A 72,089-nucleotide genomic window follows, 5' to 3' on the forward strand; every position below is an offset into this window, starting at 1 on the left:
GTCCGGGAATCTATCTCAGAAACTTGTCCTTCACGAGCAGTGCTGTACCGGCTCAGCTATCCAGGTATGACTCACAGCCCGACTTCACAGCTTAACTTTCGTCGGTACGTCTCTGCTAATTTCCTTACTGAAACTGTGATGGCGGTTGTGAGTTGTGACACGTGATAGAGTCCCGGTCGGGCGCACGGTTTTACTCTGCCAGGAAGTTCCGTAACAGCGTGTACTCCGCTCCATATGGAAAGTTCCAATTTCAGTAATGAGAAACAATTGTGACTACATACTATCTATAAGTATGCTAACTACACAGATGTCTCCAGGGTTTACTATATAACTTAGAGAACTATTGAGTAAAACCATATTGAATATTTGATTATTGGCCTACAATAAAATGCCTCGGAAACTGGGATGTGCATAATTTCAGAGAAAGATTATTTCTACTGATGATGTCTGGCAGATGATGCGTACAGAGGGTCCGAAACAGTTGCAATATGCCTTCTTCCGAATCGTCTACAGCCACAATCTGGCCTTTGAGAGAAAACCTATGACTTCGATTCAACGTGTACACTGCGCATGAGAGAATGGGGTGAGTTAATCGTCCACATTCATCAGAACTTTGTGCTAGGAGACAACTCGAGCTGTTTTCAACTAAGTGTGCTTACTGACCACAACCAACTGAGAGCTATTAAAGCCACAGTCCGACGTTAACTCGCTAATTCTATCCTAGGCTCAATAGACATTCTCCTGAAAGTCTTACGAACCGAGAAAGCTGAACGTCACTAACAACAGCTTAACATATAAAAGGGAAGAACCGAGCAATGAATCTATCAAATATTGCTAGCACATTGTTATGTATCATCAGGATATATAAAATGGCTGATTATAAACTAGTTATACTGCAGAAACCTGTAATTGTGAAAATGGTAAATAACTTACAGAATTGTTTGATACAGCACTGAATGCAATAAATTTTATTTCTGCCTAACACTGTTGGTTCCCGACGTTCCCGCTGGTTGGCATGCGCCAATCATCGTGCAGTCATATAACGGTTCAGAGAAGAGATGGGCAAATTCGTTCATCTTTCGAAACTAGTTCACTGGTGATCGCTCTTTTTTGGTAACCGTTCATTTTTACTCGTTCACCGTCAATTTGTGCATGGTATATGGTTCTTATGAAAAACTGAAAATTAGGAGCATAGGTGACTGAAGGATGGAAGGCGCCAAGAGGGGCACTTGTATCCCCCTGGACTACAGAGTTATTCATTACAGAATTCCCACAAACTTGTAGAAGTAATTTCCGTGATCCTGCAGAGCCTCTCGTTTAGCCAACTGTAGCGTTATGTGGCTGATCATAGTGAAATAACATAAGGTGGCGCACGAAAAACCGGCCGCGTGTACAGACGGCTGGCCCATTACGCACGATTTGTTGACCGCTACGAGCAGAATAGATAAACATGTACGAAATTGAGCAGTGAATAAATAACAAATAAGCTAATGCAAACAACAATTTCGAAACAATATATGACGACTGGTGGGCGACATTGAGCAGTCTAGTACCGGGGCTGGTTTTCCGTGCGCCAACCTGTACCACTGAAATAATACTGTAGAAGTTATCATATTTTCTTAACAAAATATGAGACCAGACACTCGATTTTGGAGGGCGGGTTTCATTCGGTTGTAGGTCGGTCTGCCTTCCGTAAGAATGAACATGCTGTTTTACCTTGGATAAAAAAAAAAAAGACGGAAACTGGTCATTCATGTGTGCCGTGCCGACTTCCTTTTTATGTGTAATAACAAAAAAACTTGCCTTTTTATAAGTATGTCTTCTGTTGTTTATAGAAATAATTAAGTAAGCTGATATGCCCTTTTTTTACCTGAAAAGATGTATGTATTACATACAACGTAATTTTTATGTAATTTACGGAATTATAAAATACATTTTAATTATCGGTCGTGGACGCTGAACAAAATACGAAAAGAACCAGAAATCTAAAGAAAGATTTGAAACAGATGTAGAACGAGAGAGCGCAGCGAATGAAACGAACAACTCGACACTGAACTAACTAGAAGCAGTCGGCAGTGGAACTGCGACGAGTGGCTACGCGAAAAAAGACGAGTCCGGCCTGGGGAGACCTAGATAGGGACGGGAACGGGACCGAGGCTGGAACGAGACCGGCCGACGTGCCGTTGCGGGAACGAGACGGAACGTTTCCCGTTCCCGGGAACTATGAGTAGAAAGCCGCGACCGATGTGAACTATGAAAGACTGTTCCTTAGAATTCGTTCCTAGCTTCTTCCGTTCATCTTGGGGAACTGTTCCTTTGGACCCGTTAGTTCGCGAAAAACCCATCTCTAGTGTAGAGAGTGGGCAATGTTGTTTATGGCTTCACGAATTCAGATCCGCTGCTATAGTTCAGAGACAGATCTGGACTAAATATGACAAGCTAGCACCTACAGGACAAACTGTTATTAACTGGTAAAATCGTTACCGAAACTTGCCGTGTTTCACATAGGGCGTCGGGTCAGGATCGCCCAGCAGTCTCCGAAGCAGGAATTCAACAACCGTAGTCCCGGTAAATCAACGAGATGCGCCAGCTTAGAATTGAGTGTGCCTAATGTGGAAGATACTACGTAAACGCCCGTCACCCACACATACAAACTGGAACTGTTGCAAGTTCTAAGAGAAAGTGACGAAGAAAAACGAGGTGAGTTTTTGTAGGAATGTTTAGCAAAATGAAGACCGAAGACGATTTTCTTAATAAAATTGTGTTCATGAACAATGTCACTTTCCATAGCTGCGGTAAAGTAAATCAGCATAATGTTCAGATATGGGGTGAGAAGAAACCACCTCACGTAATCGAACATGTACGTGACTCACCTAAGATTTTTTTTTTTAACTGTAGGACGGGGAATTCCGCCTTATGCAAGACACCTTTTCAGTTTCGTTTTACCCAGACATGTTTCAGCACTTTTTGTGCTATCTTCAGTCGGTTATTTTATTTTCTCACTTACATTAAGTTACTGGGTATTTATGTTGGTAGCCAGTCTGCTACACGATCTACAACTTGTCATGGCTTTGATGTTGTAGTGTTTTCTCGTATTTTTTGACGAGGTGAATACACTGATTTCTGTGACTTGTGGTCGTTTGACAACGCTTTTTCTACGAATTTTCAAACACGGTCAGAGTTTTCGCCGCTGATTTAACCCCAATGGACTTCTATGGCTCTGAGCACTATGGGACTTAACATCTGAAGTCATTAGTCCCCTAGAACTTAGAACGACTTAAACCTAACTAACCTAAGGACATCACACACATCCATGCCCTAGGCAGGATTCGAACCTGCGACCGTAGCGGTCAGGCGGTCCCAGACTGACGCGCCTAGAACCGCTCGGCCACTCCCTCCGCCTGGACTTCTATGTATGGGGTTACATTAAGGACAGAGTGTTCGTTCCTCCGCTTCCGCGAAACGTCGACGAGCTGCAACAATGGATAACACAAACAGCCGCCACCATACATCAAGGATTGTTTCGCAGATTTCGGCAGGAAACTGATTATAAGTGGGACATCTGTCGTGCTACAAAAGGTAGCCACACTGAACATTTGTAAACAAAACTTGAAGAACCATTACATTCGGTGCTGTATCCAACATTTCTGTAAGTAATTCACCTATTTCACAATTAACGGTGAATTTTGTATAAGCACTCTGTATATACCTTAGTTCTCCGACATTGCCCTTGTGCAGTATGTCGTGTGGGCTTCATAGCAGAGACGGTGCTGTAATGTGACTAGAGTTTTAGCGAGACCTGCCTTGAATAAGTGAGTAGTATAGTTTAAAATTAATGCGATAACGCGTGAAGGCTTGTGTTTCGTACTCTTGTTCTCATTCTCCTTCTCCTTCTCCTTCTTCTTCTTCTTCATGGCCTTCACTCCGAATCTTAATGAGATCCACATGTTAACGACGATTTGGCTGTGTTATTGGCAGAGGGTGACCGGACGTCCTTCCTGTCGCCAGGTCACGTATTTTGAGTCGGAAAATGGGTTTGTTTGCAGCAATGTAAGCAGCCACTCGGACAGTTTAATGGCGTCTGGAGCTTCTCAGGCTGTCAGCATGGCGACCACCACTTGCTGCTTCTCGTGATGTGAGGAGAGTCATGCCAACAGTGTGGCATCCAACAGTACAAGACATACCAGAGGCACCATGTTCTTTTCAGAGGAGTCGCAGTTCTGCGTACTGCTTCACAGTGGATCTGAGGCTTTGACGAGACGACCATTGCCAGATTGCGTTCGTCAGAATAATAAGGTCCCATCACTTGGTCGTACGGTATTGGGTGTCCCTAGGTGCACAAAACCATCACTTCTGGTTCGCATCACCGATTATTTCGAGAGAAGCCGTAATGTTTCTAGAACACATTTTTTTTATTTCCGTATATGATCGCAAAACTATTTAGTTCTTAGACTACCGGTTTCGGTCAGCGATAACGTTGCAAAGCGATATGAAATGGAACGAGCAGTGGTAGGGAAGGCGAATGGCTGACTTATCTTTTATGGGAGAATTTTAGGAATGAGTGGTTCACCTGTAACGGAGACCGCATATAGGATGCGGATGGACCTATTCTTGAGTGCTGATCGAGTGTTTGGGATCCCTACCAAATCGGACTCAAGGAAGACATCAAAGCAATTCAGAGGCAGGCTGCTAGACTTGTTACTGGTAGGTTCGAACAACACGTAAGTGTTACGGAGATTCATCGGGAACTCAAATGGGAATCCCTGGAGGGAAGGGGGCATTCTTTTCGAGAAACGCTATTGAGAAAATTTAGAGAACCGGCATTTGAAACCGACTGCCAAACGATTCTACTGCCGCCGACATACATTGCCCATAATGGCCACGAAGATAAGATACGAGAAATTAGGGCTGATACGGAGGACAAGTTGGTTGATTTGGGGGAGGCGATCAAACAAGTGGTCATCGGTCCCATCGGACTGGGGGAGGAAGTCGGCCGTGCCCTTGGAACCATCCCGGCATTTGTCGGGAGCGATCTAGGGAAATCACGGGAAACCTAAATCAGGATGGCGGACGTGGGTTTGAACCTTCGTTCTGCCGAATGCGAGTCCAGTGTGCTAACAACTGCATTACCTCGCTCGGTCGTGGACAGTCGCTTTTCCCTCTCTCTGTTTACGAGTGGAACAGGAAAGGAAATAATTAGTAGTGGTACACAGTACCCTCCGCTACGCACCGTACGTTGGCTTGTGCATTACCTACGTACACGTAGATGCAGATATAGATCCGTTTGAAAGCATGTCCTAATATACTGAAGCCATAGTGGCATCGTCAAAATATACAGCCAAGATAGACTCAGCATCGTCATGCATATTTAAAATATGGAGTAAATTTGAGCGCAGTGGCCGGTAGTATCATCCTTTTAACTACGCAGCTGTTCATTGCGGCATTTCTGGTGTGTTAAGGCTGGTGACTCTGTCCCAGCTATGAGGTAACCGTGACGCTATCTATCAACAAGATAAGGAGACACCGCATGCTACCTGTGCAGTCTTCACTTGCCTCGAAACAGACAGTGTTCTGATACCATGCGGGCCACCAGGTTTTGCAGACCTCTCACCCACTGATAATATCTGGCCATGGGTTAGCGAGTGAATGACGTGCACTGAGCAACCACTGCAGTTGATGAACACTGGTATTGAGCTGAACCGTCACGGAATGAAGTGCCTGTACCTGTCATTTAAGTTCACTTCAACTCGATTCGAAGGTGGGTTAGAGTCATTGTTGCCGCCACACAATGGAATTCTGTGTACTAAATGTAGTACGTTGTTGATATTTAAGACTCTTCATACCATTTTTGCTAAAAATGTTCTTATAAATTGCTGGAATTCATAGTGAATGAAGACTTTTCAAGCCGCTTTAGCTGTTATGTAGTTTCTTATTAGGAACACTACCGATTTCACACCGATAAAGATGCATCCTCACGTGATGCAATGATTAGCAAACAATCGGAAAACTACGATATCCCACAGCTCAGTTAGTAACAAATCGAAAATTTTGATGCATTATAGGCTATTGTCAATTCCTCAAAACCCAGTCCAACGCACGCAACATACGACTGTGCCGCGGATGTTTCCCGTAGTGTTTCAACGTCTGCAGGAGCAGACACGTACTATAGCACGCTTTTGCTTATTTCATGCTTTTTATTAAAGCTTCTCTGCAAGGAAAGACTTGGGAATCACACGATTCATGGTATCAAACGCGAGACGAACGTTCGACAATCTGAGCTTCTAGTACAACACTACCAATTACCAGTTCATGGCAGTGGCACAACAAACAGTCGTCATTCTCACATTTCTTGCTGATCTTATCAACAGTTGTGTTCAGTTTGACGTTCAACTACTGGTGATTACGGCAACTATTGCCTATAATGGATCTGTATTTTCGTTTTCCAACTGAACTATGCGACATCGTAGCTTCAAGGTTATTTGAGAGCTAATCATTGCATTAGGGCGCGTCTGTGATGGTGCGAAACCGGTAGTGTTCACTGTGAAACTCATCAGTTCATTACGGGTTTATAGATTCTTGCATATTACGATGTGCTTTCAAAGCTGCGGCTACCCTATGTACAAAATAGTACGTAAATATAGTGCCCCTGTACCCCCCAAATCACCCACAAATCTCCTTCTAGACCACTGTATACACGTACAGTACGTAAAATTTAATTGTTTGTTATCCTTCCTGTAGAACAAAATTTAGACGCAGTCACCTGTGTCTTCGTCATGAGCGACCCAATTAAGGTACTGGTAGCGACTTGGCACTCGGTTGGAGAGGGAGGCGCACGGTGAGAGCCGGCACGGGCCGAACGCATCACGCAATGCGTGCCAGCGAGCAGCTCTTCAGCTCGTGGGCCGCTGCTGCTAGGTTTCACTGGCGGCGATATCGCCGTCTCACGGAAACGGATCCGGTCTGTTACATCAGGTCAGGCGTTCTGCAAGCAGCGCCGGGTCACGCAATCGTGGCACTTCACCTGTGGCTACAGGGACCAATAGTGTCTCCTGTGGAGACTCTCGAATCAACTACACATCATGCGCGTCAGGAAAACCATATCCACTATGGTGATCACTTATACAGCGGGAATACCACTGTGGTCCCAATAACATATCGTGTGATTTTTCTTCTTCTGACACGTATGAAAAGTCTGTTGACACGAAATGACTTCGTTTCTCGGCTACAGTTACCACGGTATCCTGATTTTTTGGCCTTTGTTCTTTTAGAGTGGCTGCCGTTCCTGCTATTTTACCGCTTGTCATTGGGCACTGCCACTGTAAAAACATTTTAATCAGGTTAGCTTCCTACCATTTTCGAAGTCGTCAATGAGTATGACGAAATCGGTGAATCGACTTTTCTCTAAATAGCGTTTCACGTTTTTTTGTTTTTTTAATACAGATAATACACTACTAGCCATTAAAATTGCTACACCAAGAAGATATGCAGATGATAAACGGGTAGTTAGTGGACAAATATGTAATACTACAACTGACATGTGATTACATTTTCACGCAATTTGGGTGCATAGATCCTTAGAAATCAGTACCCAGAACAACCACCTCTGGCCGTAATAACGGCCTAGATACGCCTGGGTATTGAGTCAAACAGAGCTTGGATGACGTGTACATGTACAGCTGCCACTTGCAGCTTCAACACGATACCACAGTTCATCAAGAGTAGTGACTGGCGTATTGTGATGAGCCAGTTGCTCGGCCACCATTCACCAGACGTTTTCAATTGGTGAGACATCTGGAGAATGTGCTGGTCAGGGCAGCAGTCGAACATTTTCTGTATCCAGAAAGACCCGTACAGGACCTGCAACATGCGGTCGTGCATTATCCTTCTGAAATGTAGGGTTTCGCTGGGATCGAATGAAGGGTAGAGCCACAGGTCGTAACACATCTGAAATGTAACGTCCACTGTTCAAGATGCCGTCAATGCGAACAAGAGGTGACCGAGGCCACCCCATACGATCACGCCGGGTGTTAAGTTCAAATCCCTCAAATGGCTCTAAGCACTATGGCACTTAACATCTGAGGTCATCAGTCTCCTAGAACTTAGAACTACCTAAACCTAACTAACCTAAGGACATCACACACATCCGTGCCCGAGGCAGGATTCGAACCTGCGACTGCAGCGGTCGCGCGGTTCCAGACTGACGCGCCTAGAAGTTAAGTCCCATAGTGCTCAGAGCCATTTGAACCATAAGATGACTGTCATTTTGACTGCTAGTGATACGAGGCCGTTGGGATCCAGCACGACGTTCTGTAATACCCTCCTGAACCCACCGATTCCATATTCTGTTAACAGTCATTGGACCTCGACCAACGCGAGCAGCAATGTCGCGATACGATTAACCGCAATCGCAATAGGCTACAATCCGACCTTCATCAAAGTCGTAAACGGTGGTGGTGGTGGTTGTTGGGATGTTTAAGGGGGACTAAACAGCGAAGGTCATCAGTCCCCCAGTAAACGTGGTGGTACGCATTTCTCCTCCTCACACGAGGCATCACAACAACGTTTCACCAGGCAACGCCTGTCAACTGCTGTTTGTGTATGAGTAATCGGTTGGAAACGTTCCTCATGTCAGCACGCTGTAGGTGTCGCCACCGGCGCCAACCTTGTGTGAATGCTCTGAAAAACTAATCATTTGCATATCACAGCATCTTCTTACTGTCGGTTAAATTTCGTGTCTGTAGCACGTCATCTTCGTGGTGTAGCAATTTTAATGGCCAGTAGTGTATAAACATAGATTTCAAATTTAGTGACAGAGAAGTGCGGGCGAAAACAAATCGCTATTTCGCTCGAAATGAAGGATCTGTAGAAACCATTTGATGAAAAACAGACCGAAAATGGAGATATGTCAACAGTTTCACATTGTTAATACTGTCTATATTAATAACGACGTAACTTAGAGCCAGAGAGAAAACGCACGTCCGCAGCTCGTGTCCGCAGCTCGTGGTCGTGCGGTAGCGTTCTCGCTTCCCACGCCCGGGTTACCGGGTTCGATTCCCGGCGGGGTCAGGGATTTTCTCTGCCTCGTGATGACTGGGTGTAGTGTGACGTCCTTAGGTTAGTTAGGTTTAAGTAGTTCTAAGTTCTAGGGGACTGATGACCATAGATGTTAAGTCCCATAGTGCTCAGAGCCATTTGAACCATTTTTGAGAAAACGCACGAGAATGACTAAACACGTTGTAGCTGTCTGTTTTATTCTCATCTTCATTGCTGGTAAGAACTGGTGAAGTTACAAAACAAATGGGTGGAGTATTGTTAAAGAAAAAAAGTCTGCATTCTGGCCATGATTATATATTGGTTGCAGTCTACGGTCCTTATTAGCCGAGCGATACTAATGGCGCCTCTCGTGACGACTCCCACCGATACCTGCCAAAGGGTTCGGTGCATTATTTTTTTATGCGCAGGAGCTGCTAAACAGACGGTAACTAGCGCCACCACTGATCCACTAGCTGCCGGAGATAGCAACAGCTCTTTTCAGTTGGATTTGCCGGAGGCCGGCACGGGGTAGTCCGGTGAATGGAGCTTATTAGCAGAGAGACTGTCCGCTTCCTTACCTGCGTGGTCAGCGATTGTGAATATCACGCAGCGGGCCAGGTTGGAGTCAGCCTGCCTTCGGCAGGGGAGCAGTGCGAATTGCGCTCGGTCGTCCTCGCCGCTGCGCGCGCAGTGTTTGTTTACGTCCCCATCACCGCGCTTCTCAGTCGAACAAGCTATAATGGCCAATTCATTAAGGAAGAACACTCTCAAGTTCGCCTTTTCAAATGATTACGCACGACCCAAAGCACTGGCCGTCGAACGCTTCCTAGGCGAAGATGTGAAGATCCCCCGTGACGTTCTCATCGGCAGACACCTATTGATGGCTCAAATGGCTCTGAGCACTATGGGACTCAACATATCAGGTCATAAGTCCCCTAGAACTTAGAACTACTTAAACCTAACTAACCTAAGGACATCACACACACCCATGCCCGAGGCAGGATTCGAACCTGCGACCGTAGCAGTCCCGCGGTTCCGGACTGCAGCGCCAGAACCGCTAGACCACCGCGGCCGGCACACCTATTGATCATTGATCGTTTATGTTAAGATGACGTCCGACGCTGCCTGCAACGAGATTATTCAACGGACGCGACATGGACTGAAATTCCGACGGCAACGTCGGGCCTGTGGATGTCGACCATGCAGGACTTGGCCTTCGAACGATCCGTGTATACGAACTGCCTTTCGAGGTGAATGAAGATGAAGTCATCGCGGCGCTAAGGGCGTACAGAAAAGTCCAGAGTCACGTAACCGAGACACGGGCACAGTTCACGACGTATCCGGTGCTTAATTGTGTGAGACAAGTCCGAATAGATCTCAAACGGCACACCCCATCGTACATGTCTATCGGCGGCTGCCGTGCCGTGATCATTTGCGACGGACAACCTGGGACATGTTCCGGTTGTGCCAAAGAAGGCCAAGTCCGTATTGAATGCCTGCAACGCCACATCACACATCTATGGCACGACGATACGAACACCAACGGAACCACAACAGCCCTTCCAATCACCTATGTGGCGACAATGCACGTCCAGCCCTCACAAGAAGCAATTAATGAGCGTCTCTCTGGACCGATACACCCAGAGGCGTCACCGCACCTTGCCACTGCCAGTGCCGCCCTTGAACATGACTTACAGTCGGACACAACCACGCTAGAAGATCACAAAGATATCAGCGAGATGAGACAGAAGATCGCATTATAGCACCCTCGGCTTTTGTACGGGAACGACGCGAATCACTTCCTTCCACAGACACCAAAACACATTGCCGGAAGCAAAAGTCGCCCAATCGACGAAAAATCACCGCAAGACTCAGAATCCACCACTGAGCCCCCAGGACGAAGAGATGGGATATAAATCTGACGGAGTACACGATAACTACTTTCCTCTGCCACGGAGACGCGTCATCCACAAGACAGGGAGCCGTCTAATAGAGATCGTGAGCAAGCAAGGCCCGCGCCGAGAAGCCATGGAACACAGCACGCCCGTCGTCAATGACGCAACTGAGCCGACTGTGCCAGTGCTGCCACCTCTCACCAATGTTGAAACTGACGGACATTTTTCATGGATGGATGACACGGATTTACCTACCACCTCCACCCGATGCGGAAAAGAGATCTGTTCCTCCGTTAGACCAACACTATAATGGGGGATGTTTCTACGACGACACCTGCGACTACTATGGACTTCCAGAATCCACCACGACAATCGTCACCAGCTACGAACCTATCGACAGCATGGATCACCCATCAGGCATACCGAATAGCTACCATCAACACCAATAATATCGGCTCCAACGTTAAAATTCAACAGCTCCGCGACAGGCTAAGAGCAACGGACATCGCCCTGCTACAAGAACTGAGGACAGCAAATTAGTCCAGTTGTTGTGGATACGACGCTTAGGCCGCCCTGGCGAGTATGGAACACACAGGCGCAGCCCCCCTCCTCCGAGAAGGGATTGCAGTTTACGATGTCGCTTATCTCCCAACGGCGCGAAGAATGGCCATAACAATTGAAGGAAGGAATCAAAATCATAAAATCATAAATCTCTACGCCCCTGATTACCAGAGGGATCTATCTCAGTTCTATGCAGAAGATATCACGTCTTTATTCCTCGGCAGATACTATCATCCCATCGTAGGTGGAGATTTCAACTGTTGTTCTCGAGCGTGCAGACCAATACCCTCAATTCACCACAAGTCCGGAACTTCGCTTCCTCGTCCGCGGCCTTCGTCTCCTTGGAGAGTGGTACACGGCGACCGCCCGGGGCATACACACCTCATGAGCCACTCTGCCAGCCAACTCGATAGAATATACATCTCTGATGCTCTTACCCATTCTCCTCGACGCGGGATGTTGGCCGTCTGCCTTTTCGGATTATGACATCTACCTCTGTACCACGAACCTACCATGAACCCATGTATATGGCGCAGAGCAGGACCTTGGAAACTCAACGGGACCCTGAATCTCGACAACAGGTCACCGACATGTGACACCCTTGTTTTTAACACATCATGCGTTACTAGACCACACTGCAATGGTGGTTACTGCGCGCCAAACCGGCCATCAGACGCACCTTGACACACTGTGGCAGAGCCATAGCCACGTGGAATCACCACACAACAGATTTCTACTATAGCGATCTACTTGAGCTCATGGCTCACCCTACATCCCCTCGATCGTCTAAAGGAACCTCAACGCATCAAGGCAAAGATGACCAGGTGTCGTCTAGGAGCCATTGTACGAGCAGGCACGCAAGATAGGACTAATGGTGAAGAACCTACTATGCATCATATTGCTCAAAATGTTCGTCGACGCCAACAGGCCTTAATGACAACTTCAGAACTATCCGATGGACGATGGCTGACTTCGCAAGCTACCACTGTGGATGCCTTCACAACGCACTGCAGACTTCCCTATCAAGAAGTACCAGCTGGCGCAGAGGCCATTGCTGAGGTTGCCCACGAGATACATTTTACACTAAAGGCCTCGGCTGCAATCCCCCTGACTCCGGAAGTGACCACCGACGACGTCCGTGGCGCTGTGGCCAAAGGATCACTGAATCGGTCTGCCGTCCCGGACTGTTTAGCGCTCGAATTTTACAGAACCTTCCAAGATTTGATGTTGCCACGACGGAGAGACATGTACTGGGAACTTTTGTCCGCCGCTGCATTCCCGCCACCAATGTTCATATAAGGCTCACTCATACCAATCCCGAAACCTACAGGAGGAACACGATAGTTATCGGCCGATCACGTTACTTACAGAACCCACACGGATTGAAAGCTCAGTATGGCAGGGTTGCCCACTGTCGACGGTGCTTTATGCCATTGCGATGGAACCATTCATTTGCGGATTACGGCGACTCTCAGGGATCATGTGTTCCGCTGCCGAGCTTACGCGGACGACTTGGCCCTCGTCGTACGTTCAGCGGCCGACGTACAAGGTGCTATGCACGTTACAGTGCAGGGGCAGGGGCAGGGATCGCTATGAACGTCGTAATATCATGCGTCATGAAGATCGGCCGCGGTCTTCCCGCAGACAGTGTAGTCCCCTTTTAACTGGTGGACACCCTACGCTGTCTCGGATTGGTGTACACGCGAGACATTCGGCGCACCTCGGCGATTAATTTTCGGGCGCTACTGCAACGCATATGGCAAACATAGAAAATCACCTGCTACGCCCGCTGTTCATGTGCCAGAGAGTCACCTTCGTCAATACCCATCTGACAGCCCGGACACCCCACATCGCGCAGATTCTGCTCATCATTGCGACAGTGGCAGCCAGACTACATGTGGATTTCGGCTATTTTATATGTCCTGGACAAATGTCGAGTATGATGCTCTCACCTTAGCGAAGAGGGATGGTGGCCTCGATCTGGTTAACGTGAAAGCCAGGACTACGCACTTTACACCGATACTATGCTCCGGTTATGGAAAATCCAAAATGCCAGTTCTACTGAAATGTTGATTGCCGAGCTCACACCTCTTTCAAGACACCCACTGACGTCTTTGGCACACATCCCACCTCCGATGTCGCACATCGGCCGTTTCGTTTTGGAATACATCTACATACGCACCGAGCTCTCCAGGGCCAGGAAGACGACCACCCTCTACATCTTTCGCCTTCCCCAAAAGTACCCGCCCCGAAATCCCGTCGAAGCGTGTCACTCCCAGGTTTCATGGCCTACAGTTTGGAAAAACCATACCACACCATTGACACTACCACGACGTGGTATCTTCTCGTGAACGGCAAATATACTGCAAGACAGGAACTGCATCGCATCGCCCTGGTGGACTCACCCCTGTGCCTCAAGTGCAGTGTCGAAGATACAGATTTACATCGTTTTGAGTGTGGGCCAGCAGCAGCTGTCTGGACCCTCATAGAAAAGATTGTGGCTTTCTACCTCTAAGTACCTCCACATCACGTTTCCCCTAACATGATTCCCCTAACATGATATATATACTGACACGACCTGCTTTCCATTGTCTAAGTGGCACGCCATCACATGGATCAGTGGCATGGCTGTCAACTACCTCTTCCGGGACGACATAATCGATCCGGCGGACATTTGGACACGCCTTCACACTACCACAACCTTTGCAAACGTCGACACTATCGGGCCACTTTTGCGAACTATTTACAGAGTATTTTCGCCAACCCGCCTCGGAGCTGGAATCTCAACGAAACGTGCCAGCCAAGACTGGACGATCCAATGCTCCCCTTCTAGTGGTCAGTGATAGAATGGACGTTGTTCTGATGGCGCGCCATGTGGAGCATGGTGCATCAAGTATTTCTAATTTCTTTCCTTTTTTCCCCTCATCTAAATTTTTTTCCTTACATATGTTTATCCTGTTCACTTATAGCTCTGCATCTGCGGCCTATTTGTTTTTTTTTTTCCTCATGTTCTCTCCCCTGTTGTTGTTGTTGTGGTCTTGAGTCCTGAGACTGGTTTGATGCAGCTCTCCATGCGCACTCTACCCTAATACCGAATAAAAGAGGTAGAGTTTGGATGGGGTGAGAGTCGATAAAAAGAAGTCCCAGCCGAGGCAGTGATTTTTCTTGTTTGGGAACTGGGTGTTGTGTTGTCCTCATCATCATTGACACACAAATCACCGAATGTGACGTCGACTGAAAAGACTTGCCACTCGGGCTGCCGAACTTCCCCAGATGGGGACACTCAACCAATGCCTCACTATCGTTTAATCGTTTAATTTCAGCCAAGGGACACGAGAGGCTCCACTTTCCTGTCGATGGACCTTCGAATAAGATGCGTCACTCGAGCATGTGCTATCAGTCCCACAGTCCTTCAGTATCTTGCTTATACAATACAACAAAATGGCTCTGAGCACTATGGGACTTAACATCTGAGGTCATCAGTCCCCTAGACTTAGAACTACTTAAACCTAACTAACCTAAGGACAGCACACACATCCATGCTCGAGGCAGGATTCGAACCTGCGACCGTAGCAGCAGCTCGGTTCCGGACTGAAGCACCTAGAACCGCTCGGCCACAGCGGCCGGCTATACAATACAGTGAACATCGTGTTTGTTACGGTGCTTTCCAACATTCTGTGTTTCAACTTTCTCCATGTCGTGCTTTTTTTTTTTTTTTTTTTTTTTTTTTTTTTTTTTTTTTTTTTTTTTGAGCGACAGCACCACAGAAATAATGGATTGCTGTTTGTTCCTGCTTGGGAGCTTCAAAAGGAGAAAAATATAAAGAAGCTTTTAACCAAAAGCAATAGGCATATTTTCACCAACTCTACCTCTTGGAAACTCTTCCAAGAAAAACAACAAATAGTACTGCAGAAGAGCACAATAGTCATGACCGCGAAGACAATCACACAGAAGTTGGTCCAGAGAGTTTCGAAAATACATTGTAAATTCGTGAATCCAAAAACAGAATAAGCGCGACACGTAAAAATGAACTCAGTTCAGTGTTAGAAAAAGAGATCGCCACGGTAGCACATTCCAAGTAGGAAGCTAATGACGAAGACGGCCACTTTGTTCTGTCCCTTCTGACAGAAATTCGCGAAGTACCTCCTGGAAGAAAACTGAAATTACATTTGACATAATTTCAGTTATTGGAGCTGCGGAAGTCTCAAATAACCAATAGTAGCCTAGCCGTATCATGTTGGGTCACACATTTCATCACCTCGCATAATTTTCTCTTTCCGCTTCTCATCAAGGAACCCCCACTGCAGGTGCACCCACTGACACAATATCCGTCGTATACGAACGTATAACAAAAGAGTATCTACGTTCATTTTCAGTGGGAATGTTAGCTTACAAATGTACACTGCTTCCTGATTTTCTCCCCATGTTCACAGGCTCACTTAGCTGCATGTTTCCCCCTACCTTATTTCCCATAAGTTTTATGTTATGAATAATCACAAAAAGCTTTTTTCAAAGTTATAGAAAACTGATGAAGGTATATTATGAGAAATGAAGTAACGACTACAGCATTATTTACCTTATGGTGAGGACCAGTTTCTCTTCTACTGAAAAACACTTGTTTTGCTCTGTGTCGATTCCACTTAAATTAGCCCAGCAACTCGTAAAACGACGATTTCTACATTCGAAAATAACTAAAAAATGTACTGTATTCTGCGCTTAAACCGTCAAACAATGTGTAATTGAATCCTCTGTTCAGTCGAGAAATGTACATATGATGTTTTCCCATTTTCCTACCCTTTCGACTTTCCTTTTTTAAAATAAAAGTGAGAAGTCGTTATTCTTTCGATATACTTCTCTCTACTGACTATTTCCTGATGAGAAGCGAGCTATTATTAAGAAGTAGGCCAAAAGTAACCTGGTTCATAAAACCTCTGGCAGCTAGAAGCACCAGGAGGAGTGGCTCCACTAACGTCCCTCCACTAACAGAAGCCTACATCGTCGTCAATATTTCAACGATACGACGAGAAAGACTTGCTTATTTTATCGCTGCTTGTTCAATAAAGTTTTACCGTTTATTCAGTAGGCCCTAGTACAAACCGCATCTCAGTATAAACTAAGCGTGATTTCCCTAAATCGTTTCAGGCAAATGCCGAGATGGTTCCTTTGAAAGGGCACGGCCGATTTCCTTCCCAATCCTTCCCTAACCCGAGCTTGCGCTCCGTCTCTAATGACCTCGTTGTCGACGGGACGTTAAACACTAACCACCAACCACTATAAACTAAGCGTCGAAAACTGACTCATTTGTCTCAGAAAGAAACTATAATTCAGCACTACAAGGTAAATGAATGCAACTAAGGGGAGTACAAGGACTACGAAGCTCTTGAAACGTCCCCTTAGAAAAATTGGTGAATTACTGTGCTGGTAAACCCCTTACGTTATTTGATTTTCAAACACCTGAGCAGAACTGAACGTACTCAGACAATACTCTCTTTACTTATTCTGATCAACACCAAACTGACACACAATATTTTTAGCGCAACGCAATCTGACTTTCAATAATCCCTACAAAAGAATGGCCCTGACTAACAATAACCTATACCTTTCATGAATCACTTATCTCACAAAAATCTTCGTTACTCGAACTACTGCAATACAGCGACCGAGCGAGGTGGCGCAGTGGTTAGCACACTGGACTCGCATTCGGGAGGACGACGGTTCAATCCCGTCTCCGGCCATCCTGATTTCGGTTTTCCGTGATTTCCCTAAATCGTTTCAGGCGAATGCCGAGATGGTTCCTTTGAAAGGGCACGGCCGATTTCCTTCCCAATCCTTCCCCAACCCGAGCTTGCGCTCCGTCTCTAATGACCTCGTTGTCGACGGGACGTTAAACACTAACCACCACCACCAATACAGCGAGCGCCACTAATGCCAGATAAATAAAAGATTCTAACTACTGATAGGCATTGTTATCAAATGAGAGATTTTGATACAGACCAAACAATGTATTTACCTTAATAGTGTTCAAAAGTCATTATATATATATATATATATATATATATATATATATATATATATATATATATATATATCATGACATCCAGTCTTACAAATTTACTCTCTCTGATGGACACACGTCCAGATCATCCACTCTCAAAACTCCGCCATCTCACTCCCCACATCCACCACGGCTGGCGGCTCACCTCCAACTGCGCAACGCTACGTGCTGTTCACATCCAACTGCTCTACACTACAATGGAAAATATTTCACCAATGCCTACCAACCACATACTGCACACAGCACAGTCAGTGACTTTCATACAGAGCGCTACGTGGCGTTACCAACATAAAAAACCTAAACAGCTTACTTACTGAGCGCTACGTGGCGTTACCAGCATAAAAACCTAAACAGCCTACTTACACTCTGAATGTAGTGGAATTCGCCTTATGGATGATCTTTGGTTCAATGAAGGTATTTTATGCAGTTTGTATAGTCCGAAACAACAATGAACCTTACTTAAATGCAAAACCCCTGACCTCTAAACACAGAAAAGCCAGATTCGGTGAATATTGGCCTGTACGGTGTGCTGGAGGCGCTTCTGCATTTGTCGTGAATCTTTTCTCACAACACAAAATAATGATCGCGTTGGAGTGAAATGTACACGAATTTATCTGTGACAGCGCAATTATAAAGCGGATGCAATCGTTATGTGACCTGTTGAAGACCGTGAGCTTATATACCCATGTGGGTGCAAAAGTAACAAGGAGAATATGGAAAGAAACAAGTACACTGATATCTGATTTGTTTTAAATACACTGAACCTCCTCAGTTAACATCGAAATTCAAACTGATTACAAAGTATATAAACTACCTTATTAAATAATTGAGGGTGGAGTTGGGGGGGGGGGGGAAGGGGAATGGGGGAGAAAGAAAAAAGAAATAAGGGAGGGAACTGATGATATCAGCTGCATCGGGGCTTTGTGTGGAATCAGCTAGACCTGGACTAGTACACGGGATCTCCTGCTTGTTAGGCAGTTGCGTTAACAGACACAGTGTTTATCAGAAATGTGCGGACTACCTCGGCAGGCTCCCCGGCCGGCTCACACTCCCACCTGCAGTCTGCGTCCATGTGCTCCATGTTCGCTAATTTTAGATTCCCGCTGGAGATCGAACGCAGTGCGTATCATGGCGAATCTATTACATGACACGACCAAAAGGGCAGAAACCATACATTCATATAATAATCAAACAATGTAAAGCCCAGGATGAAATGTAACAATATTATGAGAAGGAAAGTTGCTACTCACGATACAGCGAAGAAGCTGAGTCGCAGATAGGCACAACAAAAGGATTTTCACACCTAAGGCTTTCGGCCATTGGCCTTTGTCAACAATAGGCACACATATGCACACACTCACACACGCAAAGCAACTCGCACACATGACTGCAGTCCCAGGCAAACGACACAACACTTCTTATACTGTTTCTAATCAGTCTTTGTATTTGCATAGGAATTGGGATGATGATACTACCATTATCGTTTACCCATACAGACCTGAAGACGGTTTATTGAGTAACCGAAACTGGTAGATATGTAATAAATAGCATTGAAAGGACGGCTGCAGGTGTTCCATTTCAGTACATAAGTGAATGGCCGAAGTCCCTCAAACATTCGATCAGAAGGATGGACATACGAAAAACATCAGTAGACACCATACCTAACACCCATTTGACGAACTCTTTCAATCAGGTACGTATAATATATCAGATTGGCCATTTCAGACTTCCTTTCCAGAGAGGGCACCACAAAGAATTTGAATTACTTCAGTGGATTGGTTAACTTCCTACAGGCTCGGAAGTAGAGAGAGGCAAAAATTCTCTCATTTGCGTAATATCAACCTCGTAAAAGTTCCGTAACTTCTCAAATATTAACACTTTGGGTATTATCTCTGCTTTTAAATATCAGTAATTGATTCACTTCGAACTTCAATAATTGTAGTAATTTCAGTAAAACACAATCACGAAGAAAAATCTATCTTGATATCAGATATCTTGATATCAGATCTAAAACCAAATACCTTCCTCACATATACGAGGGGTGTTAGAAAATTCCGCGCAAAAATAAAAACTACTTACGTGTTTAGGGTAAACCTTTCATATTCTTCGACATAGTCTCCTTTTAGACTTTACACTTCGTCCAACACTGTTCTAATTTGTTGATCCCTTATGAATAATAGGAATTGTCCAAGTCTGCAAAATAGCTATTAGTTGCTGCAATCACCTCCTTGTTTGAATAAAATCTTCGTCCCGCCAGCCATTTGTTCCAATTGGGGAACAAATAGTAGTCTGAGGGAGCCAAGTCTGGAGAATAGTGGGGATGTGAAACGAGTTGGAATCCTACTTCCATTAATTTTGCGACCACAACTGCTGAGGTGTGTACTGGTGCATTGTCGTAATGGAAAAGGACTTGTTTGGGGTCCAATCGACGGCGTTTTTCTTGCAGTCGGTTTTCAAACGATCCAGTAACGATGAATAATATGCACCTGTAATAGTTTTACCCTTTTAGAGATAGTCGATGAGGATTATCCCTTGCGAATCCCAAAAGACTGTCACCATAACCTTTCCGGCCAATGGCCGTGCGGTTCTAGGCGCTACAGTCTGGAGCCGAGCGACCGCTACGGTCGCAGGTTCGAATCCTGCCTTGGGCATGGATGTGTGTGATGTCCTTAGGTTAGTTAGGTTTAATTAGTTCTATGTTCTAGGCGACTGATGACCTTAGAAGTTAAGTCGCATAGTGCTCAGAGCCATTTGAACCATTTTCCGGCCGAAGGAATGGTCTTCGCCTTTTTTGGTTCAGATTCTCCCTTGGTAACCGATTGTTTAGATTATTGTTTGGTCTCAGGAGTATAGTAATGTATCCATGTTTTATCCACAGTGACGAAACGACGCTTAAAGTCCTGCGGATTCTTCCTGAACAGCACCAAACAATCCTTACAACATTTCACACGATTCCGCTTTTGATCAAGCATGAGCAATTGCGGAACTCATCTTGCGGATAGCTTTCTCATGTCCCAATGTTTATGCAAAGTATTATGTACCCGTTCATTCGAGATGCCCACAGCACTAGCAATCTCACATACCTTAACTCTTCTGTCATCCTTCACCATATCATGGATTTTATCAATGATTTCTGGAGTCGTAACCTCCACAGGACGTCCAGAACGTTCAGCATCACTTGTGCCCATATGGCCACTCCGAAAATTTTGAAATCACTTATAAACTGTTCTAATCGAAGGTGCTTCTATTTAGTCTCCTGAGGCGTTTTGCCTTTCATAAAGTAACGTTTAATCACCACACGAAATTCTTTTTCGTCCATTTCTTGATTCACACGAATGCCAAACACAAAGGAATAGACCAATATGACTGAAACTTGGTGTTCGTTCTTTCCAAAGATGCTACTAACTAAACATTGTTCACTTCAGCTTCCTTGACAAAAAAATCACTTCTCACTTTCAACGATACTTTATATCTGAAAGTAGTCTTTACAATAATCTAGATGTTGAACGTGTGTGGTCAAGACATGAACAAGACCGTTACATTTCCCTTTACAACATTGATCAGCCATTTTTCGTTTGTTACATACAGTGAAAACATTTATTTCATTTAAATCAGAGGATAATAATACGCCGATACGATCTTCTGCTCGATGGCCGTTGCCTAGTGGATAACAGCGGTCAGCTCTCCGCTTGGCGGCTTGTGACATAGATCCTGCCGTCGTCATATCACTGCTGTCTCCCAAGAAATGAAACATACTGAAGACAATCCGTTTAAGTACACAATTCCAATCTTAGAAACACACAAATAACGTGGACCATAAACTTACTAAATATCGGACTGTATACTTGCAGAATACATCCAAATTGCGATTGCCTGCGAACTGAGCACTAGGAGACACGGTCTAACAGTCTTGATAGTTGGTTACACAGCATCTTTAAGTGCCGTACACTGGGCCAGGAAATGGGTTGTTTGTGGCAGGACAAGAACCCCCAGGGACGGTGTGACAACGTCTGTCGTACCATGGAGTACCAGCATGGCGATCACTGATGCGGCTTCCCTTGACCAGAGAAAAAAGAGAGGAACCGACAGCGGAGCATCCATCGAGGACCCTGGACACAGGAGTGTCTTTCCAGACAAATCCCGATTCAGTGTAGAGGAAAATCTAAGAAGTAACCGTTTGTGAGAGCTCCGCGGAGAACGCACACCGCCATATTTCGTTCATCAAACGAGCCCCTGGGGTGGTGATACGAGGTACCATCGGACTACAATCTTTACACTTTTGGCGTCTTAAGGTCTACGCCTCTGCGCTGTCTTCAAGGTCCCCGTGACGCTTGTTTCCACAAGACAGTTCGGAATCGATATTGCCTATACTGCCCTGGCCTTGGAAGGTACAGAGCACTGGCCATCACGTGCTAAAGATATCTCAACCACGACAATCACCCGGTAATGGATTGTTGAGACACCCGGAAGCCATCACTGCGGCTGACGAACTCTGGCATAGAGTTCTGAGCAGCATGGGATTACGTACCCGCACCGGTCATCCTAGATTCTTTGACTCGATGACCTGCCACGTTAACACCATTGTTGCTGTCAGATGTGGCAGACCAGTTTACAAATTTCGCACCTAATCACGTGTTCTTGCTACAGTCTATACTACTGTACGAAGACAAGTCGTTGTCTAAGGTTGGTCGCTCGGTTTGAGGCGCCATGTCACGGATTGCGCGGCACCTCCTGCTGGAGGTTCGAGTTGTCCCTCGGACACCGGTTTGTGTGTTGTTCCTAGCATAAGTTAGTTTAGCGTGTAAGTCTATGGATCGATGAACTCAGCAGTTTGGTCCCTTAAGAATTCTCACACATTTGAACATACGTGTATGGTTGTTAGCAAAAGCCTTGAAAAGTTCTTGAACAGTTTAGTGCAGATCTTTACAAGCCTCTAATAAATGCGGTTATAGACTACATATTTACTAAATAAATGTAAATGTCGTGTGACTAGGGCTTCACGTCGGGTAGAACGTTTTCCGGGCGCAATTCTCAATTTGACGCTACTTCGGCGACTTGCACATCGATGGGGATGAAATGATATTTATTGATAAATATGGAGTATAAATATTTACATATAATGTAAAGTATAAAGGGGAAATGTTGTTAGCAAACGTCTAGAAAATTTCTTAACAGATTTATTTAAAATTTTTACAGAATGGTCTGATAAACACTCAGACGTACCTAGCATATACACTCCTGGAAATTGAAATACGAACACCGTGAATTCATTGTCCCAGGAAGGGGAAACTTTATTGACACATTCCTCGGGTCAGATACATCACATGATCACACTGACAGAACCACAGGCACATAGACACAGGCAACAGAGCATGCACAATGTCGGCACTAGTACAGTGTATATCCACCTTTCGCAGCAATGCAGGCTGCTATTCTCCCATGGAGACGATCGTAGAGATGCTGGATGTAGTCCTGTGGAACGGCTTGCCATGCCATTTCCACCTGGCGCCTCAGTTGGACCAGCGTTCGTGCTGGACGTGCAGACCGCGTGAGACGACGCTTCATCCAGTCCCAAACATGCTCAGTGGGGGACAGATCCGGAGATCTTCCTGGCCAGGGTAGTTGACTTACACCTTCTAGAGCACGTTGGGTGGCACGGGATACATGCGGACGTGCATTGTCCTGTTGGAACAGCAAGTTCCCTTGCCGGTCTAGGAATGGTAGAACGATGGGTTCGATGACGGTTTGGATGTACCGTGCACTATTCAGTGTCCCCTCGACGATCACCAGTGGTGTACGGCCAGTGTAGGAGATCGCTCCCCACACCATGATGCCGGGTGATGGCCCTGTGTGCCTCGGTCGTATGCAGTCCTGATTGTGGCGCTCACCTGCACGGCGCCAAACACGCATACGACCATCATTGGCACCAAGGCAGAAGCGACTCTCATCGCTGAAGACGACACGTCTCCATTCGTCCCTCCATTCACGCCTGTCGCGACACCACTGGAGGTGGGCTGCACGATGTTGAGGCGTGTGCGGAAGACAGCCTAACGGTGTGCGGGACCGTAGCCCAGCTTCATGGAGACGGTTGCGAATGGTCCTCGCCGATACCCCAGGAGCAACAATGTCCCTAATTTGCTGGGAAGTGGCGGTGCGGTCCCCTACGGCACTGCGTAGGATCCAACGGTCTTGGCGTGCATCCGTGCGTCGCTGCGGTCCGGTCCCAGGTCGACGGGCACGTGCACCGTCCGCCGACCACTGGCGACAACATCGATGTACTGTGGAGACCTCACGCCCCACGTGTTGAGCAATTCGGCGGTACGTCCACCCGGCCTCCCGCATGCCCACTATACGCCCTCGCTCAAAGTCCGTCAACTGCACATACGGTTCACGTCCACGCTGTCGCGGCATGCTACCAGTGTTAAAGACTGCGATGGAGCTCCGTATGCCACGGCAAACTGGCTGACACTGACGGCGGCGGTGCACAAATGCTGCGCAGCTAGCGCCATTCGACGGCCAACACCGCGGGTCCTGGTGTGTCCGCTGTGCCGTGCGTGTGATCATTGCTTGTACAGCCCTCTCGCAGTGTCCGGAGCAAGTATGGTGGGTCTGACACACCGGTGTCAATGTGTTCTTTTTTTCCATTTCCAGGAGTGTAAATAGAAAAGTCGTTATTGAGAATCTCGAAAAGTTGTCGAACGACTTACTTCTTTATACACGATACTCTCCTTAATATTCAGGTGCGCATACTCTATATGTATTTTTTAAACAATGCTATATAGGTTTTCTGTCACAAAAGACTGCGAAACAGAGAACGCTGTGCTATACTGTGTTGTGAAGAAGCGTGGTTTCATTTCCTTTCTCGCAATCAGCTACAATGGTATCCCATGTATACGAGTTCTTATTTCCTTACACTCAAATTTTAAACAAAATTATGTACACAACAATATGCTGTCTTGTTTTCTTCCTCGCAGTCGGTTTGAACAGAAAACAGGGACATTGTATTTGTAATTTATCGGCTTACGATTCAAATACTACTAGGGAACCTTAGTCGTGGGAAACATTAGATTAAAAAGAAACAAAATATTGTCACTGAAGCTAATATCCCTGCAGGTCTAGCAGCAGAAGGAGTCTTTCAGATTCCATATACCGATGATCAAAACCGAATTACCCATTCATTTTAAGCGACATCAGTTCCCATCAGGGTTTCGTTGGCATTAACAATGTGAAAGGTCAAGGTTGGAGAAAGAGGGAGAATAGATGACAAGAGACGGGTGGGAGGGGGGAGGGGGGTAATGGACGTAGAGGGAACTAGGAGATGGACAGAGTGAGGGGAAAGAGGTTATGGGCAGAGATTGTAGGGAGAAGATGGACAGCGTGGGGGCGGGGCAGGGTGTTGGGAAATTGGAAATTTGTGGTAAGATCTTATGGGACCAAACTGCTGAGGTCATCGGTCCCTATGCTTACGCACTTCTTAATCTACACTCATGCACATAAATTAAGGATAATGCTGATACATGATGAAACAGTGCTCTGGTGGGCGGTTTGCTGGTTTAAATCACCTCGGAGTATGACTATGCGGTGCATTTGACCTGCGGTCGTCACTCGGTGGCGCTGGCTGCGTATGTGGATACGCAGAGGTGTGTTGGTGCATATCAGAGTACTGTGCAGCGAATAAGTGTGCAGACGTTTTCAGACGTGCTAATGGTGACTGTGTGTTGAAAATGGGTCAAAGAACACATATTGATGACGTTAGGGGTAGAATACTAGGACGACTGGAGGCTGGTCAAACACAGCAGGTCATAGCACGAGCCCTCCGTGTGCCACAAAGTGTGATCTCAAGATTATGCCAACGATTCCAGCAGACAGGAAACATGTCAAGGCGCTACAGTGCGGGACGTCCACAGTGTACAACACCACAAGAAGACCGATATCTCACCATCAGTGAGTACTGCAGGAGTACTGCAGGTAGCCTTGCTCGGGACCTTACCACAGCCACTGCAACAGTTGTCTCCAGACATCCAGTCTACAGACGACTTAACAGACATGGTTTATTCGCCCGGAGACCCGCAAGGTGCATTCCACTGACCCCTGGTAACAGGAGAACCCGTTAAGCCTGGTGTCAAGGACACAGTACATGGTCATAGGAACAGTGGTCCCAGGTTATGTACACGGACGAGTCCAGGTATAGTCTGAACAGTGATTCTCGCCGGGTTTTCATCTGGCGTGAACCAGGAACCATATACCAACCCCTTAATGTCCTTGTAAGGGACCTGTATGGAGGTCGTGGTTTGATGGTGTTGGGTGGGATTATGATTGGTGCAATTACATCCCTGCATGTCTTTGACAGAGGAACAGTAACAGGTCAGGTCTATAGGGGCGTAATTTTGCATCAGTATGTCCACCTTTTCAGGGTGCAAAATAATGGTTCAAATGGCTCTGAGCACTATGGGACTCAACTGCTGTGGTTATCAGTCCCCTAGAACTTAGAACTACTTAAACCTAACTAACCTAATGACATCACACACAGCCATGCCCGAGGCAGGATTCGAACCTGCGACCGTAGCAGTCGCACGGTTCCGGACTGCGCGCCTAGAACCGCGAGACCACCGCGGCCGGCTTTTCAGGGTGCAGTGGGTCCCACCTTCCTCCTGATGGATGATAACGCACGGCCCCACCGAGCTGCCATCGTGGAGGAGTACCTTGAAACAGAAGATAGCGGGCGAATGGAGTGGCCTGCCTGTTCTCCAGACCTAAAACCCATCGAGCACGTCTGGAATGCTCTCGGTCGACGTATCGCTGCACGTCTTCAAACCCCTAGGACAGTTCAGGAACTCCAACAGCACTGGTGCAGCTGCTCGACCACCTGATCCAGAGTATGCCAACCCGTTGTGCGGCCTGTGTACGTGTGCACGGTGATCATATTCCATATTGATGTCGGGGTACATGCGTAGGAAACAGTGGCGTTTTGTAGCACTTGTGTTTCGGGACGGTTTTCTCAACTTATCACCAATACCGTGGACTTACGGATCTGTGTCGTGTGTGTTCCCTATGTGTCTATTTTATTAGCGCCAGTTTTGTGTAGTGCCACGTTGTGTGGCACATTCTGCAATTATCCTTAATTTACGAGCGTGAGTGTGATTTAAACTAACTTACGCCACGGACAACACACACAGCCTTGCCCGAGGGAGGACTCGAACCTTCGACGGGGGAGGCGCGCGATCCGTGACAGGACACCGTAGACCGCGAGGCTACCCCGCGCGGCGGACTTTAGAGCGCATGTCCATTTTCCGTACATATTCAGCAACAGCGAAGCATTGCCGGATTCACTAGTACAGTACACACATAATACCTAAAATTTATTCGCTATCGTTCGTAGTGGCCGGCCGAAGTGGCCGTGCGGTTAAAGGCGCTGCAGTCTGGAACCGCAAGACCGCTACGGTCGCAGGTTCGAATCATGCCTCGGGCATGGCTGTTTGTGATGTCCTTAGGTTAGTTAGGTTTAACTAGTTCTAAGTTCTAGGGGACTAATAACCTCAGCAGTTGAGTCCCATAGTGCTCAGAGCCATTTGAACCATTTGAACCGTTCGTAGTGTTCAGTTTTAAAGCCCAGCAGTGTAATGACTCAGATGTTTTGAGATAACTGTAAACATCATCTTGAAATTTCCTGATAACAATTCCTTTCACGGTGAACCACTTGTATCACGAAGCCTCTCGTAACATTCTCACGATCGGTACCTACTCTTCCGGCACAGCCTTGCTGCGAAGCTCTTCTAGTTTGCCATACTGCTCACGACGTCTTCGCACCTGAGTTATGGACGCGTACTGCATGAGTGGGCCGGTCGGCGATTTGCCGGTGATGGCTATTTCGAGTGCGCGACTCCGCCGAGTCATGAATGATTCAGGTTGAGGGGCGTGCTCGCGCGTAACCGCGCTGGCACGGCGGTCAAAGGGCTTTCTCCTTGCGCAACCCGCAGTCACCCCGAGTAAACACCGACCACTCGCTACAAGATGCGCCGCGGCGAAAGTCTCTGTTGGCGAGAAAACTAAAGATCAATCTGCAAGGCAGGTGCGGTCTCTCCAGATTGCTGTCTGAGGTGCACTATCTTGATTAGCACTCCCTAGTACAAGGAATTCACCGGAACGTTACTTGGATACACCTAATGTAAGCAAGACAGCGATGAACATACAGGATGCGAAGTGTTTACTTCCTACACATCGTCATCGCTATAATTCTCCAAGTTAAGGTCGGGTAGCTTCTCGCCGACTCATGTCTGTTCCATAGTCTTGAAAGGCCGCGGCTTTCCATAGACACGCGATTTCCCCAAATCGCTTAAGGCAAATACGAGGATGTTGCCTTTGATAAGGACCACACTGTTTTTCTTCTCCATGTTTCGCCATTCCCCGAGTGTTGTTCTTGTTGCTGTGGTATTCAGTCCAGAGACTGGTTTGATGCAGCTCTCCATGCTACTCTATCCTGTGTAAGCTTCTTCATCTCCCAGTACCTACTGCAACCTACATCCTTCTGAATCTGCTTAGTGTATTCATCTCTTGGTCTCCCTCTACGATTTTTACCCTCCACGCTGCCCTCCAATACTAAATTGGTGATCTCTTGATGGCTCAGAAAATGTCCTACTAACCGATCCCTTCTTGTAAAGGTGTGCCACAAATTTCTCTTCTCCCTAATTCTATTCAATACCTCCTCAATAGTTATGTGATCTACCAATCTAACCTTCAGCATTCTTCTGTAGCACCACATTTCGAAAGCTTCTATTCTCTTCTTGTCCAAACTATTTATCGTCCATGTTTCACTTCCATACATGGCTACAATCCATACAAATACTTTGAGAAACGACTTCCTGACACTTAAATCTATACTTGATGTTAACAAATTTCTCTTCTTCAAAAACGCATTCCTTGCCATTGCCAATCTACATTTTATATCCTCTCTACTTCGACCATCATCAGTTATTTTTCTCCCCAAATAGCAAAACACCTTTACTACTTTAAGTGTCTCATTTCCTAATCTAATTCCGGGAACATCACCCGATTTAATTTGACTACATTCCATTATCCTCGTTTTTCTTTTGTTGACGGTCATCTTATATCCTCCTTTCAAGACACTGTCCATTCCGTTCAGCTGCTTCCAGGACCTTTGCTGTCTCTGACAGAATTACAATGTCATCGGCGAATCTTAAAGTTTTTATTTCTTCTCCATGGATTTTAATACCAACTCCGAATTTTTCTTTTGTTTCCTTTACTGCTTGCTCAATATACAGATTGAATAACATCGGGGAGAGGCTACAACCCTGTCTCACTCCCTTACAAACCACTGCTTCCCTTTCGTGCCCCTCGACTCTTATAACTGCCATCTGGTTTCTGTACAAATTGTAAACAGCCTTTCGCTCCCTGTATTTTACCCCTGCCACCTTCAGAATTTGAAAGAGAGTATTCCAGTCAACATTGTCAAAAGCTTTCTCTAAGTCTACAAATGCTAGAAACTAGGTTTGCCGTTTCTTAATCTAGCTTCTAAGATAAGTCGTAGGGTCCGTGATGCCTCACGTGTTCCAATATTTCTACGGAATCCAAACTGATCTTCCCCGAGGTCGGCTTCTAACAGTTTTTCCATTCGTCTGTAAAGAATTCGCGTTAGTATTTTGCAGCTGTGACTTATTAAATTGTTTAATTTTCACATCTGTCAACACCTGCTTTCTTTGGGATTGGAATTATTATATTCTTCTTGAAATCTGACGGTATTTAACCTGTCTCATACATCTTGCTCACTAGATGGTAGAGTTTTGTCAGGGATGGCTCTCCCAAGGCTATCAGTAGGTCTAATGGAACGTTGTCTAATCCCGGAGCCATGCTTCGGCTTAGGCCTTTCAGTGCTCTAACTCTTCATGCAGTATCATATCTCCTGTTTCATCTTCATCTACATTCTCTTCCATTTCTATAATATTGTCCTCAAGAACATCCCCCTTGTATAGACCCTCTATATACTCCTTCCACCTTTCTGCTTTCCCTTCTTTGCTTAGAGTTGGGTTTCTATCTGAGCTCTTGATATTCATACAAGTGGTTCTCTTTTCTCCAAAGGTCTCTTTAATTTTCCTGTAGGCAGTATCTATCTTACCCCTAATGAAATATGCCTCTACATCTTTAAATTTGTCCTCTATCCATCCCTGCTTAGCCATTTTGCACTTCCTGTCGATCTCATTTATGAGACGTTTGTATTCCTTTGTGCCTGATTTATTTACTTCATTTTTGTATTTTCTCCTTTCATCAATTAAATTCAATATATCTTCTGTCATCCAAGGATTGCTACTAGCCCCGAGTGTATTAAGTCTATAATGACCTCTTCGACGACGGGACGTGAAACCCTTTCGTTACCTCCAACCTTCCCACGGATATTTATAGCAGAAATTAATGGGCGGAAATGAATATTTCAGCCGATTCGAGGTCTTGAATGAGCGGTTCATGAGCGGTGCGTGTCAGGTGACTTCCTATGTTAGCCACATAGACTTTGGTACTCTTTCCGTGCAAAACAGAACGTGGGAGAGTTTAATACTGATGCAGTCGGAAGTTGACATTAATACTTCTTTGCAAAGATGTCTAGTGATTTTGCTGTAGTCTGCATACGTATACTCTGAGTCTCAGATTTTAGTATCGCGAGCACTTGCGAGCGAACGGTTGTTGACAGGAGCCGATATAGTCGGACGCAGCCTGCTAATAGAGCCCGAGGAGACTTTGGTATCAACTGAGGATTTTTCGTAATTTGCCTTTATGTTGCACGTAGTTGCTGCTTTCTTGCATAATTCAGGGATTTTGTCAGATATGTGTATGCCTCCGTTGAGAGTAGTATTCGCATATTTTTTGTGGCCAGAGACATGTTTATTGAGTATGGACATTGTGGAATAATTAAAGTCTTTGTAAAATTTGTAAGTGTTTAAATGATCTATTTCACGAATATAGTAAATTAAAGTCTTTATTGGTTTCTTTTTTTACACCGTTTAAGGTTAGTTGACCAAAAGCCTCCTGATCATTCAATTTCTCTATTAAAAAAATGGCAGACGTTGTTGCAGTTATTATTATCAGGCATTGCACTCTGCATGGATTGCTGTATTGCTTTTGAAACATTTTTATCATGTTGCCGGCCACGCAGCTGCAGCGGCAAGACGAGGTTCTAAGTTGTCCGTTGCGTACAGGAGAATTGCAGAACAGTCGTTAGGAGTTGTTATAGAACAGTTTCAAACTCGCAGTCATATACTTGAGATTTGATTTCGTAATGATTTGTAGGGATAGTAATTAATTTCTGTTTTTCTTTGTTCTCAATGAGAGTGCAGACAATTATTTGCCAGACATGCGTGACGAACGGCAGGGAACTACACGCAATTCGGGCGATCAAAATACCGTAACGCGATCCGATTTCGTTATGAGAGATTAAGGTATTGCTTCTACTTCTACAGAGCAAAATAATTTTTTCTTGAACTCTTTCAATAAAAATGTTACACAATTAATACTAGGTCAACTTTATGAGTTGAGAAAACCCAATAATGAATAGTTTTGAAAATCCAGTAATAAAATTAGAGAATTTAATAATCAGATTTAAAAAATTAATGGCGAACCTCGTGGTGAGATCAAAGAATCTAGTAGCAACCAGGAAGAGAACTTAAAATTGTTGTGGGATGAGATTAACGATCATTTAAATCGCAGATTCGAGGAAATCTCAGAACAGTTGAAAACTCACGTACATGAGGAACTCAATATTAATGACCTTGAGTTCAGACTTGCTCATGTACAGTCTGTTGATATTGTTGAATTGAGACAACAGACGTATCAACAAGAATGGCAAGTAGAGGAATTAGCACAAAAGTTTGAGTCATTACAGTTGCAGACCAACATTTAAGTTTAAAGACGTTGCAAAACGTGTCGAAGAATTATCCGAGAGAGTGACGCGAACGAACCATGATTCAGACAAAAGGTCAGAAGATACTCAGCCGGTTCCGTTCGATGATAGCGAAGGATTTCAGTCTCTTCAACATTTTAAAGAAGGCCAGATGACGACTAAGCAGCAAAATTAACTTGACGTAAGAAGGATACAGGGACAGATTTACGATATCGAAGAAAAGATGGGTCATGCTAACTATACCAGTAGGTTGGAAATCACAATGAGCTCTCGTGAAGGTGATGTGCTTGCAGGACTTAATGACTGGAATGCGAGTTACGGCATGAGAGAAAACTCGTCAGACCAGGAAACGATGGTTTTGATTACAAACATTTTCTCACAGTAAGGAAATTTAAGATTTTTCGCAATGCTAGCAATGAAATTCACCCTATGGAGTGATTAGAACGGTTTGACTATTCTTTAACACCAACATGGCCAATTGGCCACAAACTAGAATTCATTTGCAGTTATCTCGAAGGAGAACCTGTGACAAGAATGAGATCGATTGCACGTGAATGTCACACGTATGGTGATTTTTGTCACTTACTGGTCTGATACAGCTCAAGATCACGTGAAACATAACATTATCATCATGCAAAATTATGAACAATTTTTCGACTCCTGTGCAAAACTTTGACAACAGGATGTGCATGAACGGATATTTGACTAATCCGCGCAGTCTGTCGGAGTTAATCCGCATTTGTCTGACTCAATTACCTATCAGATTACGCCATATAGACGTCGTAAGGATGACTTCGAAGCTTTTCAAGCTCTTTTGCAACAACTTGAATTTGACAATAATGATAAAACACAAAGAGACAATAATAATCAGTACTGAGAAAATTACCATCAGCAGCGCCACCGAAAACGTAGATGGAATTCGCGTGAACAGTATGACGAGAGATGCGGCAAAAATAGGCATGATGCGAGACATAGGCCCTACAGTGCAGATTACAGACGTTCAAAAAATGATGCTCGTGACTGTCGGAATTATCAGTACAGGAATAGAGATCGCAATGAAGAAAATTTCAGACGGAACGGTAAAGACAGAGTAAATCGAAATTGGCGACAGCACAAATTTTGATTCCGGCCATGGTGCAACTGTAGAAATCAACTCCAGGCAAAAGGAGCCGACACAACAATGACTAGCAGCCACGCCTGCAAACGAACCATTTGCAGTTGCCGACAATCTGCACACGAACCATATTAATTTTGTATATTTTAATGACATTAGGGGCACTTTTTTACAAGAAAATGACGACTGTGAAAATACACCTGTACATCCTATTCTAAATATTTCCATCGGAAATTTTTCGCTCTCTGCTGTGTTTGATTTATGTTGTCCAGTTAATGTGATTAATAAGATAGTGTTTAGCAAATGTGCTCATACATCTGTTTGTCCATCTTTGCCTCTGTTAAGAGCTAAACTGTTATGTGTCAGGGACACAAGTGTTCTGCCAATTTTCTGATAGTTCCTCTTTTGTCAACAGGAGAAATTTCGGTAGTAGAATTTATGTGTGAATGTAAAGCGCTGTTAAGTTTTCGCGATGATGTATCAGATGCCTGTAACTCTTAAATTTCAAGGTTGGTTGACGGAGGAAGTTGAAGATATGAACTGTTTGCGTTTTCTCTTTCCGCTTGAGCCACAACACTCACTAAATTTGTCTGATGATTGCATGAATGACATAACAACATTTCATTATGAAGCTGAACAATATATTTCCACAGAACAGTTAATTAAAAAGAAAGTACTCAGAGATGAAATAGATTCTGATGCAACACACACGAATTATTAGAAATTTTACATTCACATTCTGAAGTTTTTTCTCACAAGACAGGAACTATAAGAAATTTTATTTATGAATTCAAAGTTAAGGATCGTAATAAAGTTTTAGTGGTCCATTACGTTATTCCGTTAACGTACAGAGAAAAGATTAAGCAGTAAATACAATCGATGCTGGACCAGGGAATAATTGAGCATGCTGTGAGTTCATACAACAACCCGCTACATGTTGTTAAAAAGAAAAACGATTCTGTTAGCCTTGTTCTCAATTACAGACTGATCAGCACTATGATACAACCAGAAACAGATCGACCACAAACACTAGACGAACTATTACAGAAATTTCATGGTGTAAAGGTAATGTCTTCTCTTGATTTACGATTTAGCTTTTGGAAAGTCGAATTACATCCTGAATGTAGGAGAATATACGGCCTTTCTCTGTTTTGGAAACTGCTACCAATTTCGAAAATTACCATTTGGTCTCAATATTTCATCTGCTGCATTTATCCGTGGTCTGAGTACTATTTTACCAAAGCACTTGAAAGATAGATCACCATCTATGTTGACCTTATTTCGGTTGCTGAAAATTCGTGAACAGAACACAGTCAGGCACTGAGCGAACTATTAAAGACATTTCTTGAGCATAGCACGACAGTCAATTTAGAAAAATCAGAATCTGGTAAAATGCAAATTAAATTTCTTGGCCACATTGTCTGTACGAAAGGCATATCACCCGATACTGAAAAACTGAAAGCAATTAAAAAAAACTGTATCTATAAACAAATGACAATTTAGAGGATTTTTAGGTCTTAAATTTTTATCGACATTTCACCAGCTTGGTGGGCTTATCTACGCTAACAAGTGAGACTATGTCAACTAACACGTAAGAAAACAGTGTGGGACTGATATTATGTCACTCACACCGAATATGATGATCTGGTGAATCTATTTGGGTGTTGTGTATCCCAGAGGAAATCGTCAACAAACTCGTTTGGTACACATATCTCAGTTGAATACCCTTTGGTGCTAAGAAATATTTCAGAAATTACGGGATGTGTGCTACTTCAACAATATGGAAAAGTAAATTCGTCTCTCTTTGGCAATATGAAAATTGTGCCAAAAAACAAAACCACCTTCCGCTACGCACAGAACACCACTATTTCCGACCGTTCCTGTGAAACTAAGCATTTTCGGTCCAGTTAGGAGATCTTAATATCGTCATTCATTGGTTTTTGCAGCTATTGAGCTTACCTCTAAATTTGTCTCATTCACGCCTGTACGAAAAGCTAATGCAAAATCTGGTAATATAGCATTCGTAAAGAATTTTCTGAAAGAACTATGGCTTTTGAGAAAGTAATTTCTGATAATGGCCCACACTTTCTCTCGAATACATGGCTAAAAATTAGGAGACGTAAAAAAATTAAACCATTATTTATATCTCGTTTTACGCCATCTTGTAATCCTTCACAACGTATTATGAAAGAATTAGGTATGTTTTGCAGATTGTATTGTTATCATCAACACAGAAATTGGGATTTACTCCTATCTGATTTTCAAAATATCATTAACGAACTTCCAAATGATTCTCCATCATTGCATCTACTCCTTATGTTAAAGAGTAAACCACCACCAGATCGTATAAAACAATTAGCAACCTTCCCCAAACAACGACGTATAAGACACCATGAAATAATTAATTTAGCATTGTAAAATATCAAGAAAACCGCAGAGAAGAGGAAGAAGCTACAGAATCCACGAGTGAACATCAAGAATTTAGGGGCAGGTTAGCAAGTGCTGCTCAGATCGCATTGTTTATCTCATAAAGGAAAGTCTCCAAGTAGCAAGTTTTTCATGGTGTATGATGGTCCTTTCCACATACGGTGTATCGCACATGCAAATACTGTCGAACTTGAAGTCATACGCACACATAAATCACAACGTCTTCATCATGTACTGAACATCAAAGTGTACAAAGAAAAGTACCATAGGCGGTTTACTGTACTTGGGTAAGCATGTTCAGTGGCGAGCATTGGTGCCCCAGCTGTTGCAGTGCATTTTCTTACTTTAGTTTTCAGCACTGTTTCATACTTTTCAACTAATCTGTGCATCTCTTAATGTATTTCTTACTGTCAATCTACTTGACATGGAATTTTAGTGAATAACGATGATCCATGATTTGAGTTGCTTGAGGAAAAACAGTTTGAATTTGCGAAACATAGTGTGACAATGTGACACTACAGTGGAAATATACATTTTTTTTTGCATCTATATTTGCACAGTGACAATATGGATTGGTAAACCATCTGTTAACAATTGTATTCAGCTGGTATTATTCTGAATTTACTGGTGAGATGTGCGATTGAAATGTATTACTGTTATCTTATTTCATTAGTTTGGAACTTTTCTTTTTGAGATCTTGTTAAAGCAGAGTCAACACAGCTGTGAGGTTCTGATGTAAACATTTTCTTTCTTCAGGAAGATAGTTTGCACATATAACGAAGTTTCTTGTGTTTTGTGATGTACATTTTGCCTTCCCTTCGTCAGATAGAATACTGAGCTATTTTTGAGGAAAGTGCATGAAATGGATTTTTCTTTAGTTAAATATTTTGTGAAGAAGGTCGTAAGTTGTAGAGGTATAACTGCTGACTTCCTTTTGACTGAGAGACTGTGTATGAGTGGTTCTGACTAGAGAAAAGTATTTTTGATGGACAGTAGTTTAATGATGAACGTATCTGACTGACGCTTGTTCTGCTGTTTAGGAAATATTTTGAAGAGTGATATTTTCGGTGTTGTACACTTACAGATGATGAATCTGGGAAATACTGTGCGATACAGATACGGAATCTGATGACTTTCTTTAGGATTGCCACGTGAGCTTCTGATGTTGTCATGTTTTATTATGGTGCAACTAATATTATGGAGCAATTATGGTATATTATGTGAAGTGGATTATGGTTCATAGGATATTACGCTACAGTTTCATGGAATATGTTGCTCTGTGGAAGACAGACGAGGCATTACATACGGTTTTGCGAGGAAGCATTTTTTGTACCAATTTATGGAATAAGACAAGGGAAGAAATGTACACTCTTTGAATGAAGCAACCCACAGCTGTACTAGAAACGTGGAGGTTCTGTTTGTGCACACTGTATTCGAAAGTAGAGCCACAGTGATGTTTTCAAAGAGATTTATTTTGTCATGAAAGGATTTTTTAGAGGACGGTGCTTCTGAAATTTTGTTGCTACTGACGAGATGTATTATGACGTTAAGAGCTATCGATTATGAAAAGAACATGGATTACAGTTTGAAATATCAATCATACCTGATATATACTTTGAAAACTCCAGAAAACGCGAAAATCGTAACTGTATGAAACACCAGTGCTTCAAGATGACACATTGCATTTTCACCTATTTGGAGATAAGAGTGCATATATGGATGTACATGTCGAGTAACGAGCATGGCTTGTTTAACAAAGATCTTTTCTCTACTACTGAATTATGTTAGGTATGTGTGAAATGCTAGCTCTGCGAAGTTGTAAAATGAAAATGTCTCAGTGAAAAATTCTTTTCTTCTTATTACTGTTTGCAAGTACTGTAGTTTATGTTTTACGTGTAACAGGATCATTGAATTTCTCTCTATTGCAGAACTAATAAAAAGAACACAGTAATCTGTGTTTTTTTTATTGAACTTAACAATATTTTCAGATCGGAGTATAACGTACGTAGCGAGCGAGTTACATTCTAACGATACGGACGTTGCAGTGGTCTGTTACGGAGAATTAAGATATTCCATAAGTACCCAGCCGTGTTAAAAACATTGATCCGTGACATGTATATTAATGTGTTATGCATTTTGACGTTTTTTCTTTTCAGCTTTTAGTATTTTACGCCTTGATGCAAGTTGATCAGCTACATTTTTATGCAAGTTGTAACTAATTGCGTAAAATAACTTACTTCAATACTTTAGTGTCTTTCTATTTAAACAGTTTTATTTCAAATTTTGTCTCACGGTTATTCTACAACACTGACTCTGTGCCGATTCTATCATGTTAAGTTAATGATTGTAAGAGGATATTTTTCTCTTGTCATTAAGTAGTAATGAAACTTAAGAGAAATTATTTGCTTCATTTTCGTTTAATAAACTATTTCTTTCAGCTGTTACTGAAGAGTTCGAGGATTAATCTTTTTTGTGTTGCATCTTAGAGTAGGTTAGTTCATTATTGATTGCTTTATATGTTTTTATGTGTTTTATTCATTTTACTGTTGTGATTAACTATGTATGGTTACACGGTTATTGTCTGCATGAGATTATAACTCCATTCAGTGCAATCTTCGTACAGTTCTGACTCCACACACAGACCAGTTGACGTTTAACATCTGACGATATTTTTCTTGTTAAGCTACTTACTATTTTCTCTTCGATGATCTTCGTAATAACATTATTATTATCTAAAAAAATGAAATAATTAGGTTGTAATCATGCGGAAGTACTTGTGATAATCACAGGCCCATTACATCTACATCTAAATCTCCATAGATACAACGCAAGCCATCGTAAGGTGCATGGTGGAGGGTACCCTGTACCACTGCTTGTGATTTCTCCTCCTGCTCGACTCGAAAATAGAGCGAGGGAAAAACGACTGTCTGTACGCCTCCGTATGAGCCCTAATTTCTCGAATCTTATCTTCCTGGTCCTTACGTGCGATGTATGTCAGCGGCAACTGATTCGTTCGGCAGTCAGCTTCAAATGCCGGTTCTCTGAATTTTCTCAATGGTGTTTCCTTAAAAGAACACGGCTTCCCTCCAGGGATTCCCGTTTTAGTTCTCCTTAACAGTTACATTTTGTTCGAGCCTACCGATAACAAATCTGGCAGCCCTCTTCTGAGTTACTTCGCTCCTCCTTCAAGCCGACCTTGTACGGGTCCCAAATACTCGGACAGTACTCAAGAATTGGTCGCACCAGCGTCCTATATACGGTCTTCCCTCTTTCCAATTCTCGCAATAAACCGAAGCCGACCATTCGGCTTCCCTACTACAGTTTTCACATGCTCAACCCACTTAATGGCGCCTTGCAACGTTAAGCCCAGATATTTAAACGACCTGACTGTCAAGCTGGACACTAGTCATACTGTATCCGAACATCCCAGGTTTGTTCTTCCTACTCATCCGCATTAACTTACTTTCTTCCACATTTAGGGCTAGCTGCATTAATGACACCAGCTGGAAATTTGGTCTAAGTCGTGTCTTCCTCAAGTCACTCAACTTCGACACCTTATCGTACACCACGGCATCATCAGCAAACAACCGCAGACTGCTGCACACCCTGTCTTCCAAATCATTTATGTATTTAGAGAATAACAGCTCTTCTATCACACTTCCCTGGGGCACACCTGGAGATTCCCTTGTCTCTGATGAACATTCGCCGTCGAAAACAGTACACTGAGTTCTATTATGTAAGAAGTTTTCGGGTCCCTCACATATATGTTAACGTTTCCCGTATGCTCGTACCTTCGTTAACAGCTTGCAATGGGGCACCTTGTCAAATACTTTCCGGAAATCTACAGATGTGGAATCTGACTGTTGCCCTTCATCCATAATTATCAGTATATCACTAGAGAAAAGGGCAAGCTGAGTTTTTCATGAGCGATGCTTTCTAAAACCTTGCTGATTCGCGCACATAAGCTTCTTAGCCTCAAGAAAGTTTATTATATTCGAACTGAGAACGTGTTCAATGATTCTGCAGCAAACAGAAGTTAGAAATATTGGTCTGTAATTTTGCGGGTCCGTTCTTTTCTCTTTCTTGTATACTGGAGTCACCTGCGCTTTTTTCCTGTCGCTTGGGGCTTTCTTCTGGACGAGAGATTCACAATAACTGCAAGCTAGGTAAGGGGTCGTGATGGTATGTTTGTACTCGTATGATTCTCCTGCGAGAACGATTTCTTGAACGTGGAATTTAAAACTTCGGCTTTCATTTTGCTATCTTCAACTGTCACACCAGACTGGTCAACAAGGGACTGAATGGAAGCTTTAGATTCGCTTAGTGATTTTACATACGACCAGAATTTTCTCGGGTTCTCTGGCAGATCTTTAGTTAAGGTGTGACGGTGGTAGTTGTCGTATGCTTCGTGCATAGATATTTTCACAGACGCACGAATCTCTACTAACCTTCGCTTGTTGTCGTTTGGGCGTCTCCTTTTGTTCCTAGAGTGCAACAGCCTCTGCTTCCTCAGCATCTTAAGAATTACGTTATTAAACCATGGTGGGTCTTTTCCATCCTTTATCTACTTACTAGACACGTAACTCTCCAGACCACGATTTACAATATGTTTCAACTTTGCCCATAATTTCTCTACATCCATCTTACTGAAACTAAGTGCTGCCAATTCACCGTCTAAGTAAGATGTTAATAACTGCTTATTTGCTGTATCTAGCAGAAACAATCTCTTAGCATTCTTGACTGCTTTATTAACTTTCGTAATCATAGTTGTCATAATGACATCATGATCGCTAATCCTCGTTTCTATACTGACATTGTCAATAACGCCCAGCCTGTTTGTAGCTACAGGGTCTAAGATATTTCCATTGCTTGTGGGCTGCCGAGCTAACTGCTCATGACAATAATAATTTTCGGAAAACGTGACTGCCTCTGTTACCCCCCCCCCCCTCCCCGCAATGAATCATAAATCCATAGACATCCAAGTCCATACTCGGCAGGTTGAAGTCGCCTCCAACTAGTAGTGCATGATCCGAGTAATTACACGCTGTTGACCGTGGACTTTCTTTGAATGGCTCTAGAACTGCCACAGCGGAATCGGGTGACCGGTAAAAAATCCAACAATTAACGTAGTTTCACCTACACCTGTTATCCTGTTATACGTGACCAGACGACTTCCTGTCACACTCACCTTCGACCTCAACAGAGACAATATTTTGTCCAACTGCAATGAAAACTCCCCCACCTATGGCCTCTAATATGTGTTTTCGATGTACTTTACACGCCCCAATGATTGAATTAGTAATAAGTTATGAGAGCTAAACTGAATATGTTGTCATAAGAAACGACATTCTTTACTAACTTACGTTCACTGGAGCCCATGTCACTTGCACTGTATAAGAAGGAATTGCATGTAAACTCATATATGTATTTTCTTAAGTAGCTACCAGAGAAATTGGATTCAATGAACTTCATATTTTGATTGTTTACCAGTAATTCTACTGTGTATTTGAATGTATCTTCGGCATTGCTAATTTTCTATTGTATGATAATTTAAATCACACGCAATTACTGTGTATGTATCAACTCTAGGATCTATGATGAATTGTAGCATTTTTAAAGTATATGTCACCATTAATACCCTTGAACAAACGTGTATGTCATTCAGTGATGTTATATGCCACACATTTTGCATGTTCTAGATCAAAACATGTACTTTATGTTACGCTGTGTACTGTACTATCAGAAAAAGAATTTCCATGGAACAAGTTTGCCACTATGTGATTGGCCTAAACTTCATATGTAGAACTGTACTACAAGCAACTTTCGACAGTAATTATTTGTCTTCATACATAATTTGAGTCATTTACTGAGTACTGAGCTTATGTGCTTATCGACATAATGTTAACTTTTATATCCAAGTGTATATAGCTTACTATTGTTCAATTATTCACTGTGATTCGTTTCTGTTATTGTGTCATATACGAGACTTTTGATCTTCTGTGTCAATTACAGGAACCTTCTTTCTCAAAGGGATACAACGCCAATGCTTTTATGACCTTCGTGAATTCTTTGATATTCAACATGGTGTACTTGTGCCTTATACTATTACTGCTGACCCTGCACAGTATCATTATGTGAACACGAGGAGACACACACTAAAACATTTTGGATTGGTTGTCAGTGAACATAATGTATGTACGAGTAACTAGTCTCTAAGTCTGCTTACACCTCAAACTTGTGGGTCGTCAAATGAAAATATTAACATTTCGGTGTGTTTGTCAGTGAACATAGTCTGATTTGTCCCTGAAGCTTCTAACCTACGTGGTTCTCACTTGAAGAACTTTAAATAATATTTTGTAATCTTGTCATATTAACTACCGCCAATGTCATGCAGATATGAGTGCTTACCTGCAGAATGATACTTGTCTGTTTTCTCTCTCTTTGCACTATTTGCAATTCAATGTAATAATTGCATCGACACAATTGAAGGACTTTTTTTATACTCTTTGAGAGCTATAAATAGCATTTTGTTATTCTGTCAAATGAAGTACTATCAACATCAGGTGAAGATGAGTACTTACATGCAGAAGATGATACTTGTATAGTATTTTTTCTTGATGGCATTGTACAGGTTATCAGTTTCCTATCACATACATAACTTATGTAATCTTACGTTTATGTTAATGTATTTTACCATTTTCGTAAATTATCTGAGCTGTTTTTCTCAATTTTGTTACGTAATTGTTTTGCGTTTGCTCCTTGCCAGCACGTTAGGCAAGAATCACCCCACAAAGTTCTTAATAGTGAGGGTGGGGTTCATGATGGACGTTAATACTTCTTTGCAAAGTTGACCAATGATTCTGCTGTCGTGTGCATACACAAACTGTGGGTCTGAGATATTAATATAACGAGTAGTAGCGAGCGAACAGTTGTTGAGAGGAGTCGGAAGCGGTCGACGCAGCATGCGGTGGAGAGAAGCCGCGCGACATAAGTCCCAGCCTGGCGTGATCGTGCTAGTAGCGCCGGAGGAGACTTCTGGTATTAACTGAGGATTTTTCGTGATTTGCCTTTTTGTAGCACGTAGTTGTTGCTTGCTTGCCAAACGCAGAGATTTTGTCATATTTGTTTATGCATACGTGAGAGTAATATTCGTATATTTGTCGTGCCCAGAGACGTGTTTATTGAGTACGGACATTGTAGAATAATTAAAGTTTGTGTAAAGTTTGTCGTTGTTTAGATACTGTATTTTGCGAATATAGTAAATTAAAGTCTTTATTGGTTTCTTTCATTTTTTACACCGTTCAAGGCTAGTTGACCAAACCCCTCCTGATCATTCAATTTCTCTACTAAAAGTGTATATGGCAGTAGCTGTCGCAATTACTATGGCCAGGCGTTGCACTCTGCATGGATCGCAGCATTGCTTTTGAAATCATTGTAGCATGTTGCTGATCACGCAGTTGCAGCGGCAATACGAGGTAAGTTGTCCGTTGCGTACTGCAGCTTTGCAGAACAGTTGTTGGGAGTTGTTACAGTATATTTTAAAACTTGCACACAGATACTTGAAAATTTATTTCTGCATGATTTGGGGAAAGAGTAGCTAATTTCTGTTTTTCTTTGTTCTGAATCAGAATGCATTTATTGACAGAGATGCAGCGTTACATATTTCTGTACCTCTTTTAAAACTTCCGGTTCAAGGCTGATTGTCACATTTTTACTCGTTACAGGAAGTTGCAGATATGCATTTGATACGGCGCCAGCCAAAGGAAGAAAAATACCCAGAACACATGGTCGGATGTTCGTCCATGTACACGCCATCTGCGGCTATGTAAATGATACGAGTTGCAATTTCCTGTGACAGATAGAAAGCCGACCAGAGTACATTACTGCCGTTACCAGGCCTGGAAGGTACTTTATGTGTACATGCTATGAAGCAATTGCAATAACATAAGTACAAGATTGTATTGTAAGTATGAATAATTTGAAATGATCGGTAGAAGATCGAATGTAGTGGAAATTGTATTTTGGAAAATACATCGACCTCAGAAAATAATTTTATTGTATCTGACTGAAACTGGTGAAGAATGTCTTGCTCTTCCTACCGTAATATTGTGAATTAAACAATAAATGTTCATTTAATAATTCTTGAATCATTTTGTTGTCTTTTCGTAAGTGAGCGACAAGAAATTCTAGCACTTCCGTCTCAGTAAGGCTCACTAAATTTCTTTTTGTAAATGCTAGATTCAGTTGAATATTGTTACCAAGAGATTTCTGCATTGACCAGCACTGCATATGTACACTGTACGAAGTTTTAAATAACTGCTCTGGGATTTTTTGTTAGCGAAACGTTTATTTATGGATTTAATTGCTGCGTCTTGATACAGGAACAGGAAATTCGTGCAACTCTGCCAGTACGAAGAGGGTGAACGGGTTTTAAACATGTTGTCCCGTGACACGCAATTACTTTAATTAGAAAATCGCTCAGAGTTGCTAAGAGCGTGGAGCTGAATGCGACTTATCCATTATCCTTCACACAACCCTGTAATATACGTTGGCAACATTCGTTATGCATGAAGTATGGGTCAAGGAAGTATTAGAATAATTCGTTAGATGTTCGTGAATATTAGAAACATAATAATATTTTGTTATTTAACACAATCTCCAAATGTTTCTTTCATAGTCGTTATCCTAGACGCGCCCACAGTAGATGTAGTTTATTAATTTACAATTTCTTGTACAATAGCGGCCAACAGTACAATACAGTACTCATATCAATCTTGTTAATACACTTATTTTCTAGTACGTCACGTACTGAAGCTCAAAAAGAAGTCCCCTGAATAACGTCTCTCAAATGCCATTTCACTCGAAAGCAGAACCGCCGTTCATTGTCCAGAGAGCGTCAAAGTAAACTAGCGAAATCAGTGTTAAAACATCGCTAGACGCGATTTACCGCATAGTGTAATATGGGAAGCGAAATCTTTTCAGTTCAGTTACAGATTCTGTAGATCGCAGTCACAGATATAACCAGATACACATGAAATAAAGTTTACTGGGAGATTGGCATAGTATAAAGGGTTGGGCGCGTACAGCGTGAGATGTAGAGTCATCACCGTGTCACACACGGAGGAGCCACGTGCGCGTGTGAGAAAGCGTAGAATATGAAAGGGGTCTCATTGCGGATCTCCATTGGCGTGCCGGTCTTATCATGTAGTATACAGATTTGTGGGGTATCCGCATTTGACAGTGGTCCGGTGTTGGGCTGCATGGTAACTGGAGGGTCAGTGTCCTGGTCGACCACGTTTGGCCAGAGGGGAGGATCGCGGTGTTGTGCACCAGGCATATCGTAACCCCACCTTCCGGCCGCTGTGGGCGAACTGTTCTAGGCGCTACAGTCCGGAACCGCGCTGCTGCTACGGTCGCAGGTTCGAATCCTGCCTCGGGCATGGATGTGTGTGACGTCCTTAGGTTAGTTAGGTTTAAGTAGTTCTAAGTTCTAGGGGACTGATGACCTCAGATGTTAAGTCCCATAGTGATTAGAGCCATTTGAACTATTTGGTAACCCCACCTGCCATTCGGGAACAAGTATTGGACTTCCAGCAAACTCTGTATCATCTTGGTCCTTTAGTCGGAGACTAGCAGTAGTCGCTCTAAGGAATTACCATCTCATTTGTAGGTTGCTGTTAACACTGTGACGTAGGATTTGTGGACTGGATTTTTGGGTGGGGGCTGTGCAGGCGTGGGCTCAATTTTACGAACAATTTACTAAACATATAATATTCTTCTTGACAAATGACATTATGTAATAGAACTGAACTTAACTGCAGTCTTATCACAGTTCTTGAATACAAGGTTTGATATAAACGAAAAACAACAGTCCTTCAACGCAATATAACAAATTTTAAATTAGACTTCGTCCCAGTGAGAAAAATTAGGCCATCAACAACAGTAGTTTACAAACACCAAAATGGCAAATGAAAATAGCTTCCACAACTTACCATTTAAAACAAGTAATAGACCAGAAGACAACTTTCTAGCTCACTTTTGGATTACCAACATTAGCACTCAGCTGAATCTAGATCTATGAGCACTCCTATCACCAGTTACTCGTCAAAGCTACACTACTATCAACTCACTACAATACTACCTACGACAAGTTCACAGTTACAGTTTCCTGTACCATTGCACGTAATCAGTCACGCTCACAGTGTAATGATAAGAAAATAACTTTCTGCTAGGCACACACTGAATCAATCATGCTCGCAGTATAGAAGTAACAAAGCCAGAGAAAATAACTGCAGGTCCAGGGAGCCAACGCAGAATGACCTCTGAACACCGCACTGTAAACACAAACATCCTCTGTGGAATATCAGTGGTAATTCATTACACTACTGCGCAGCTTGTACGCTTGATGGTACACCATGAAGCAGCAATCATCAGGCCAAAATACAACTGTTGGCCACTAAAGAACCCTGCTAGTGCTGCTCTTATAATACGACCGCCCTCATCTGCATCTCCTCTGGAATTGAGGCCATCTTGCCCAGGAGGACACACCAACTGCCCCATTGGTTGCTTGCGTCCACACAGCTGCATAAACCCACACTGACCATTTGTGAAGCCCTGGTCTCGCCTCCTTGGTGCTACAGCTTTGGAAAAGGCTTCCCCTTCTTGGCTGTCCACCGACGCCACTAGTCCATTTGTTAACCCTGCTGCTGTGATGGTGTCCATTGTGACAGCTTCTGCCAGATACAGTGACTCAGATAGGCCAATGACCCAGTACTGCACCATCACCTTGACACGATACATCAGCCGCAAGTAACGTGGATACCCGCAGAAGCCCATGTTATGATAGCATCTCCTGCTCCAGGTTTCTCATCCCCAAGGGTGGCCCATCTCAGCAACATTGGCTGCCTCTCTGGCTCGGTCACACCCCTTGTTAACCACCAGCAACGCCATAGGCTGCCCAGCTGTTGCCTCACAGTCACGGCGCTCGCTTCTGGGAACTGTGTCCATACTGAAAGCGGAGCAGATAACTATCTCCCGTCTGTCTCGCACCACCCCATAGAAGCTCAGAGCGGCACTAGCTGGGCTACAAACGCCGCTGAGTGCATTCCCTAGTCAAGCCCTAGCGTGACAGCCAGTGCTGACACGGCTGGTTGGACAGTGGAGGAAGAAGAAAGGGCCGTGAATTACAAATTCATCTTACAACACCACAATACGTAACAGCTGCGTCTGGAGCGGTGCCGTGACAAGAAAGGACAGACTGCTGTGTTCAGAAATGAATCGTAGTTCTGCAGTACCCCAGATGACCATTGCCAGCGAGAATGGCAGCCATCTGGAAAGAGGTTTCATTGTTACAGTACTTTGAAGAAGAACAGTGGCGTTACTCCTTGCGTTCTGGTGTGGGTGGTTATCAGGTATGCCTTTAGGTTATGTGATGACTGAGAGGGCTCTGACAGCACAACGGTAGGTCACGAACCTTCTGCATCTTCACATGCCTGATCTTAAGGGACAATATCGTAGGGCGATTCTCAACAGGACAATGCTCCTGCACACATGACACATGTCTATGAACTGGCTGCATGACGTTGAGGTACTCCCATGGTCAGTAAGACCCTGGTAGGATCTGACAAAAATGGTTCAAATGAGTCTGAGCACTATGGGACTTAACATCTGGGTCATCAGTCCCCTAGAACTTAGAACTACTTAAACCTACTAAACTAAGGACATCACACACAATCATGCCTGAGGCAGGATTCTAACCTGCGACCGTAGAGTCGCGCGGTTCCAGACTGAAGTGCCTAGAACCGCTCGGCCACCAGCGGCCAGCTAGAATCTGACAGCTCGGACGTCAACTACATCCCAAAGCAGGTATCCAGGATTTCGCGGATCCGTTACAACAGTTGTGGGCCAGCTTGTCTCAGGAGAGAATACATCAGCTTTATGATACCTTGCCCAACTAGTCAGTGCATGTGTCCACAACAGAAGCAACGTCATACTGATAAGTGGGCTCATACTTTGAAGTGCCTCACAAATTTGACTCGATATTGTAATAACTTAAAATAACACTACATATCCTATCACTTAGTGAAGTTTCATTTCATTTCCTCCTGCCCTTCCGGGTGCTTTTTCTTCCTTTTTAAATCACTGCAAAATAGAGTGCCCAAAAAACGAAAGAGTGTACAGAGAAAATTTTCGTAACAGTCGTCAAGCTCGCAGGAAGAAATTCGTCACAGGTATATATAACAACGACCAACTGCGTCGTTCATGAAGTCACCGAGAGGTAACATGAGTTCTCGATAGATGAATTTAAGGAGCTCGTGTTGGACCGTGTCCTTTGGGATTCATCAATAGCTACCACCCTTTCACTCATAATATGCTGTAGTATTATTTTTCTTTGATCAAATCTTGTCGAGTTATCAGTCGAGCTATGACATCATGTTGCCGCAACATTTCGGTAAGTTTGCTGCTCGTCATCTTCAGGTGCGACGTTACAAACGAGACGACGCCATGGCTCAGCTGATAACCCGATAAGATTTCATCAGTCACATTCACGTGGAAAGCCTGCATTTCAATATTTTTTTCTGTCAGTGTCAAAATCATATGAAGTCACTTCAGCAGTTTTGCTTTACATTCTTAAAGAATTTGCAGTTTCCACGTACAACAACACAAGTCCTCCCCCGCCTCCAAGCCTTACTCTGTTTCACAGTCACTGCATATCCCACCACTACACTCATTAGAATTTGAAGACCGTTAAAATAGTGGCTTTTTATTGCAAAAATATGATGAGAACGAGGCATAAATTCTCGGAAAGTCTCCGAAGACCAACTCCTCCGCTCAGGGACTGGGTGTTGTGTCGTCCCAATCATCATCATTTCATCCTCATCGACGGGCAAGTCGCCGAAGTGGCGTCAAATCGAAAGACTTACACCAGGCAAACGGTCTACCCGACGGGAGGCCCTCGTCACACGACATTTACTTTCATTCTGTGACAAAGCAGGCTACTACGTTATATTAGATGAAACGTATTCCGCGGATCCCGCGAAAGGGTTTGTCTGGGATGTGGAAGGAACTGTATGATATTTTATTCCATTTATCCCCTTTATCCCTTACTTAGAACTTAAATCGTGCTAACAAATACACACACACACACACACATACACACACACACACACACTACGTTTCCACCGTTGGAGATGTGACTGGCTTCGGTTTCAAGCTTGTATGTCTTACGTGGACTGTCAATGTATTAGGCAGCAATCGATGTCCCTGGTAGTATGTGTGACCCAAGAGAAAATACACAGATGAGTCAAAACATTATGACCACTGCCCAACACGAGCCTGCATACTGCATGGTGGCTTTGCGGTTATTCGATGCGGTGAGGATGGGTTTTCCTAGGTGCTGTAATTTTGCGCTACACGAACATCACAGGGTGTTTCGCGTTGGCAAGGACGCAAACTTTAGTACGATGAACATTTGTGTTTTCCCAGGAAACGAAACCTCGACCGCTTTAACAATTCTGTTCACACATGCTGTCTGAGAAGAGTGCCCGAACACGGTGTTGTTAGTTTAACCACAGTGCTTCTATAGTGCACAGTACTGTTGGCTCGCGTGAGAGAAAAGAAAAGCAAATTCCTGAATTTGCTGAGGTAACAGTGGACGATGACAAATAGGGCTACTTGTTCCAAATTTACCCCAAAGCGCAGACTCGCCAATACTCTACTCGTATATCTGACGTCAATTAAAAGTTTACTGCCTTGGAGCTGAAACGCACAAGTAATGCTTTGCATCCTTTGTAGGCATTTTGCACAAGAACTTTACCTGACTTTCAGCAGTTGATTCTCTAGAACGCGGCGTACAACGCATTATACACGTCCAGAACCGTTTGGCCTGCACGTCTGAAGTAAGATATTGGCGTGTTACGCATTGCGTTATGTCGGAAAACAGATACACTATTTTGTCGCCGTCTACGGGAGGAGCATTACGGTGAAAAATATCTGCTACTGGGAAAACGCAATTTAAGGTAAGTATACACGCTGCCCCAAAAGTGCTGTGAAAAACTTTGAGGGGTTGTAGAGCGTGTCTTGAGTAACAAATCATGCGCGTAAACTTTATTCAATAATTCTACAGAGCGTCGAAGGTGGAGGAGCCGGTGCCTGCCATTTGATCACCCCTTCGGCAGCAAACCTGACTTTGTATGATGATGGGCCGTAGGAGGAACGTCTCACAATGTTGTTTTCCAGTGATCGCGACTGATTGTCACGAGAAGATGGAGCTAGCTGCTCAGTAGGCAGGCCTTGTTTCCTATGAATGCGATGTTCTGTTGCATCAGTGGATGACGGTTTCCATCCTCAGTTTATTATCTCCTGGTACGTCCAATCATCTTTAGTATACAGTTAACCTAAGAGACGTTATTAAGACTTAGTCTTCAATTGAAAGCTCCACAGCAGCATCACCACTTCACAATGCTCCCCAGCGGATGATGGATTGTGGAGCGATCTCATGCAAAAGAAAGAGTAGCGCCCCATCTGATGATGAAGGGCGCAAAAACTCTACGTCAATAGAGAAGGATGAGGCCAAGAAGAAAGTCGCCAAGGCCTCATGGAGTGATAGCTTAACTGTACTAGAGGCAAAAAACATTGCGAAACCAGTTAAACTTCCACGGGATCTACCTACTGGCACGCACAAGCACGCCTCTTTCGACGTTCTAGACGATAGAGAGGGAGAAGTACCCACAAAAGATTCGATAGTCCCGCTATTTACGCTACGATTCAAACAGGAGCTACAACTTACTAAAGAAAAGGACGATTGCTGACTTCACTGCCAGAACGACAGCTAGTGATCTACACTGACAGCCGATTTTGACGAAGGGCAGAGTGTTATATCCCGGTGTTTGGCAACGAGCATCTCGGAAACGACGTGGCCGGTCGGCTGTTCGCATGCTGCTGCCGTGAGCATCAATGGAAAGTGGTTGAGGGACAGTGAAACCACAAATAGGCCACAAATTGGTGGGCGTCGTCGATACATCACAGAACGTGGAGGTCGGAAGAATACGAGCCCTCTAAAGCTGGATAGTTGGCGAGCAGTGACACATCTGCCGGCAGAATACAGAAACTGCAAGCACACGTGTTTCGGTGAACATCGCCCGGCGTACATTGTTGAACATTGGGCTACACAGCAGCCGGGCCCAACGTCTTCAAATGTTGCGCCAATCACATTTTGAATTGCAGTTGCAGTGGGCACAACATTATCAGCACTGAACCGTGGATCAATGAATCACGTATTGTGAATTGGGGGTCACTCACATGGGCTTCAATTGGAACTACAGTAATAATGGAAGGCATCATGACAGCTGTGGACTGCGTGAACATTATTTCAGGTCACCTGGAACCCTTGACGCTTGATCTCTTCCCCAGTAGCGATGACGTTTTCCAGCTGGTTAACTGTCTGTGTCACAAGAGTAGTGATTTAAGGAGCACATTACTAAAATCACGTTGATGTCTTGGACGCCAAAATCGCCTGACCTGAGCATAATAGAACACATTTCGCAAACTATCGGTCACCTGCTCCTAGCCAAAATGCCAACGGCCCATAATTCATGGATTTTGCGTGACCTACGCATATAAATCTAATGCGACATGCCTTTGGAATCCATGACTGGCAGATTCACTGCTGTAGTAGGTTCCAAAGGTAGAGCAACACGCTAATACTCATACAAGCATCAGTGTATGTTCAAATGGTTCAAATGGCTCTGAGCACTATGGGACTCAACTGCTGAGGTCATTAGTCCCCTAGAACTTAGAACTAGTTAAACCTAACTAACCTAAGGACATCACAAACATCCATGCCCGAGGCAGGATTCGAACCTGCGACCGTAGCGGTCTTGCGGTTCCAGACTGCAGCGCCTTTAACCGCACGGCCATCAGTGTATGTGTTTCATATACGTTAATAATAGTGTTTCATAGTATTCCAGTGTTTTGATTTTATGTTGATGAATGTGGTCCTTATGTTATCATAGCTAGGCTGTCAGTTTCAGACATGTGTCAGAAACTTTCTCTTACAAGCTGTCTTTGTACAGTACGCTCGAGCTGCTTCAGTTTTTGCAGACCAACGAAGCCATGTGGCAGACTTCAATAACATATTATTCTGTTGGCCGTACTATAACGGCTCTAAGATCTCTTCTGTATTTGTGTCTGCGGCCGTGCGGTTCTAGGCGCTCCAGTCCGGAGCCGCGCTGCTGCTACGGTCGCAGGTTCGAATCCTGCCTTGGGCATGGGTGTGCGTGATGTCCTTAGGTTAGTTAGGTTTAAGTAGTTCTAAGTTCTAGGGGACTGATGACCACAGCAGTTGAGTCCCATAGTACTCAGAGCCATTTTTATCATCTCGTGTTACTAGTTGCTAGCCGCGTATGCTAAACTGCGTGATTTTGTTACAACCTTGGCTGTCCTTCATAGCGTCGAACCTCGGACTCGTATTTAAAAACAATAAAATTAACACTTTGCACGCTGTTTTAAAGTGAACTGTAGTCTTAAAAATATTAAACTCATTTGTATCTGTCTGAATATTAAAGAGGTTATCGTACTACTTCTCGAGCGTTCAGAGGAAAACTTTCATTACGGAAAGAAGTAAACATTTCACATCTTACTTTTATTTATCGTTTGGATAATTAATGTTTCCCATCAAACCACAGTCTTAGTTCTTACCACTGAGCCAGGAGAACTTTTCTCCTGAGAAACAAAAATTCTGCCTCCTAATATTGGTTGCTAGTTCCAAAAGGACGAATTTTGAAAGGAAGCCAGTTCATTAAACTTGGAACAGTTCATGAATTTACATTTAAGTAAGAGTAATTTTTGCTTTTACAACCAGAACAAAACTAAAAAAAATGTTATGTCTCCTTTGTTAAACTTTACTTTACGAATTTTGCCCAGAAAAATGAAGTTGTGCAGTTTGAGACTTTCCCGACGTTGTAAGAACTTCATTAGATCACTGGTGTTGCGTCGGATAATATTGTGGAAGCTTTGTCGCGTCCAGCAAGCGGTCTAGACGCTCAATGACTTTTGAGACCGAAGAAGGTGGGCCCAGTCAGCTAACGTCGAAGTTTGAGTTATGGAACTCACTCGGGAAATAATCGAACAAAGACAAGACTTGAATAACTACAGTCTTTAATTGCTCTACTGAACAAGAATTGGATAATGACTTGAATAGAAGTACACCACGCCTGATTGCAAAATCCCGTGGCCACGTATGAGTGCGAGCAGAGCCAGAGTTCAGACTACAAGTCCAGGACCCAGACCTGACACAGACAGACGTCCCTCTTGGACCGCTTTCAACTCTCCAGTGGCCTGCGTCGCCCCCGCCTTTTACTTGTGCGTCAGGCTGCGTCGCTCCTTCCACGTTGGTGCTTCCGGACTCCGCCCAACGGGGCCTCATATGACCATGTACAGTCGCCGCCGACGCACTGCTACTCCTCGTGGCGTCCGCCCCCGGTAGCTGAGTGGCCGGTAGCTCAGCGTGTTCGGTCGGAGGGTTAGCTGCCCTCTGTAACAAATAAACTGAGTTAATCGATCAACAACGAACTTAAACGGATGTCTTACGACGTCCGCCCCGAGCAGATTCAACGACCAAATGCGAACAAAATGAGATTACACAAAAAAAGTGGTCAGCGTGACAGACTGTCAAACTTAAGGGCCCGGGTTAGATTCCCGGCGGGTCGGAGATTTTCTCCGCTCAGGGACTGGGTGTTGTGTTGTCCTAATCATCATCATTTCATCCCCATCGACGCGCAAGCCGCCGAAGTGGCGTCAAATCTAAAGACTTGCACCAGGCGGGCGATCTACCCGACGGGAGGCCCTCGTCACGCGACATTATTATTGTTATTACTCCTCGTGGCTCTCCACGTGACCTCACGTGGTACGTCGTGAGTCTATTTAACATTTACGGCCAACACCCAAACCAACGCCATTCCCGTGGCATCTCCTTTGTTCTACGACTAGTCTCCAAAAAGCTGATTCGTTCTGGCTGCTGTTCTGTTAGCTATCAGACGTTCCATTTTTTCTTATATATATATATATATATATATATATATATATATATATATATATATATATATATATACTCCTGGAAATGGAAAAAAGAACACATTGACATACTTGCTCCGGACACTGCGAGAGGGCTGTACAAGCCATGATCACACGCACGGCACAGCGGACACACCAGGAACCGCGGTGTTGGCCGTCGAATGGCGCTAGCTGCGCAGCATTTGTGCACCGCCGCCGTCAGTGTCAGCCAGTTTGCCGTGGCATACGGAGCTCCATCGCAGTCTTTAATACTGGTAGCATGCCGCGACAGCGTGGACGTGAACCGTATGTGCAGTTGACGGACTTTGAGCGAGGGCGTATAGTGGGCATGCGGGAGGCCGGGTGGACGTACCGCCGAATTGCTCAACACGTGGGGCGTGAGGTCTCCACAGTACATCGATGTTGTCGCCAGTGGTCGGCGGAAGGTGCACGTGCCCGTCGACCTGGGACCGGACCGCAGCGACGCACGGATGCACGCCAAGACCGTAGGATCCTACGCAGTGCCGTAGGGGACCGCACCGCCACTTCCCAGCAAATTAGGGACACTGTTGCTCCTGGGGTATCGGCGAGGACCATTCGCAACCGTCTCCATGAAGCCGGGCTACGGTCCCGCACACCGTTAGGCCGTCTTCCGCTCACGCCCCAACATCGTGCAGCCCGCCTCCAGTGGTGTCGCGACAGGCGTGAATGGAGGGACGAATGGAGACGTGTCGTCTTCAGCGATGAGAGTCGCTTCTGCCTTGGTGCCAATGATGGTCGTATGCGTGTTTGGCGCCGTGCAGGTGAGCGCCACAATCAGGACTGCATACGACCGAGGCACACAGGGCCAACACCCGGCATCATGGTGTGGGGAGCGATCTCCTACACTGGCCGTACACCACTGGTGATCGTCGAGGGGACACTGAATAGTGCACGGTACATCCAAACCGTCATCGAACCCATCGTTCTACCATTCCTAGACCGGCAAGGGAACTTGCTGTTCCAACAGGACAATGCACGTCCGCATGTATCCCGTGCCACCCAACGTGCTCTAGAAGGTGTAAGTCAACTACCCTGGCCAGCAAGATCTCCGGATCTGTCCCCCATTGAGCATGTTTGGGACTGGATGAAGCGTCGTCTCACGCGGTCTGCACGTCCAGCACGAACGCTGGTCCAACTGAGGCGCCAGGTGGAAATGGCATGGCAAGCCGTTCCACAGGACTACATCCAGCATCTCTACGATCGTCTCCATGGGAGAATAGCAGCCTGCATTGCTGCGAAAGGTGGATATACACTGTACTAGTGCCGACATTGTGCATGCTCTGTTGCCTGTGTCTATGTGCCTGTGGTTCTGTCAGTGTGATCATGTGATGTATCTGACCCCAGGAATGTGTCAATAAAGTTTCCCCTTCCTGGGACAATGAATTCACGGTGTTCTTATTTCAATTTCCAGGAGTGTATATGCGACAGCTGCACAGTATGTCAACCAAACAGATCCCGTCATCTTCAGTTGCTTACTAATGTATCGAAGCAGTGGCCCGTCAGTATATACGCTCGCTCACTGGAAAAGCTCAGGCGCCAAAGGCTGGGACAAATACGTCATCATAAATCATGACCAATCATAAAGGACGGTGACATCCAGTGCCCCTGCCGGAGGAAAGGGCCACAGTCTTCGCATGCGCGATGAGGGAAAAACGCAGGCGCAAATCGTGGCCCAGCGAGCTCGGGGCCATAGTGTTTTGCGCCCAGTTGAAGTGTGCGGACACCGATTCCCCGTCTGTGTTGGCTCGGATTCGTTCGTCTGCGGCCGGTGATGCCTTATACCGCCAGTTATTGTTCCCATGCATTGCTGTGTTGAAATCCCGTGCGTCTGTTAATCAAGTCGCTACTTATAAGTATTTAGTCTGTTTCTTTAGTGACGGAGTCCAAGTAGGTAAGAGCGGATGAAAGGATCTTAGTCTCTCCACAGTTCGCGCCAATCCCATGTCAAGACATCAGCTTCAGCAGACTATTTTCGCTGACCCAATCTGGTGTGACGTCTGTGTTCAGAGCATCCATCTGTCCTTAACAATGCGACACGTCTGGCCAATATATACACTCATGCCCATAAATTAAGGAAATTCTGATACATGAACAACGCCCTGGTGGGCGGTTTGCGGGTTTAAATCACCTCGGGGTATGACCATGCGGTGCATCTGACCTGCGGTCGTCGCGCGGTGGCGCTGGCAGCAGTCCACATACGCAGAGGAGTGTTGATGCATGTCAGAGTACGGTGCAGCAAGTAAGTGTGCAGACGTTTTCAGACGTGCTAAGGGTGACCATGTGTTGAAAATAGCTCAAAGAACACATATGGATGACGTCATGAGGGATAGAATATTAGGGCGACTGGAGGCTGGTCAAACACAGCAGGTCGTAGCACGGGCCCTCTGTGTGCCACAAAGTGTGATCTCAAGATTATGGTAACGATTCCAGCAGACAGGAAATGTGTCCAGGGGCTACAGTACAGGACGTCCACAGTGTACAACACCACAAGAAGACCGATATCTCACCATCAGTGCCCGCAGACGGCCATGGAGTACTGCAGGTAGCCTTGCTCGGTACCTTACCGCAGCCACTGGAACAGTTGTCTCCAGACACATAGTCTACAGACGACTGAACAGACATGGTTTATCGGCTCAAATGGCTCTTGAGCACTATGGGACCTCATTGCTGAGGTCATCAATCACCTAGAACTTAGAACTACGTAAACCTAACCAACCTAAGGACATCACACACATCCTTGACCGAGGCAGGATTCGAACCTGCGACCGTTTCGGTAGCGCGGTTCCAGGCTGATGCTCCTAGAACCGCTCGGCCACGCCGGCCGGCCATGGTTTATTCGCCCGGAGACCTGCAAGGTGCATTCCACTGACCCCTGGACACAGGAGTGCCCGTAAAGCCTGGTGTCAAGAACACAGTACTGTTCATTGAAGCAGTGGTCCCAGATTACGTTCACGGACGAGTCCAGTCTGAACAGTGATTCTCCCCGGGTTTTCATCTGACGTGAACCAGGAACCAGGTACCAACCCCTTAGTGTCCTTGAAAGGGACCCGTATGGAGGTCGTGGTTTGATGGTGTGGGGTGGGACTATGATTGTTGCACGTACACCCCTGCATGTCTTTGACAGAGGAACTGTAGCAGGTCAGGTGTATAGGGTTCTCATTTTTCACCAGTGTGTCCTCCTTTTCAGGGGTGCAGTGTGTCTCACTTTCCTCCTGATGGATGATAACGCAAGGCCCTACCGAGCTGCCTTCGTGGAGGAGTACCTTGAAACAGAAGATATTAGGAGAATGGAGTGGCCTGCCTGTTCTCCAGATCTAAGCCCCATCGAGCACGTCTGGGATGCTCTCGGTCGACATATCGCTGCACGTCTTCAAACTCCTAGGACACTTCAGGAGCTCCAACAGGCACTGGTGCAAGAATGGGAGGCTATACCCCAGCAGCTGCTCGACCACCTGATCCAGAGTATGCCAACCCATTGTGCGGCCTGTGTACGTCTGCATGGTGATCATATCCCATATTGAAGTCGTGCCACAAAACGCCACAGTTTCCTGCGCATGTATCCCATGTGTTTCGGGACGGTTTTATCAACTTATCACCTATACTGGGGACTTACAGGTCTGTGTCATGTGTGTTCCTTATGTACCTATGCTATTAGCGCCAGTTTTGTGTAATGCCACGTTGTGTGGCACCACAATCTGCAATTATCCTTAATTTATGAGCTTGAGTGTAATTTCCCGCACTGGCATTTGGTGTATCCGTGGTCCCCTTAGCCCTAGGTTGTCTAACAGAGCCCAGCGTCATTTGCACTCACACTGGAGGGCGGAAGACACATTTTATTTGATGTTTCTTGAGCATTACGGCAATCTAACGAACCAGCGGATACATTGGCAAGCCACTGAAGCAACACGTCAGTAAACACCTGAAGATGACGAGCACCTGTAACGTTGAAATACTGGGCAGGTTCCACAACATTAACTGACGCTACGCCTGTGAACCAGTGAAGCAGTTATTAGATCGGGAATGTGTCAGACAGCACGCATGGTACCTCTATGGGAATGATATGGTCAACAGAATACTGTGTTCGATAAACTCTGTGAAACGTCCCCTTTCAATAATAGTACACGACTGTGCTTAACCTGACACTCAATATTTTTAGCGCAACGCAATCTGACTTTCAAAATTCCCTACAAAAGAATGGCCCTGACTAACATTAAACTATACCTTTCACAAATCACTTACCTCACAAAAATCTTCGCTGCTCAAGCTACTGCAATACAGCGAGCGCCACTACTGCCAGCTAAATAAAAGATTCAAACTATGGAAGGCACTAACTACTGATAGGGATAGTTAGCAAATGAAAGATATTAATAGAGAACAAAGAATGTATTTACCTTGATATCATCATATATATAGCAGTTCATGACAAATTACAAAACTCCGCCATCTCTCTCCCCACATCCACCACTGCTGGCGGCTCACCTCCAACTGCGCAACGCTACGCGCTGTTCAGAGCCAGCTGCCTAACACTACAATGGCGAGTATTACAACAATGCAAAGCAGCCACAGTCTGCACACAGCACAGCCAGTGATTTTCATACCAAAAAAAAACCTAAACAGCCTACTTACATAGCCCCCATGCTCCCCACAAAAAAATTTTACAAATTGGTTGGGGCAGTGGCCAATACATATTTGTTAAAATTTTTTTACAATTACAATAACAAAGAAATCAAATGCACACACTTATTGATACAATGTTGGTCAAAAGCTAAAATTTTTTCACAGTCCATAAAGACAGTCCTGATCATTCATCACATTGCAGTGTTTTTCTCAAAGTCTGAGCAGTAAAAGAAAATGCACACGGAAGTAGTGGATTTCCATGCAATCTTGAAGAAGCAGCGTTGTCCTTCCAACGGAAAGACAGTACTGTCTCTCGACATGCAGACAGGTCATGGGCCACAACAGAGCAAATCCACAGCGGAATCAATCGAAGTTTTGAAGAATATCGTTTGGTAGGTCATCACAGAGCAGACCCACTGCAGTCCTGGTAGAGATTACGGTATTGGTGCGCCACCAGAGGCGCAGACCCACTGCAGTCCTTGTAGAAATAATGGTACTGATGGATCATCAAAGATGTAGACCCATTGTAGTCCTTGTAGAGATTATGGTACTGGTGAGTCAGCAACGACGTAGACCCACTGTAGTCCTCGTAGAGACGGCCAGCAGCCATCCGTTGTGACTGTGCAGGTGCACAATCACAATTGAAGAGTCTTGCGGATAATATAGCAAGTCCATAACCACCACTTGTGCACTCACAAAGTTTTTGGAATTGTCCTTAGAACCAGCAATGCTGTTATCCAGTCCCTTGCTGAATTATTAACACACGTGCAAACACTAACAGTCCCTACTTCTCACATATTGTCCATATACTATGACCAACAGAAACGTGTGCAGTGAAATATAACTTACAAGTTAATAATATGATGAACTGGTGACAAGTACAATTTTATAACATAAGAACACAATAACAAAGGTACAAAACACATCATTCAAGAACATAACAATACAGATAACATTTGTAGTAATAGGGGCTTTACAAAAGAATAGAAATAAACATATACATCAGTGTTACAGGAATTACGGGATAAGTAGGTACATAAAAGTTCAGAATAACTTTCGAAACATCAACTTCACACATGAGCATTAAAACAAAACAGAATAAATAATATCTAAGCATATTTACAAGTTAAATAAGATATTATTAATACCAATTATATTTGAGGATAACAGTATTCCTCATCATAGTGAATAGTATTAGAAAAAAAATTCTATGAAACTACACAGAGACAGGAAGAAAACAAATACACAAGGGTGCACAAACACATAGGGGGATAACACAATGGAAAGGACAGGGTTCGTTTTCAGTGTAACTTTTGGTACTGCAGTATTTTGCGAACAAAACCTTTTTTGTTCTTGGAGATCTCCCTTCGTTCATCATTATTCCCAAAAAGTCCTATCTGTACCTCTTTTCTGTATTCTAACCATATTTCTTTCAAAATAAATATGGCTCATTGTACAATACTCATTTTGCCCAAATCTTTTTTTTATATACTTTGTCAATGCATTGCTTCCAATTCATCATAGTTACTTATATAGTCTACCCCCTCTTAAGCTAACTTAAATCTACTGAGCTCAGATGCTAAACTAAGGGACGAGGCAATGCAGTAGCACAAAACAATTAACACAAACAGCAATGATCAAAAATACAAATGGCGAAGCAAGCAACATAAATTACAACTAACATAAGGCAATGAGCAGCAAACAAGAAAAATAAATCTGGCTTAGCAGAGTAACACAAATTAAAATTCAGTAGCACTATGCCTGGCAAACAGCAGCAACTTATACCTAAACATGACATAGCTCAAGCAGAAAAAATATTACAGTAAAAATGGCCATGTTTAAAACTTACGTCACATCTTAACACTAGAGTGATGCATCACAAAAACTTATTCTACGAAAAAAAAATTACCAAGTAGTTGAAAAGAAAATTATGTATGCAGTTCCTGTTAATAGTCCCTTCTTATTGTTCTTTCCATTCCAAGAGCTCCTTTTTCGAAGAATGTGGGTCATAAAATAATTATTTAATAGATCTGTTGACAGAAAGTGTTCACATTAGCAAATGATTTTTTTATATATATATAAAACCCATGCTGCAACACAGCTGGAAACTAGATATCAAATGAAATAAGCAACTATGAAAGGCAAAGCATAAAATATCATTCAATAGTCATGAGACATTTCATAAGTTAGTAGAAAAATCTCTCAACTAGAGAGACAGTAGTCATAATCAGGTGTATAGACACAAAAATATTCCTCGTCATTTCATTAGGCATCCAGTGTAATCATATGTTTTCAAGTTCGACCGTGTCGTTTTTGCGATGCTTTCTACAAAGGAATGTCAGAAGCGAGGTTAATGGCCTCTTTTTTTTTCCTACCTGTGCCGCTGGTCGCAATAATGGCTTTTTCTCAAGGCGGCTGGCACACCTGGCCGCTCACAACGAATTACTTCACGGTCACTTACCTTTCTTAACGAAATATTTACGACAGCAGTTTTCGCTACAGCGACAGTCTCATATAAAAATTTCATAGGTCAAGAATTAGCGTTGCAAATCTGTAGAAACAAAATCTTATTGATATAACAGTGTCCAAAAAAATTTTCGTCGGCACTGTGATACATTCACGCATTTACACACATTTCATAATTCTAAAATACGATTCTTGGTTTCCAACATCCTTTTTCACCAGTCAGAGTCCCTACCTTCTATTCATTACTCCTTACCTTATTACACATATATATATTCGTCGACGCTTCTTTAATATTTCATCATATGAAACATGTAGCATAATCAAATTCCTCATATAGCATCAGCTTCTTGACCATAAACATACCTCAGCAGCATAATACACATCGTCGTCGTAAAAATAACATCATAACACCTCAGTCAACTCTCAAAATCGTCGTAGCTTCCTCCAATAGTTTCAAAACCTAAAAAAATTCTCTGCTCATGTCAAAAGTGTCATCCGCCTCAAACGCACTTCAAAAATCATGATCCCATACCAAATACATCATTCAAAGCTCTCATAGTATCACAATGGTTCCGAAAAAATATGAACAGTTCACAAAGTACAGACAAAATGCAATTTCATAAGTGTGAAGTTATTCAACTGTGTAATTACGTAAGCATCTGTCACTAATGCAGTAAAAAAATGTTTATCTCTGTCAAATAATCAGATAGCTGTGTAATTATGTGTTAGAGAAATATGGTACCGATGTGTAAAGTTGTGTAAGCAAATACCATATTAGCTAGGGCTCCTTGTGCATGCCAAACACATGGTACACAAAGTAAGCGTGTACCCCCCTGAGGATCAATGTAATTATACCCTCAGGTGTTACAGATTACAGCAATGGAATGAAATGTATCACGGAAAACTTTCTTTGCAATATAAAAATCTTTAAAAATAAATGTTTTAAGTACAAAATTAATCAGTCAAATACGTGTCCTGTAGCGCTAAACTGTGCGTCTTGTCGCAACATAATCTCTGTGGAAGTGTCGTAGTTATTGTCCTCCGAAAGCTAAGTTCTGCAGAAGTCAATGTACTTACCTCATGATAAGAAAAAATGAAATGCTTTGCGTATAGATATCGTAGTTATTACGCTTATTGTTGTGATGAAGAAAGTACTGTACTGTAACGTATTGTTGTGCCACGAAAAAAGCTGTCTCATTGCTGCTATACCACAAAAGTTACTACTAAAACATGTTTTACTTTCCAGAATAAAACAGAAAACTGTGTAGATATAAAACAGAAACACTGCAAAAGCAACATTGTAAATTGTCACTCATTAGTAGTGTCGTGATAAAATCGTGTAGCTGTCACATAAACTAACCACTATGTCATCTGGTATCTCACTGAAAGTACTTTAAATCCAGAATGTATTTTCAAGTAAACCAAAATGTTGCATTAGAATCTCATTAGCAGTACCTGTATGTGTCCTAAGTATGTAAGCCTTATAGTCGTTACGTAATCGTGCAACTAACAAGCAAGAATGTACACACATAATAACACTGTGACATCTGTTCACTATAACAATGCATTCGTAATTTCTGTTTAAATAAGTTCTCTTGCTTCTTGATTGGATATTTAACTTCAAACATTGTTGCATGGTAACAGTTTCTAAGTCTGACAGTGCATACTAGAAATGTGAAGTGAAAAGTTTTATGGCAAAGACAAAGTTAAAAAGCAGATTATCTTTCAATAAACGGTTTTACATGTGAAGTGTGGTGTAAACCTTTGCTCTTCACAGTACTCAGAGTTTCAACTTGAACGTAATTATCATGCGGAATACGTCGGTAAAGAATGCTAAAATTTTTCTCAAGGCTAGCGTCTTATGTTATTTTTCTCGGAGCCAGCGGGCGCACGCGGCTGCCTGCTGTGCGAGTCATTGTCTGTCTCTTTGTTGGCGCGCGCCGTTATTGGGAATAGGAGACCTAACTTCTACAAATTCGCCTTGCCGAGAGGGCCCAGCTCTGTTTGAATCCCGCCAGTTCTGACGAAATTCAGGTCTGTCGTTATGTCGGTAGTTTACATAGTTTCTTTTCTCTCTGTCATGTGGTGGAGAATTTCTCCTGGAATCGTAACTGCGCGGTGGACCATTGCGTCTGAAGTTATTCTGTCTCCCTTGATAATAATTGTTTTGGTACCCATATTGTCTGTTTCTCTGATTGTCTCTGTGATAGTCATTGCCACGGAGAGGTGATCTTTCCCTGTAGTTATTACTACTCTGCCAACGGTTGTCATACGGGTGGTGTCTGTTTTGTTCACGATTTGTGTTGTGAGAATAGCCTTCTCGTGTCCAGTTATTACTTCTTTCATCGCGGAATTGCGACGGATGTGATCTGTAATTGTTGTGCTCGTGCGTTCCGCGATTGTCAGTGTCAATTTCCAGTTCTTGTAAGAGTCCTTGAAATGCTTCAATGTCGTCTTTGCAACGTCCTGCCAAAATAATATGTCGTAAATGTTCAGGCAGTTTGATTAAGCAAATGTGGATGAGTTCTGAGGGGCTGTATGGGTTTGAAAGATACTGATTCTTGTGTAACATGTCTTCAAAATATTTCACAAGACTGGAAAATTCAGATTGTTCGAAATGTTTCATCATTATGATGCTATGTTTTACTCGGTCTTGTGTAGCTTGAGACCAATATGCTGAGAGGAAGGCATGGTAAAATTCTCCTTCACTGTGGCAATCGTGAATGACCGATCGCATTCTTACAGCTGGTTCATTCTCTAAATAGCCACACATAAATTCTAATTTGTGTTCTAACGACCAGTTGGGAGGAAAACAATAAGAGAATTGATGAAGCCACACTTGTGGATGAATGTCGTTGGCAGAATTCTTAAACGTTTTGAATTTACGTGTAGTAATGAACAGCTTATAGTCAAAATCATCGTGTCGGCGAGTAGCATATCGGTCATTGTTACGTCGTGTCGGCAGTTCCATCTCAAAATTCGGTGCACATTGCCAATTTCTTTCATAATTTCCGAAGTGCCCTGTGTTATTATTTTGTGGTTGTTCCGTATTTCTATTTCCCTCTTCCCGTGTTGGAGCGCGAGTGTCCTCTGAAATACGTAATTCTTGTATTACCTGTGTCAGCTGATCTTGTACTTCCCGGATTTCTCTTTGGTGTTGATTCAGATTTTGTTTCAGTTTCCTAATTTGTTCGCACTCTTCTGTGTCATTAAAGACTACCGGTTTTGTGTCGTTCAGATTATCATCTACCTTCGTAGATAAATTAGTGAACTGATCCGAAAGTTCGGCTACTTTCTCCGATAGTGTACTTATTTCCTCAGTGTATTTTTCTGAACCAAGTTTCAGAGTATCTACTGTGTCCTTTAAGTTTTCTTGAGTTTTTGCAAGTTGCGTAACCGAATCGGTAGATGCAACTGAGTCAATTTTAGCTTGCAAGGTGTCGTGATTTTCATGAACAATAGTTTGCAGTTCTTTTATGGCTGCTTCGTGATTCTGTAATGCATTTTCATGCCGCGAAAAAATAGGTTGAAAATGCTCACAAATTTGTGTTTTTACATCATTACAGACTTTTTGACATTTCGATTCAATATTATGTAACTCGGTAGTTAAATCTTCACGTGTTTGTTCAAGCTTATTTTCCACTGAGTCTAACTTTTGAAGCTTTTGTTCCATTGCGTCTAACTGTTGCTGTGTTTGTCTCTGGTGTTGTTCCATTGTGTCTAACTTTTGTAGCTTTTGCTGTGTTTGACTCTGATTTTGTTCCATTTGTTTCTGATTTTGTTCAAGCGTTGTGTCTAACTTTTTAAGATTTTGTTCCACTGTGTCTAACTTTTGAAGATTTTGTTCCATTATGTCTAACTTTTGAAGCTTTTGTCCCATTTGTTGCATTAATTGTAATAACAGTGCACTGGTGTCTGAAACATGTTCCTCAGTGCTATTCGGCAGTGAAGTTGCACCGGCAACATTCACATTTTGACAAGCAGAAAATATGTCTTGACTCATTTTTGAAAACGGTGAGGACCCAAAACCTGAGTCTACAATATTTGTGAGATTGTTTCCTGTCATTTCAGATTCCTGAGGCGAGCTGTTGCCGACCGATCGATCGATAATGCTTCCCTGTTCTCTAATTGTTTCACTGTCTACACCATTGTTTGCCGCCCGCTCCATTTCCCTATGCGCAATTACCAAATTACTACTTTGAACATTAGTTAATTCATTACTCTGCGGCGCTAACACACTGCTTTCGTCTTCACTGTCATTTCTCAATTTAGTTTGGAGCCTAGTATTACGTTTTTCACACGCCATTATTGTCACAATATTTCACGATAACACAGAAAAGCACAATTTGAAGAGCAAAAATAAGAGAACATATTAACATAACACTGAAAATAATATATAGTTAATTGCAGCTGCGAAATACTTGGTGCAAATCTACATGCATGCCACAACTGTTTTACTGTACAACAATGAAAGACTGCAACTACAGAGGAAATTCTCTCTATAATTACGCGCTGGCAATAAACAAAAGCTACACTAATTACACAAACTACAAGAAAAAAATCAGAAGATTCCAGGTTCGAATCCTGGCAGGGTCGCCATATGAAACGTCCCCTTTCAATAATAGTACACGACTGTGCTTAACCTGACACTCAATATTTTTAGCGCAACGCAATCTGACTTTCAAAATTCCCTACAAAAGAATGGCCCTGACTAACATTAAACTATACCTTTCACAAATCACTTACCTCACAAAAATCTTCGCTGCTCAAGCTACTGCAATACAGCGAGCGCCACTACTGCCAGCTAAATAAAAGATTCAAACTATGGAAGGCACTAACTACTGATAGGGATAGTTAGCAAATGAAAGATATTAATAGAGAACAAAGAATGTATTTACCTTGATATCATCATATATATAGCAGTTCATGACAAATTACAAAACTCCGCCATCTCTCTCCCCACATCCACCACTGCTGGCGGCTCACCTCCAACTGCGCAACGCTACGCGCTGTTCAGAGCCAGCTGCCTAACACTACAATGGCGAATATTACAACAATGCAAAGCAGCCACAGTCTGCACACAGCACAGCCAGTGATTTTCATACCAAAAAAAAACCTAAACAGCCTACTTACATCTGCAACAATAGAAACATAATGTTTCCCTCTCTCGAATTTTTATTGAGATGTCAGGGCCATCAAACTATTGGACATTCACCCAGTTTACTCATTATGTAGCCTCTGCGGCCGCCGAGAGGGTCGAACTATGAGCCAGCATGACAGTGGTGAGAGAAAGAATTCGTTATACTAGGCGACAACTAGACAGAGTCTGCTGGAGCTTGGTTCCACTAGATCTGAATACCTTGTCGCGTCTGTCAGCGGATTCCTGGGAGTGGGTGGACAGTGCTACGTAGTCCCTTTTGGACTGGACTCGGCAACAGGCTATGGTGCGTCAAATTTCAAAGTTCCAATGCCTCACATGCCAGTCTTCGTAAGAACATAAACCCTGTAGACGTAATGTGTTCAATCTCGCAGATAGACAGCTAATTTACACAGCGGGATCGGTGTTGAAAAAGGAACTAAACTCTGTGCCAAGTCCACAGAGCTTGCCTATCAAGGATTTTATCAGTAACGTTGAGCAAGATTTCTTGAAACTTCCCAGTGAGACTTGCAGGGTCATAGCCAGGAAGCTCGCACCCAAACAGAACATCAACACTAAAGATAGGGAAGCTCTCCATTCGTTAAGAGAAGACACGGAAATAATGATTTTACCTGCTGACAAGGGAACGTTACTGTTCTTTTGCTTGCTACATTTTGCTTCGGCAAGATGACGGACTTTCTCCAGGACGGAGCGTTTAGTCATCTCCAGAAGGGTCCACCTGGTGCAGTACAATGGAAGACATCGGCGCTCCTGAGTGGCCGTGCGGTTCTAGGCGCTACAGTTTGGAGCCGCGTGACGGCTACGGTCGCAGGTTCGAATCATCCCTCGGGCATAGATGTGTGTGATGTCCTTACGTTAGTTAGGTTTAAGTAGTTCTAAGTTCTAGGGGATTGATGCCCACAGAAGTCCCATAGTGCTCAGAGCCATTTGAACTACTTTTGAACATCCGCGCTCCTAATATCCAGCCAATTTCTTAAAGATCTTAACAAGAGCTCAAGACTACAAGCTCCAGTTCCGTCACGACTTTATGGGCTGCCTAAGATACGTAAGGAAGGGGTTCTGCTTTGTCCCATCGTGAGCAGTATAGGAGCCCAAACTTAGTACCTAGAAAAATATCTACCCTCTCTTCTGAGCCCTTTGTTTGGGAAATGAGAACATCACATCTGTGACTCAGAATTTTATACAACGACTGAGAACTTTGCGTGTCGAACCATCTGATTTATTAGTAGGTTTCGATGTGGTCTCCTTGTTCACACGAGTACTTCTGGTGAATTCATATCACCTTATAGGAGCTAAAATGGAGGAGGACATCTTTATCTATCAAAACTTATGCTTACGTAGACTTACGTTTTACTTAATGAACAATATTTTGATCAAATTGGCGGTGTTGCTGTGGGTAGACCTTTGTCTCCCGCAGTAGCTAATCTTTTTATGTACATCTTCGAGGGAAAAGCACATCAGTCAGCGGTGTGGAAACCTAAATGTTTCTGGAGGCATGTGCACGACACATTTGTAGTAGTACTACATGTGGCAGCAACGCTCCTTCCATTTCTGGAACACTTTAACCCCCTCAGTCCGAGCATTTGCTTTATCATGGAAGTAGAGAAAATTGGAAACCTCTTAGGCATTGTGGTCCGCAGAAAAGAAGACGCTTCCTTGGATCACAATGCGTTTTGTAAACCAGTTCACACTGAGCTCGTAGGAGAGCTTCTGTGTAGTTTGGAAAGTAGGAGACAAGGTACTGGCGCAAGTAAAGATGTGAGGATGGGGCATGAGTCGTGCGTGGGTAACTCACTTGGCAGAGCACTTGCCCGCGAAAGGCAAAGGTCCGGATTTCGAGTCTCTGTCCGGCACACACGTTCAATCTGCCAGGAAGTTTCATATCAGCGCACACTCCGCTGCAGAGTGAAAATCTCATTCTCCACACTGACCTATATCTACGAGGTACTAGTAGCTATTAACTATCTCAACGCTGCGGAGTATTACGAACTCTCGTTCGTAGGACTAGAGTTACCTTCGATTCAGAGAGCTCAGCAACAGAGCTTAGTCATCTTCGCTCTACGTTTGTACAAGACGGTCTCGCGTCCGTCGGCCGTCGTAATTTAATATATATATATATATATATATATATATATATATATATATATATATATATATATATATATATATATATATATATAATGGTTATTATTATTTTTTGATTGTTGCCGACTTACGTGGTGGGCCTTAATAAAAATGATATTCCATTTAATTTTGATTTTACGATTAAATGCTTTCCTGAAGTTCTCCTTTTTAACAATATTAATTTCAAATTATTCGTTACGTTAATGAATGTTAGACTCGCTGAATCTTAAAACAGGAGCATATAAGTTGTACAATGTAATAAACTTTTCATATTAATTTCCTCGGCTAGTCAGTTCACTTTAAAGCATAAGATCTTTAGTTATTAATTAAAATCGCGGCCCACACACGTGCGAGAGTATTTTTCTTACCTCCGTTAACCATTCTATTGTAGTCAGAGTCCTGGCTCTGGGTCTCGACTATGGTACTGAAAATAAGAATCTTAAAGCTAAGTATTTTCTGCAACGTCGGGCAGCTGTGGAGAAAAATTAATATTATGTTAATAGCGGGCGAGTTTTCCGCTTCCGCTAATTTTTCATAAGTTAATATCGCCACGTAATGGCGTCGTTGGCTGCATCGGCCGCTGCGATTGTTGAACTGTAAATTACTTGAATGCAGGTTAATTCAAGGAAGGCGGACATGAAATCGGGATTACCTCTTACAAATTAAAAGTGCACAATAATATTAAGTCAGTATATTATATGCTTAACTCATACAAATATGCTTACATTTGCCAGCACTCGCAAGATGTCCCTCTATCCACATTCAAGACAAAAGAGGAAGTCAAGTCGACTAAAAAATTAACAAAAGAGCGTATCTTGTCGTCTCTTTAAATCATTTTGTCATAAATTATTTCCTTGCATTTGAAACTTGGACAGAAGATTATTATTTTACGGCTACACGATAAAAACATATTATTCAATTTATAAATACTGTTTTTCAAGTCCTTTCGTAATATAGCACTGGGGACGCTATAACGGGTACTCTAACAGATTCGTCATATATTTCAGCCTGCATGCATTAAAGCTCAAGAACAGAACGAATAAACGGAGAACACAACGAGGATATTTTTTCTCACCTCTGTTGGTGACGTGTCTTTTATCATTGGCAGGCTGTTCAAGAAACATAAAATAAAATGTGTCTTCCGCCCTCTAGCGTGAGTGCAAACGATGCTGTGTCCTGAGACGTTCGCTATTCGTGTCGCTCTGTTAAGGATGCAAGCGCTGAACATAGACGTCACACACGATTGCCCGAAAAGTCAGCTGTGGCTGAACACTATCCTCCACGAGGCGTAGCATGAAATACGGAGAAGCAAAGATCCTTTCGTCGGCTTCCACGTACTGGGACTCCATCACTGAAGAAGCACTCGAAATACGTATAAGTAACGACCTGATTAACGGAGACACGCGATTTCAACTCAGCAAGGCTTGAGAACCAGCATTGGAGGCATGAGGCCTGGAGTTCGCTCACAAACTGGGCACCAAGTCTCTCCGGAATACTACCCTTTTCATAATAACAAATTATAGGATCCTCAGGAAGAGCTCAGAATTCACAAATACTCCTATGATTGCTTTAAATCATCAACTATATAACAATGAAATAAAATGTTTAATTACTAATCAAAATATACTTTTACCGTCATTAGGTAACATCTTTCGTTACTTATTCTTCTTAAAATTATCAGAAACTAACAACACATCACGTAAACGTAAAAGTATGCTGTTTCGGTAACAGATTCTAAGAAGTGGGAAGGCAAATTGATCGATTTTCTAGAAGGAACCCGTATCTGGAAACGCACGGCTTGGGCGCTGCAGAGCGTTGAAGACTGAGAACGAATCGTTTTCATTTCTGCATACAGACTGTATGCAATCCTTTAGCCATCTGTGTACTGGGATGGACGCTCTGATCCTAATAACATTCGTGCGCAAGCGCTAGATTCCTTCACACAGCGCTTGTGCGCATCCTGCAGTGTACATTGTGTGGCCTGCCATGCAGTAACGTTGTTGGCAGCAGTGCTACAGCACCAGTACACACCTGCGGAAATGACCGAAATAATGCTTACATAAGGCAAAGCAGATTTCAGTTGAGGAGCAGCTGCAAGATAGTGTGCGGAACCTTTTACCAAACAGATGTACCCACATCATTTCACGTTTGCGGCCATCAACAGAGGCCTCAGAGAAGCCCGAAAGTTTCATGTACGTATTTCCTGGTTGAGGTGTGTACATAGTACAGTAAAGTAGTAGACTTTGTGCTTGTGAATATTATCTCCAGCCTACTGTTTGGTAGGTGACGAAACGTGATGCAGATCGTCCACGCTCGTCTCGAATACTACATCTGGAGGAGGACGTGTTGACAGTGTTCGGAGAGGGCCCAACCATCAGCACTCAGGGTCTGCACGCGGGTAAAAGCGCTGTGTGGTATATTGTCCCCGAACACTGTCCCATCCATACCACTGCAGAAAGTCCAGGCATTACAGGAGGAGGACTACCCACGACAGCTACGTTTTGAGCAGTGGAATTCACAATAACAACGCATGCTCCAGTCACTCCCGAGCTTGATGCCATTCACGGATGAAAGCACGTCTACCAAAGACGGCTTATTAAACTTGCACGACATGCATGTTTTTTCTGACAAAAACTGGTGATTCAAATTCACCAACACAAGGGTCAATATCAACATCCGGTCAAGGATAATTGGTGACCATATCATTGGACGATATCTATTGCCAAACACACTGACAGGACAAAAAATGGCTCTGAGCCCTATGGGACTAAACAGCTGAGGTCATCAGTCCCCTAGAACTTAGAACTACTTAAACCTAACTAACCTAAGGACATCACACACATCCATGCCCGAGGCAGGATTCGAACCTGCGACCGTAGCGGTCTCGCGGTTCCAAACTGAAGCGCCTAGAACCGCTCGGCCACACTGACAGGACAGATCAACCCCATATTTATTAGCGACCTTTTACCTACCCTATTGGATATAGTGTCGCTAAATGTTAGGATGGACACGTGGCTGCAACAAAACGAAACTCCCGGACGATTTGATGTCGATGTCTGGAATCACCTCAATCTTGCTTATCAAAAGCAATGGATTGGTAAGGGTGGACCAGTTCCATGGGTAGCACAGTCGCCGAATGTGTCACCTCTCGACTATTTTCTGTGGGGTATTGTATGTGGCACACCCGTAACGTCCACGGAGCAACTGAAGTACTTCAAAGATAACGGAACATATTAGCTCATGCGCGTGAGGCTCAGCAACACCAATGTAGGCTCTGCATTGAAGTACGAGGTACGCAGTTCTAACTCTGTTTGTAGTGTAGACAGCGTGATGTGTTATTCGTGTTGGGTTTATTGATGTAATGTGGAATGCACACCCATCTCAGTCAACGTTCTGCAGCGCCCAGGCCGTACATTTCTGGGTACGGGTTCCTTCTTGAAAACCGATCAGTTTGCCTTCCCGCACAACATACTACACGTTGTCGTTGTTTTTTAGGCACCCTGTACTTCTCCAGGAAACAATGCTGTACTCATTATCCTTGCTAAGTCCACATATTGCCGTAACCAACTGCTTTTAAATGCCAGTTTTCTGTATCTTATTGTTATAGGAATAGATGTAAGCTTTCGGTGGGGGGTTGTTTCCTAAGATTTGAGGTTTTCGTATGTTGCAACGAGTCAAGTATCACAGAGAGATTGACTCGAACAGTTACATTTATTCTAAATTAACGTTGGAGCAACTCCGATGGAATGTCTTTCCATCCGTTTCTATCTTTATCACTGCTTTGAAGTAAAGACGATTGAGAACTCGTTGTATTAAATCCATTCACTAATCATTGCACACACTCCAGAGATGTCTTCAGTGAAACTGTACTCTTACTATATATTTTATACTGCAGCTGATGTTTTCGCGACACGTTCTGAAAAGAAAGACACGTTCTGTCTGTTCCATACAGTGGCCAAAAATGTATCATATTCACTTAAAATCGGAAAATTTTCAATTTGTGCTATCATTTATGTAACGCTTTCTGTACTTCATTGTCTGTAGGAAATCTACGGTCTTGTGTACCACTTTCGAGTGGCCTAGAAACATGTTAGGTGAAGAGGTGGGTTTGTGCTGTGCATACATAGCTGCAGCACGTCAAAACATATGAGCATTGGTGGGCACACATTTCATGTAATGAACGCATATCTATCTGTTTCAAGATCTGACATCTGTTCTGAAATTCTGCGCTAAGTTTGGTGCTAGTCATATTTTGGAAATATTTGAAATTATGTTTAAAGTTTGTTGGGAGTCGCTAAGTGCTTTCTCTGTGAAACACTGGATGAATATAGTCTGAGAAACTGGCGCTCCATTTTACGGAAAGTCAATTTATGCTTCTCAACGTTTATTACGTCATATCTCCTGAACTGATATTCGCATAATTTTGCAGGTAAATTCAGTGGAATACGATAATGGTGTCTGCGAAATGTGCTGCGAACAGAGTTAGCAGTAAAGAAGAAATAAATTATAACGTCGTATCAGACGCTGAAGTTTTACAGCATGAAGAGCGAAAATGCGATAAACGACAAACATATTTCCTTTCATCATTTTGTGTCTGTTTGTGGGGAGAGGGGGTCAACTAGATAAAGGTTTTTAGAGGTATG

This window comes from Schistocerca nitens, chromosome 5 (assembly GCF_023898315.1).
Source record: "Schistocerca nitens isolate TAMUIC-IGC-003100 chromosome 5, iqSchNite1.1, whole genome shotgun sequence".
Classification (NCBI taxonomy): domain Eukaryota; kingdom Metazoa; phylum Arthropoda; class Insecta; order Orthoptera; family Acrididae; genus Schistocerca; species Schistocerca nitens.